At 32.2% G+C, this 60,948-nt stretch overlaps 4 protein-coding genes and 3 long non-coding RNA genes across 8 annotated transcripts; 3 read left to right on the top strand and 4 right to left on the bottom strand.

Moving 5' to 3' along the window:
• Positions 1–3,689: 3,689 nt before the first annotated feature.
• LOC105324598 (TBC1 domain family member 13) lies at positions 3,690–15,665 on the top strand. 2 transcript variants are annotated; one of them, XM_066076471.1, is made up of 15 exons: positions 3,690–3,759; positions 3,853–3,926; positions 5,063–5,103; positions 6,275–6,336; positions 7,787–7,868; positions 9,124–9,206; positions 11,901–12,060; positions 12,278–12,409; positions 12,880–12,946; positions 13,293–13,394; positions 13,820–13,963; positions 14,619–14,700; positions 14,912–14,969; positions 15,064–15,150; positions 15,406–15,530. In XM_066076471.1, exons 1-14 carry the CDS (start codon positions 3,740–3,742, stop codon positions 15,124–15,126), a joined length of 1,170 nt encoding a protein of 389 aa, XP_065932543.1. In that variant the 5' UTR covers positions 3,690–3,739; the 3' UTR covers positions 15,127–15,150; positions 15,406–15,530. The 2 variants fall into 2 exon arrangements, with proteins under 2 accessions (XP_065932543.1, XP_019921188.3); XM_020065629.3 differs by having other exon boundaries at positions 3,691–3,759; positions 15,064–15,146; positions 15,406–15,665.
• On the bottom strand, positions 9,392–10,980 carry LOC109618269 (neuronal acetylcholine receptor subunit alpha-10). Its single transcript, XM_020065628.3, has one exon. The coding sequence runs from the start codon at positions 10,951–10,953 to the stop codon at positions 9,427–9,429; it is 1,527 nt and encodes a 508-aa protein (XP_019921187.3). The 5' UTR covers positions 10,954–10,980; the 3' UTR covers positions 9,392–9,426.
• A 3,654-nt stretch (positions 15,666–19,319) lies between the features above and the next one.
• Positions 19,320–20,133, bottom strand: LOC105324597 (uncharacterized). The gene is made up of 2 exons (XR_004595827.2): positions 19,937–20,133; positions 19,320–19,611 (listed from the first exon to the last, which is right to left on the bottom strand). It is a non-coding gene; the product is annotated as an uncharacterized lncRNA (long non-coding RNA).
• A 3,011-nt stretch (positions 20,134–23,144) lies between these two features.
• On the bottom strand, positions 23,145–24,210 carry LOC136272313 (uncharacterized). Its single transcript, XR_010710294.1, has 2 exons — positions 23,873–24,210; positions 23,145–23,379 (listed from the first exon to the last, which is right to left on the bottom strand). It is a non-coding gene; the product is annotated as an uncharacterized lncRNA (long non-coding RNA).
• Positions 24,211–28,820: 4,610 nt separating this feature from the next.
• Positions 28,821–29,493, bottom strand: LOC105338018 (uncharacterized). Its single transcript, XR_901741.4, has 2 exons — positions 29,230–29,493; positions 28,821–29,064 (listed from the first exon to the last, which is right to left on the bottom strand). It is a non-coding gene; the product is annotated as an uncharacterized lncRNA (long non-coding RNA).
• Positions 29,494–37,256: 7,763 nt separating this feature from the next.
• LOC105324595 (sarcoplasmic calcium-binding protein) lies at positions 37,257–38,699 on the top strand. The gene is made up of 6 exons (XM_011423711.4): positions 37,257–37,359; positions 37,465–37,516; positions 37,777–37,913; positions 38,163–38,318; positions 38,485–38,531; positions 38,631–38,699. The coding sequence occupies exons 2-6, from the start codon at positions 37,473–37,475 to the stop codon at positions 38,661–38,663; spliced, it is 417 nt and encodes a 138-aa protein (XP_011422013.2). The 5' UTR covers positions 37,257–37,359; positions 37,465–37,472; the 3' UTR covers positions 38,664–38,699.
• Positions 38,700–43,129: 4,430 nt separating this feature from the next.
• On the top strand, positions 43,130–45,166 carry LOC105324594 (uncharacterized). The gene is made up of 5 exons (XM_011423710.4): positions 43,130–43,254; positions 43,485–43,615; positions 44,285–44,440; positions 44,890–44,936; positions 45,099–45,166. The coding sequence occupies exons 1-5, from the start codon at positions 43,211–43,213 to the stop codon at positions 45,129–45,131; spliced, it is 411 nt and encodes a 136-aa protein (XP_011422012.3). The 5' UTR covers positions 43,130–43,210; the 3' UTR covers positions 45,132–45,166.
• Positions 45,167–60,948: the final 15,782 nt, after the last annotated feature.

Raw genomic sequence — 60,948 nt, 5'->3', positions numbered from 1 at the left:
AATTTAGTCGATTTAAACAGTTTGAAACTTTCGGGATGATGTACAAAAATGCGATGTTGCTTTTTTCATTATTAGCGATCGGTCATTTGAAAAATTAAAGTACTCGAATGTACCAAGTGAAACCTACCAATTCTATTGGTAAAGCAGAAAGATTTTTCATTTTGCATTTGCATAATAAATTTATTAATTAGCAGAGAAGTAAAGATCAAAAACTCTAAAGACGCACCAATTTGGAATTCATTTGCACTGTTATGGCAACGAATCATCTTTTAAAAATCATAAAAAAAAATTATTTGCTACATCGATTAATTTTACAGCAGATTTCCATTTAAACTTGGACGTTTATGTAATTGGTAAGCATGTTTCTTTGCGACCACTCAAAATATTTGCTATTTATTATACTTTCATGTTAGATACTGAAATCTTATTGGTTTAGACGCAGTTGGTAATCCGTTCTATTACCCTCAGCGTTAGCAACACACTTGGCAACGGGTAACACAACGAATTGTTACATGCGCGTAAATTATGCGCGTACGGTTCGCCGTAGAATTCACTTCATTTCTGTATAAAAGCAGTAAAATGTTTCTTCAAAATTAAGACATTCAGTATAATAAAATAAATACTGCCTGTACATGTTTTGGAGGGTAACTGCATGTTGATATTGACACCCCTAGACAACCATTGTCAACCTCCGCTTCACATCGGTTGACAATGGTTGTCTCGGGGTGTCAATTTCAACAGTTGCCCTCTCAAACAGGCACTATTTATATAATATCACAAGCTAAGATGATGTACTAATTTATAATGGATAATAGACCGATGTAAATTGCAAGGTTGGTGCACTGTTAGTTGCTCAGCTCAAACCAAACTGTGTTGCTGCGCAAATCTATTGCAATATTGTTGATCTTATGTTATTTTTTTCTTTTCGTTTACGCGTTTGTTCTCAATACAAACAAAATATCTTTGCATTTAATATTATTTCTTGAGCGTTTATTTGAAAATATTCACAATTTGGGATTTCTACATGCATATAAGAGTTGAGGGACACAACAGCCTTGCCAATATAAAAAAAATTAAACGATCAGAAATTATTATTTAGGATTTTAATTCTATATACTTGTACATGTAGCAACGTTAAAATGAATGCGTTGTAAATTTGGTAAGATTATACTGAAATTGTAGAATTTCCAACGATTGATTTTACTCTCCGTGCAAGGGCACTATAGATTTGTGTACATCTTTTTTGAACTTGATTTTGACGTCGTTAGAACTACAAATTTAAACTGATCTATTTGCAGGAATAAAACCTCACGTTTCTTTAACGGTCACAGATCTACCCTTTTGATACTTTATTTTAGAGAAATGAGTTCATATGGGAAGATTGTTGTCACTTTTGATTAATTTGTGAATATCAAATTATCTCCACCGACTTAGCCTACCTAAAATTCGTTATTTAAAGCCCATGTATATATGTAACTGTTTTTACTGGGGTGATCATTCGAGGTTAATCGGGGTCAAATATACATGTACATGTAGATGACCATGCAAATTTCTTCTGATAAACACACATTGTATCTAGTGACGTCACCAAACATATGACCCGCCTTATAAGTACTGTTGAAAAATTATTCACAGTACAATTGTTACAATCCAACAAACTATTGAATGTTTTTTTCTCGAAGAAAATAGGAAGAACTTGTTGGATTTGAGATGCTAATATTTATAGTAATTTTTTTGAGAAAAGACAAACCTCATGACTTAAACTAATGCAAATTAGTAATCAAATTTAAGCTAACAACACATTTGGGAAAAAGAAAAAAAAACAACTGGATAAAAAAATATTTTTACAAATTCATCTTGTAATACCATACTGTATAAATACTTTTTTTTCAATGAAAAGGGTGTAGGCTTTAGGGTTACAAACAATTACATTGATTGCAGTATACTGTATCAATTGTATATATTTTTTTGATTCCATAAACTATCCTATAATTGTTATACGCATAAGGCATGTAAGTAAATAAAATAGAATGATACATATACATTAAGAAAATTGTATCATTCGATATTAGGTGAAGGTCAAATATAATTTTGAGGACGCTCAAAAGCAAGAAAATCCCCCCATAATCCTTTAAAACTGATAACATTGCGCCCGAGCGAACGACCCGACTCAACATTCTAACGTTACTGGACAGTGTTAATGCTAGTCTATGTATATAGGGTAAGATTTTGTGCGTGTTAAATTCATTGATAACATTGTTTATTATAAAATGAATTAGTTTTCGTGTTCGTGTTTCGGAATTTAGGTCTGTCCGCAAAAATCCCCTATTGATATATTAAACAGTACAGAGCTGTATAAACATTTAGTGCAAGCGTCGGGTTTAGATGATTAGATGTTGACACTTGTTCATATATAAACAGGTAAGATCTGCATGATCTCAATGCGAAAAAAACACCAAAAGACCAAAAAAAAAAAAAAAAAGTAAATAAAAATAATAATAATAAAAAATAATAAATAATAAAAATAAATAAATAGATTAATAAATAAGTTAATACCCTAACCATATGAATAAAAAAGAAAAAAAATTATGAGCCCCAACAAACCCCGCAAGAGGATAACAAAATATAAAACATAGCGGATGGGAGGTTGGATTAGGTTGGATTTGGGTATTAATGTTCTTGGAAGGCTAATTATGTAGTATACAATGTAGGTATATGTGCATGTAACAAAAGGGGTGAGGGGGGGGGGGGGCATGCAGTTCGCATATACACAGAATTTCCAAAAAAAAAAAAAGTTAAGAGAACTCTAAACTTTCTCTGAGGAAGTTTTGATATGTACTGAAAAAAGACACTGCTCCTCTCTGCAACCCACTCCTGTGATGTAGAAATTTCAAGTATTTAAACAGGGATTTTGTTTTTGTCAAATTTTATTGGTAAAGTCCCCATCCCCCCTCCCCACACACACACACTTTAAAAAATTAAACCCGATATTTGGGACGTGTCTGTCATTAAAAAAAGATTCTAATTGTGGAAATGTCTTAGAATGATTTTGCAGATATGTCCAGCAACGTATTTATTTATAGCAAATACGTGTATATTAATTATCAGAGACGGCTGGCGGCTAATTAAAAACAAACAAACTACAATATTTATGTATGTATACATGTTTATCCTAGTTAAAAGGGAGTATGGGGTACTGACTATTTCTTTTTGTAAACATGTTTATGCAATATTTTGCGAATATTTTCATATTTTTAATTTTTACAACTTTATTTTTATCATTGATTATCATATATAAATCAGATCTGCATTCGTATGTAGTTACAACAATAGTTTCTGATACTTTTATATAAAATTGAATTAAATATATCCCCACACGTAAGTGTGCCCAATAAGGAGAGAGAGAGAGAGAGAGAGAGAGAGAGAGAGAGAGAGAGAGAGAGAGAGAGAGAGAGAGAGAGAGAGAGAGCGAGCGAGCGAGCGAGAGAGAGAGAGAGAGAGAGAGTACTATACTATCTGGTACTATGTACTGTAACGTTAGGCTTGTTAAAATTGACTACATTAATCAGAAAAATAATAATAATTGAATTAATTTAAAAAGAAATAAACGATTTCAATAGCAAATATATAATCAATACATTTACAAGTACGGAATTTTAGGCTACAACTTCCGTGGCTATTTTAAGAAAAGCACGTGTTAGATAGCCTCTCTGCATCTGCGCAGTGATGATAAACAAACATGGCCGCCTACAAGGCCAGGTTTGTTGACATTTTTACGCCCCATTTTTATTTTATTAATTCGTGTTTTCTTGATTTTGTAATGCTAACTTACTTATTTATTCAATGTTTCAGATTAAAAGCTTTTGAAGATACGCTGAATAATGAAAGAATAGACCTAAAAACTTTGAGGAAGTTATGTTTCAACGGTAAGACGTGTCATGCATGGACTATTTTTTAATTGGTTTTAAATCTATTCAATACGTCGTTTAAAAATGTTGACAACAAATTTTACTTCGACAGAATATTTTCATGCATAATTAGTATAATTATGCGTCGTATGCTCTAACAATGGAACACGTTTCACAGTTTCTTGAGCATGAAACATCAACGTACATGTACACTGATCAATGCATGTAGAGGTCTTTTAAACTGTTAAATTCATGCAAACAAGATGTATCTTAGGCATAAAATGATCATTTAACATAGGAAGATAGCTGCATACATATATCACAAAGAAGAATACATGGATTTTAAAAAACTAAGCATGAAGACCAGATGAAATGATCTAAAGAATGGGTCAAGCCATGGACCTTTTCTTTGCATGGGCAAATACTTTCTCCTCTCTGTCCCCTATCATAGTGTAGATGAAGAATCTATAAGGAAAGGTTTTTAAATTATTATTGACATATAAAATTACAAACCATATTACTCCGTTAAAGATCGACCAATAAAGGACCAGGCCTGCGGGCCCTTTAAGATCAAGTTCCTGTGTTCAACTTAATAAGCCCAATGGATTCAAAGAAACTGGTTTCAACTGTTTTGAAATGAACCTATGGTGCCAATTAAAGCATAGTTTTGTTGACATCGCATGAACATCAGACAGTAACTATAGCTTTTGTTTATAAGGTTACATTTATTTGGTCAATGCAACCATAAGGACATTAGTATATGCATTGTACATCCCTGATATAACTGATAGTTGCAAAATAAATCGTTGAATACCAATTTTTGTGGATTTCGTTGTTAAGTTGATCCACGAAATTAAATGTTCATTGAAGTTCAATTTCAACTAACATTTTGTATGGATAGGATCATTGGCCATGAAATTACGTATCCTTGAAACTGTGGTTTTCCGAAAAATCCACGAAAATTGATACCCGTGAAAATTAATGAAACCACAGTGTAGAACAAATTATATAGTTCATTGAAATAGTTAAGTTCGCAGTTACTAAAAACTGAAATATATATAATGAAAGTGCATGTAACCTACCAATTTGATTTCAAGAGAACATTCAATCCATGCACATATCTAAAACTTTTACCTAATGGTTTTTTTTTCTAGGTTGTCCATTTGAACATGGATACAGATCTACATGTTGGAAAGTGAGTAAAATTATCAGCACTGTGCAAGCACATACCGTACAATTTATATTAATCACACCCTATGTTCTCATATTCACACAGTAACATTTTATAAAAATGCCATATGCACTACTCACAGGCCAGGGATGTTGTAACCATTGATATTCATATTCAACCCATCAACATGAACAAGAGGCACAATTTTCAGTATGATAAACCAGTAAAACCTTAAATGGGAAGTTTAGGCATTACTCTCCTATTCATTTAGTTACTGTATACTGTTGCTGAGTTTTGCAGTCATGCAGTCTGATTTTTGGAATTCAAGGTTAACTCCTCTCCATCATTTAACAATCATGTACGTACTAGCTACATGTAGTATATGTGCTGTATCAACTTACTCCAATGAGTCCCATGGAGGATGTAGGGCAGCTACAGTGGCTTTTCCTCTCCTTCTGTCTCTCTGTCTTTCACAACAGTTTAATTGTCTCTCAAGATTTTACCAATTTTCTTCAGGTTGAATATTAGTACTCTACGCCAGGTATTCTTTGGCCTTCCACGCTTTTGTTGTCTTTGTGGGTTCCACTCCAAGGCTTGCTTTGTGATGTTTGTGTTCTAGTAAATGCATTGTGATTATAGTCTGTCCCAAATTATTGCTTCCGTCAATTTTTGATGATTTTTAATAATAATACACATATCTGTGAAAGAAATACAACTGAAATTGATGAAAGGGAATATAACCAAGATATCTTCATTGAACAAGTATCCCTTTTCACTCATAAAATTTCACAGGAACGAAAACAATTTTCTTACGGAGATTTGTAATGGGAAATGTTTACATCTTTCCTCCATTCGGAATACACTCAGAATACATCGCGCAATTTTTTAACGTTATCATCCGGGCTTATTAATGGCTGATGCAATGCAAAATCTCCGTAGACTTTCAATTTTTGGTTGTGTACTGAAACCTGAAGCGGTAGAGGGGCGTTTCAAAACAGATTATCTTGACATTTTTCATATAAGTGGATTACCGTATTTTGAGCACAAAGGTATTTACTATTATTGAAATATTAAGCAAAAAGTGGTGGAAGCAAAAACTGTGGACAGAGTATAGACTAATATAAATATTTTGTTGAACACATCTTTGATTGTTTTTCTTTCAAAATAATTAAGTTATTCTATCTTATCTTTTCAGATTTTGTTGAACTACCTGCCATTAGATGTGTCACAATGGAAAGAAATTTTAGAAAAGCAAAGGTATTTACTTTAAAAAATAAAAAAAAAATGTCATGAAAAACAAATGCATGCATCTTACTCTTTTTTAGGTTATATATTTACAGCTTGTGCCAATTTTCTTCGTAATTTAGAATTTCAGCACTGGAATATAATGTAATTATTAATTCTTTCAATTTTGGGGATTTACTGTAAAAATGGTTATTCTCGCTGGTGGTTATAAGTACTGTTTTTTTCTCAGTAGCGTCAAACAATACACATGAGTATTAAATACGTGGATGCATGATTTACCACCCTAAAGTTTTGATAATTTTTACCATAGGTGTGTTTTTTGCAATGTTAAGGAGGCTGGGTGTCAAGAAATCTTAAACTTTAACATAATTTGTTTTTTTTTGCCATTAAATAACATATGAGTATAGAAACAATCCAAACACAGTGTATATTTGCTTTAAAATTTGATCATTTGCCTATATCTCTATACAGAGCTCTTTTTCTCAAGGAGATTAAAAAACTACTCTAAAAATGGCCACACCTATCAAGCACTCTATGCATATATATAGTGTAAATTTGTAAACCCCCCCCCCTCCTGCATTTTGTTTATATGTATATTTTTAATTGGTAACACGGCCATGGCATCTTTTTGTGACATATTGGATATGTTTGGAATGAAAGTGAATATATTCTAAAGGCCAGGTAGTTTATGAAGATTATAGTTATTTCTCTAGATCTATCTGCATCATGTGATAGAAAATAAGATAATGTTACCTAAATGCAGGCAGGTAGCATAATTGGGGTCAAGGGGGGTGGGGGCTGCCCCCCCTCCCCCAGGTTTTTTTTTTGGAAGAGACATTTTTTTTAAATTTATATATGAAATATTGAATTTATCATGGAATTTGCCCCCCCCCCCTTTTCTTAGACCATGTAATAAATGGAAGTGAAAATAATGCTACATGCCTGAAATGTTTTATAATTAATACTTTTCTTGTTCATTAATATGTTTAAAAAAATCCTTTTTTATGTACATGTTTACAACTGTTAGAGAATGAACCTATGTGAAGAATGACAACTCTTTACAATTAATTCTTTTTCTTTAAATGAATTTTGACCTCATCTTGGTAAATGGTAATTGCCAAAATGGAGTACATTTCTGTTACAGACAAATTATATCTAGAAAAATTATTATATATTTCTGAAAAAGCAAAATTTTATATCAATAAGCAATTGAACATAGAAGTATTTTTTGAATTGCAGATTTTTAATTTTTTTTAACTTGAAATATTCGCTTCAATGCATTAATTTTTAAAAGATCTGATATTCGATCAATTATCTGCTCTTTATCAGTACATGCATGTATATAGGTCATGCTGTTCAATAGATTATTGTAAAATTACATTCTTTTTTAGTCTTTACAATCATATGAGTGATCTTGTGATTTTTTTTTTCATTTGAGTAATTCTTATTTCATTTTCTGTAGGAATTTATACACCCACTTTGTACATGAGATGATCGTGGAGCCCGGGACGAAAGCTTCTGCTGGGTCTCAGGCAGACGATCACGTGAGTCATCTCCTCCATCAAAATACAATGTACTGAGGAATCGTATGATTTTATTTCAGGGGAAAGGGTCAGCAGAATAAATGTAATTTTTGGATCAAAGATCAATCACACCTGTATCAACAGATTTATCTGCTTAAAATAATGACTGCACACAGTGCATGTTTAATACACTAAAGTCTTACAACTTTCAGATTTTGAATTTAATTTTTTTCACATTTGATATGTGAAATATGTCCTCATGAACCTGCTAGGTCTGATCAAATTATCTAAATAAATCCCCATGTCAATACATGTATATAAAGAATTTCAAACAGTGCAGTATTCGGACATATAAGGAAGGTTAAATATGTTCTACATTTACTGTAATCTTCCTTGTAGGTGTAAAAGTAAAACAAGGAAGTGACGGTAATCATATATTAAATATATTACCTAAATTAAAGATTTATGTTATTTATTTTCAAAGTAAACACTTGGCTTATGATCGAGACTGGCAGTACTATGCTAGCTACTGAAATGTAGCAATATATACATTTTGTATTAATCAGATAATCTTAAAATTCATACATATACTGAAATGTAATGTGGTAACAGTAAATATACTTGTTGTAGATGAAGTCACTCTTATTAACTACATACTACCATTTTAAGATGGCCTTAAACGTTTATAGATAGAATTCTTAATAGTTTTCCATGAAAATTAACCAGTTGCAAGGAAGTTAATAAAGAAATGCATTGAGATTGTAAATCTTAGACAATAGCCAAGATCAAGCATTTTATGCCACTGTACAGTCAAACATGCTTATAGCGAACAAGCTCATTATAATGAATTGATGCTTACAGTGAAATGAGCATATTGTGAAGCTAACAGATAAAACAAATTAGGATTGTAATGACACAGAATCGTCTGTCCCTGGCACTTTGTCTTAAGTGTGTTTTACTGTCCTCATTTTTGAAATTCAATTGAGGTTGTAAAAAATATTGATTTTTCTACGCCATATTTTCGGGGTTGTTCAGATGTCAGCTACATGTAAGATTCACCTATTAATAGGAAATACATGACTAAATCATTAAACTGTTTATAATGCCATCCATGGCCCAAAATTCTTTGGGGAATTCAATTCCAGACAACAAATCGACACACATCATAAAGATGATGGAATTTCATCCTTATGAAATATTTATGATTTCGCACAGTATGCTTTGTTGTGACCGGGCAGTGTGATTATTGTGTTCTCTTTTTCTTTTCTTCATTCAGCCATTGAACCCCAACCCAGACAGCAACTGGGGGGCCTTCTTCAAAGACAATGACATGCTGCTACAGATTGATAAGGACTGTCGGTGAGTGGACCAAGGGTTATTAACTATTCATGGCTGTAACTACACCTATATTGAATCTTGACAAGCAAACTAAAAGTTCAAATTGATGCTTACAAATTGTTGATTTGATATATTTTGTAAATATGCCAGGTATTTTACAAATATAATATATATAAACATGTACAATATAGGACAGTACAAATATTGTATTAAAGTATTAAAGAGAGAGAGAGAGAGAGAGTCACGATTTTTTGCTGAACAAGAATATAAAAATAATTCCATTAGTAAGGTAGATCATGAAATAAAAAGTTAGAAACAGACGATCCACAACATGTGCTAAGTGCACCCATTCATGAATAACGGTTTCCAGATTATTTGGTGTTGCCCTCCGTTTGTCTTTAAGCACATTATCATCAGCAAAAACACTGGAGTAGGAATCCCTCTTTGGTAATTGTCCAGTGGCAATGGGATTGCTGTCACTGTTGTTCCTACTAGTCAGAGGAAGTGACGCATTACTGCCCTCCTCTGGTATGTCTTCATGCTTGATCTTCTGAGATTTGCGAGCGATGAACGAGTCTCTATTCCTCATGGCATCCTTCAGAAGCACACTGGACATTCGTCTTTCCTTGAGTTCACCGTACACGGCAGCAACGCTGATGTCTTTGGAGATGCACTCTTCATATCTGATGCAAAAGACATTGGACAGATGACGTAGAAAGATGGTTTGACAGATGTGCGGGACTTCCCTACCCGACTGTCTCAGGTAGTAGACGAAGAGAACGATTCCCGCCATGATGCAGGCCAAACATACCAGGAGCATGGAAGAGGTGAAGAAGTAAGCGATGACAGGGAACGTCTCGGAAGATGGAGGAAGCTGGTCCTGGATTAGTAGAAGGAACACTGAATTAGACAGCAGTACAGTGATCTGTAGCGAAATCTTCTCGCTGCAAGATGGCGGCAGGAAGAACCCGATGAAGGTCAGACTAGTAACCAGAATGCAGGGGAAGATAATGGTGATTATGTAAAACTTGGGTTCTCTTTGGATGGAGAGGTTGAAGGCTATTTCGGAGAAAGGGTACTGGCAGCAATTGTAGAAATGAACGATTTTCTCTGACGTCATAGAAATGAGATGCCACTCATTGTTCTTGATGTAGGTAGATACGTCTGCTGAGGAGGAAGATGCAAAGACTTCCAAGTGTTTACCCGAGTAGATCCAGGAACCGAAAGCCAGTTTACAGTTTTGCAGATCAAAAGGAAAGTACGTGACGTCAATGGCACAAGCTGTTGTAACAGTGGACGGGAAATTGTATTGCACTGTTCCGTCGGAGAAGATTGATGCCCTGTAGTCCTTCATCCCTGGCAAACTTCCGAACTCGCTGATCCCCTCATACAAAGTGATGTCTGGTGTCCAAATATTATGATACGGAACGTAAATTTGGTCCTGGTTATTGAAATCCGACGGGTTCCATACCAGCCTGCAGTCTGTCCAATTAAGACGGACCCAAAGTTTCAGCTTGAGGGTTTGAAACTTTTCCTGGACGTCTATCACCTCGCGTAAGGCCGCGCCAATTGTTATATTCATGGTGTCGTCGATCCCGCAGACCGGCAGGACATCAACACTGTAGCTCCCGTTAAACAGTTTGTCGTAGAGGTCTTTGGTTATGACGTAATGGTCCATGCCATGCACACACTTTGCATTTATAATGAGAAAAAGGAATGTATTGAACGTTAGTCTTACCGACCTTGGAGAAAAGCCTATGTGTATCATCTCTTCCGCTGGAAAAAGAATTGCATCCTCGCAAATTCGGAGTTGTGATTATTTCATGGGAGCGATCAATTATTAATGAGACATATAGAGAGATTGGTCCTGAATTAATCCATCATCGTTTAGATTGTATAGAGATATAAACATGATATCAAATATCCCTGCCTTAATTGGGTGAAAATGTAGTGAATTTGAATGCGTTTGGGATTATATAAATGATGTTAATACCTCAGGGATTATCTCATCCTCAATTTTGGTTAATTTTATGTAAACTGCGAAAGTTAATTCATTATATTTGATTTCCCAATTCCGCTTTATGGTATGATAATATTTAGATCACTGGGAACTAATTCTCTCATCACAAGTAATCACTTGTTAAAACCGCCATGTTAGGTCACATGGGATTAGCAAACGCCAACCTTTGGCTGCGTTGAAATCAATCAATCAGCTAGATTGGAATTTCAATTAAAAATAATACTTAGGTATGGACCGTAGATAAAACACATTTTTTGTTTTGATTTTCTCACCTTTTTAATTTAGTCTGATTTAGTCTTTTGTATTTTCAGTTTTCCTTTAATAATTATAATTCATGTGGTAAAATGTGTTTTTCTGAACGAGAGCATGCTACAGTGTACATGTAATCACTTGGTGTTTTGATAAATGTTGTTTGTTTTTTTGCTCAGAAATTTCTGAGAGAGAGAGAGAGAGAGAGAGAGAGAGAGAGAGAGAGAGAGAGAGAGAGAGAGAGAGAGAGAGAGTGAGTGGGGTGTACATCTTTTTTATTAATATAATTATCTTAATTATTTTGAATCGAAAAGGCATTTTTAATCAAGATTTTGTTTGCACTGAAGAAGTAAACGCAAATTTAACTAAATACACATCACTACCCCCTTCCCGCTCCTCTCCGGTAAATTTTCTCACAACTGACTTATTAAGTATCACCATTTCAGGCGACTGTGTCCAGACCTATTCTTCTTCCAGAAGGCCACGGAGTACCCGTGTAAGGAGATCATTCACGCCGACTCGCGGGTGGAGACCCTCAGGAAGAGGGTGGAGCACTGCGTCCTTCACTCAGAGACACTCAAGGTGGATAGGTTCGGCAAGTCCAATGTACGTATACAAACTGTCTGGGTACATGTATCATACTGGGGATACAGCTATATTTGTTAATTGAACACCATTTTTCAATTTGTAGTTTATGATGAAAGAGAGGATTTGCATTTTTTAATTTTGCATTTTTTTTGCGCCCCTATTTTGTTCGTATTTTTATGCATTTTTAACACTGTTCTAAGCATACAATTCTGGATCTCTGGTTTTTTTTAACCAGATGATAGCGTCCAGGAGGAAGACTAGTGAAGAGTACTCCTTGTTACCGGACGGTCAGGAGGCGCACTGGGAGGTAGTGGAGCGGATCCTGTTTATCTACGCCAAACTCAACCCAGGCCAGGGATACGTCCAGGTGAGTATCGAAAGGAATATTGTGTATGTCCATGTATGTATTAAAAGGAATATTGTGTATGTTCATGTATGTATTAAAAGAATATTGTGTACATCCAAATATGAAAATAAGAAGCTAGCTCCGCCCCATTTAAGTTTGCGTAAATAGAATGCAAATATTTCTGCAAAATTAGACTTCGAACAGAAATACATCAGCTCATATATATACACGAGGATAATTTAGTAGATCTATTACGCTAAAGAATGCACATGTCTTATATCTTATATTTAATCTAGACATTAGGTACATGCATTACATGTCCTAGAGCTTACAGTCTATAGCTCTTGATTATAACGCTCTCTCACGTATTCCGTACTCAAAAAATAAGCTTGTGTAGCGAAGACGAGATGCAAGCTGATTTAAGGAATAGCCTTACCACGTTCTTGTAATAAATGTGAACTCAAATCCCTTACATTTAATTTATTTTTTAGGGAATGAATGAAATATTAGGGCCTATTTATTATACTTTCGCATCCGATCCGAGAAACGAATGGAAAGGTGAGTAAACCGGCTAGGAACTTTTCATTATTTCATCTATTTGGTAACAATAATGAGTATATATTGGAAATAAATTGAAAATGAATATTCAATGTTATAATTTTAATTTTTGGAATCATTTAAAGGTTGTGACGATCAGAAATAAACTTTATTTGAAGATACTCAGTCTTCAGTTATTTATTAGTGATAATGAAGCCGGAATTCATAAACTTAAAAAATATATTCTTATGAAGTTTGAAGAAATGATTTACAAAGAAAAAAAACTAAAACATTTGGTTTCATGAACAACAAAATGGCACCAAAGATGAATTCTCTATGTTTTACACGGATTTTATTTTGATCACAGAGTTTGCTGAAGCGGATTCTTTTTTCTGCTTCACCAACTTAATGGCAGAAATACGAGACATTTTTATCAAGACGCTGGATCTTGACGCAGTGTGTGGTATAGGTGAGTGAAATGTTGGCATATTATACAACATATATATAGCTTTATGGACTGAATGATTATTTTACTGACTGAATGCGTAATAACAAATAAATGATTATAGAGATAGTTAAAGAACTGAATCATTGATAAGGAATAAGTAATTATTGAGATGATTGAGAACATACAATAGATGTACCTTCATTTAGTCTTACTTGATAACCAAAGAGAGTTATAGAAAATTGGTTATGCCACTTTTTGCCTCCCTTTTGGATATAAATATACCTCATTTGGAAAACGGTACCATCTTGTTTCGCCCACAATTTATTGAAAAAGGAGGGTGGGTGGGGAGAGATGCAGATTTAATATAGAACAGATGACATTTGGTAACGAATTGTCATGGTTTGAAAATCAGAACGGTATTGTAACAGTATACTGTCTTGTGCTAGGGAGTATGATGGCCAGCTTTACCTCTAAGCTGAAGGAGAAGGACGAGTTCCTGTACAACAGGATCAAAGAGCTGGACCTGAAGCCCCAGTACTATGCATTCCGATGGCTCACGCTGCTTCTGTCTCAGGAATTCCCTTTACCAGGTACTATATTGAAACCAAGTGCTTTATACATGTATATCGCGTATTCAGTGTCGTAAGGTTCAGCTTCCCTATTTCCAGTCATATAGATTTTTGCCTTTGTTATTTTCAATTAAATTGTTATTTCAACATTCATGCCTTATGTTGTATTTTGACAGAAATCCTTTTGTATAATTTCGGAACGTTTGAACAATAATTTCTTCCCGCGAACGTCATTATATAATATATAACCTAGATATTATCTCTTTTGTGGCGTGACACCGTAGCTTACTATTCTATCCAAAGAAAAAGAAGCATAGTGAGTGTTTACGTCAGTTAAGAATACAGTGACTTTTAGCGTTCGGTAATTTTGCATTGAGGCATGACAAAAATCTTGGCCATTATTTTTGGATCATGTACAATGTAAAATGTATATGTCAGGTGTTTTCAAAATTGGATCATGTCAAAACTCTGCGGCGTTGTTTTGCAGCAGTACATGAGTAAAGAAAATCCGTCATTTATAATGCGTCCCAATTTCCATTACGTATCCCTTATCACACCAAAATTATGCAAGCGCGCACATTTAGCGATTGACTATATGCCATATTCATTGAACCGCTAAAATTTGGCACTTACTGAAATTACTTGCTACATGTATATATTTGCCGTTTCGTTACAGATGTTTTGCGCATTTGGGATTCGTTGTTTGCAGACGATAAAAGATTTGATTTTCTGATATGTATATGCTGTGCCATGCTGATGTAAGTTAAATATTTTACTGAAATGGTTAATTTATAACATATAATTGTTTCATAAGTAGCAAATTCAGTTTATATTAACACGGAAAGATAGTTGTATAAATACAAGTAAATGTACTCTAAATGTGAAATAAAAACCAAAACTATTACATGTATATTTCAGTTGTGATATGTGTGTTAAGTAACGCATTGTTAATATCTTGATTTATTTCAGGATTCTCAGAGACGAAATTATTAGCGAAGATTTTCCGACTGTGATGAAGTTAGTGCAGGTAATGAAATTTTTTATCTAACATTAAAATTTGAATCCTTTAGATAATTTTCAGTTTTATATTCTATTTTACTTTGACACATTTATATCCTCAGAACTTCCAAACCTCCAAAGTAGACCTCCAGCGGGTTCTCTCCAAAGCGGTTGATATCAGATAGCATTCCCCCAACCTCCGAAAGTAGGTTCACAGATCAATAATGACAAGTCATTTTATACCAAAATTTTGTTCAAATCTTTTCATTCTCTTCATTTGCTATACATAATTTTGTAAATTATAACATTAAACAAATATCGTAATTTCAAAGTTCCTAATTTTAAATACATGTTTACAATAAGTAACGTTTTGATTTTTATTATTTATTTTCCTTATATTTTAGAAGAAAGATGATGTCTCATGGTAGTAGGCGGCTATATAATTTTTTTCTATATCTTTTCAGATTTTCATGTGCAATACAATCTCTTTGATATTTGGACTAAAGACTAAAATTGATACAAAACAAAGACATCAGGTGTATGTGTGTGTTTTGTCCTTGGGCTTTGGTTGTAACAATGTCACTGACTCTGTTAAAAATTGCCGTCTCTGAACAACACATCAATACGCTATAATTGTGTATTTTTGATACCTTTCAGATGGTGCCAGATTGTGTCTTTTATGATTTGTTGTTTATTAACAATAAACAAATATATATTTCTATAACCTTGTTTTTATTCCAAATCAATGGTTTCGCTCCCTATTCTTCTTAAATTGTGTAAAGATTCAAAAGTTAGGAACATTTCCACGCACGCATGTGCACACATACGTGCTGACGCGTGGAATTAGAAAGAAGGGCAACCACGTATGATGGATTGCCAATGCGTTTGACTTTGTGTTTATGTGAGTTTACTTCACATGCAAACAAACAATTATTTTTCAATTAAACTACAAAGTAACATGAATTATCTTGTTAGCAGCCAGAACAATTTTTTCCAGATTCGCTACAAAAATACCCCAAAAATTCATATACAATAATTAATCATATTCTAAAATCGATAATATATATAGATTCATCAAAAATGACCAATTCCTCACACTAGATATTTCTTTTCAAACGTGTCTTGCTGATAATTTAAATAAATGTAGTTGATATTGAAAATGTGAAATGATAATAAATGAAACGGAAAGTCCGCCTTTCTTCCAACAAAATGGTCACATTGTGTCTGTCCCACGAAGAGTAAGGAAAAAGGTAAATGTGGGGGTTTATAGTCTTGCTCGCAAAGAACACTGCCTCGCACGACCTCTACATGTTACCTCTGGCGAGACCCGTACTATCCATAGCTTCCTCAACTCCTTGGGGAGCATAGCTTTCGATTACTATTCACTATGGGCAAATAGCACGGAAAGATAAGGTAGCATCTTTATTTATTGTAATTTTACATAGAAAATATTCGCCTCGCTGTCTATGAAACTGATCAACCCGATATTTTTCCGTAGTCAGTCACTAGCATACTTTATAAATGTTTCGAGGACATTTTTTCACAAAAAGCAAAGATTTTCAAAAATCCATTTAAAAGTGGTCTTAAGGACGTTGTTTACTCAGGGTTTGAGTTCTCAAATTCGCATTGTTATAAAGTTAAATGTCATAAGCAAAATTTGTTCTAAACACTAAAAGTATTTATGAAATAAATTATTATTGACAAACCATTTGATATTTTTACTATATTATGGATTTAGGCAGAAACAAAGTTGGACTTTTAGCAAAACAGGAAATTCGGACTAAAATTTTCAGATTTTGTTTTTCACTCAAATATTTTTGGTAATACTGTAATATTCAAAGTTAAAATTTTATATGTTAGTCAACATAATTTTGCATATTTTCTGCTGGTTTTATTGCACTTTTTCGTTTAGATATTCGAATGGCACACACTACAAATATATTGAAAAATGCTTAAAAATGATAAAAGACACTATATCTCAAAATTTTGATCATTGACCTCATATAACTTTTATGCCTGCAGAGTAAGGTCAATATACCTAGTTTAATGCTATAAATGTTTTGGTATTATCATCATTCAGTTTTTTGTAAAGTTGAATCAAAAAAGGGTAGGAATTTGAAATTGATAGAGGAAATTCGGACTGGAATATTCATAAAAATTGTGAATGAAAACTTAATGTTTTGTGTCCGTTTAGTGTCACTGCCATTCATAAACTGTATTTCATTTTTAAAAGAATTTAGCAATTTGCATTATTTTTACAATTAAGAAAATTTCAATCATTGTGTAAAATTTTTAGGTACTTTTCTTAAATTTTCAAAAAATATTCAATGGCCATTATCTCAAAAAGTAGATCATTGACCTACTTTTTTGAAAGTGAAAAATAGCACTGCCATGATAGGTCTCTAACACACAATAGATGGTTTTTCATTATCATCAGTGAAATTTATTTTCATTCTGAGTAAACGTATACCCGAGTTAACGATAAATCTCGTTTAATTGAACACAGTCAAACTCTTCAAAACTCTTATTGTCACCTTCAAGTACTCTCTGGCAATCTTTGCTGTACCATTGTTCGCATACAATGTTTTGTTGCTTTTTAAATTTTAAACGTTTTTTTTCCCCTTTTCTTCACAGAAGTTAGAGCAAATCTCGACGTTGCCATTTTATTCTGCCCCAGATACTATAACGTACTTTATAACAATCCGAATTTTGACGACTTGGACAGTGAGTGTATATATAGTCAACATCCTTGCATTGTTTTTTTTCATGAAAGTTTCATATTTATATGAATAGTTATAAGAAATTATTTTCAACAAATTAACAAAAATATTATAATTTTTATAATACATTTTTAAAAAGATATTATCAGAGATGAGGTAGACCTCTAACGGATTTCCTCCATAACAACGGATGACATTTCTCAAAACACGGATAGAAGGTGCATTTTATACAATTCTGAAGTTATTATAATACATTTTTTAAATCTATAATTGTACGAAAGATATAAAATAAACATAAAAAACATAAAAACACATAAAAAATATTTTTATCTCGTAATTACGATCTTTTCTCGTAATAACGAGATCTTTTCTCGTAATTACGAGATAAGTATTTTTTATGGCCCTATTCGTCTTTCGTACAATTGCCATTATATTTGAAGTTAAATTTGTTTACCCTCTATCTAATCTTAGAAGATGGGATCTCGCGGATAATGGTTTTTATACACAGAAAATGATAAACACTATTCCAGCTTTAACGTTATATGCAATAAAATCATTTTGATACAGTATTTAGATATTTGGTTCAAAGATAAGAAAAAAAGTTGAGTGCCTGTTTATACTAGGCCTGTGGAAGAACGATACACAGTCATGTTAAAGGGGCATGGTCACGATTTTGGTCAAAAATTATTATTCCGATTTTAATATTTACAATGCTTCAGAAAGGCATTTTAAATAAGCAACTGAAATTTGAGTGTCATTTGTTGAGTTATATGCGAGTTACAGAGCTTGAAATTCTTCGCTATGTAAACAAGGCGTTTGTTTACATTTTGAACGTTCAAGTAAAAATTTCAGTTTTAAACTTGAAACGAATGTGAAAAACGTTAGGAACTGTTTATCTATGCATGAAATAAATAAAAAGATAGACAAGTAAGCTGGTAAAAGATTTTTTACTGGTATTTTGAACCTATGTAAACAAAAACAGGACACGAGCCTTGTTTACATTACAAAGAATTGTTAGCCCTTGTATCTTGCTTATAACTCTACAAATGACTCTCAAATTTTATTTGATTATTAGAAATGCATTTCTAAAGTATTGTAAATAACAAAAACATGAAAATAGAATTTGACCAAAATCGTGACCATGCCCCTTTAACTGCTTGAATATTCATGCGTACATACTTCAATGTACATACATATACGGAGGCATATTAGTGGGTCCATTGGTAATTGATTTTGAAAAAGATTTTTAATAATTTGATAAAAATTTCTTAGTACATGTAATTAATTTCGAACATCTTACATATATTAATGTTCATGTGTATTTGTAAATTACATTATCCTGCCAGTATTCAAATGCGAAACTAGTTTATATTAACCAAAGGTTAAGATTTGTTAAGTAAATTCAAATTATAAAAACGTAGAAATGGCATGCCGTTGAATTTGTTTTTGTTTTGTTTTAGATTTAATCGTTAATTTTTCAGTTGCTGATTTGGAATATTTTTTTCTCCCTTTTGTTTCGATAATCAGTCAATTAATCAAAACAAAGATAAAACCCAAACAACTTTGATGTTACCTGTATCCCATTTGGCGAACGCAAATTACACCGCAAATTAAAATTGAAATTTGGAAACTAAAATTGCAAATGAATATCGCAAAAATATAGTTTTTTTCAAGAATTTATTCCTGATGCGATTGAGGTACAAAATAAGACACTAACATTATAAACTATTTCCCGGAGCCGCCGTGGCATTTTGAGTCGCAAAATGCGCGCTCATCGGTGCAGCTAGTGGCACACGTGTCATATTGGTGAGAGTGGGCCCACATGTCTCGGCAACTTTGCTCACACGCCGTGTATTTTGCTAAACAAGTGTCACTGCAGCTATTGGCGCTCACCATGGCAGAGGCGCATAATGCCAATATAAGAACAACAGCGATCTTCATGTTCAAATGCTAAAAAAAAGTTAAAACACTTTATCACTTAGCCAATTAGTAATATAAAAAATAACATTACGTTTTGAAATGTTCAGATATGCCGACCGGTTAAAACAGGCCCGATTAGAATATCTCTGACAAAATTATTCATGAAAAAGATAGATTAACACTCTTTTTATATCTATGATTATTATGAGTATCTACACATAGGACATTCAATAGATATCTACCCCTTAACTTGCAAAATATTATGTACCTTAACCCTTACAGATTAGTACTTTAAATGAGCAATAATTGAGTACAACATTAAATACGATATCTAGCAAGTTCTATATTCACTTACTTACTTCTGAATGTCAGCAGAATATACTGATCTTTGGTTGACGTAGAAACCCTTTTATGCAGCGAGATAAGCAACTCCAGTCATGTATAGGATAGCCATTGAATGTCAAACACTGACGAATATATACGTAATTGATAAGGTTTACTTTTTGATTGTTCACCTTAGTCACCCTATTTGAACCTACAATATACAGGTTATACTTGATATTTCAAACGTAAATTGACCGAATTACAAATATATTTTCTTTGGATGGACACTTGTAACTTACTGACTTTAATATGATTTTTAAAGTGCTTAACCCTAGTTTCATTTTTCGTATAAATAAAGAAACACATATTTATCTCCTCAAGTTGGAAATATTTTATTCAAAAATTGCGAAATCTGAAACCTCTGAATAGGATTGATGTTATAGGACAAGATGTATAAGGCATAGAGGATGTTGGATAGTAGAAGCTTTCAATATCTTAATAAAAACAGTTCTAGAAATACATAATTTTGATTGTGCCTTCATGAAACTGTGCTTAACTAACTAAATTATTTCAATAGAAGTTGGGAAGGAACTTCATTATAATACCATTTTGTAACCACTATATTAAAATAAATATTGTGTCATACATTCACTGAATATTTGGTATATTGATTTGGGTATATCTGTCCGTCTATCTCTCTGTCTGTGAGTACACACTTTCGTGTCTGGATGGTATTTTAAAGTGGTATGGGATACATGGCGATATTCATGTGAAAAAAGTATAAATTATAATTAAAGTACTTTTGTCGTCTTTGAATTTTAAAATTTTACAATATGTTACCAAAAATTACATTTTTATTATTTTTTTGGAGGTAAACTGACAATACTATTCTTATTTTTCTTAAGAATCAATAAAAGTCAATTGAAACATAAAAACATAAAAATAATCCATGTCCATTATTATCAGTAAACTTTATAGAATTTCATCTATAATTTTCCTTCACATTTTTTATTGATTTAGGAGAGCATGCATGCAAAATAATTCATTCGAAGCATATGTTTTAATAACAACAACACAAACTTAAAATTTTAAAATGGGTAGAAATTATATTAAAAAACCTCAGTAGATAGAACTATGCAACACAGACAGGAAGGTAGACAGACGAGCAGTAAGATGGACAGAAAAAACCAATTAAATATCACCAACTTTTCTATGAAAGCGGGGAACGATATTTATTTCAAAAGTGGTTGTGTTTCAACAGTGCTTACAAAGTGATATTTACAATGAAATTTATTCCCAACTTCTTTTGATATAAATTATTTCAATAGGGACTTTGTTTCAATAGTAGCTACAAAATGATATTTATAATTAAAGTCATTCCATACTACTATTGAACCAGTTATTTCATTAGCGGTTGTATTTTAATATTGGTTGCAACAATGGTATAATTTTGACCACTGAGCGTCATTATTTCTTTTTAAAGCGACTACGAATTAGAATGAAAAGTAGTTGTACCACAGAAGACAGTGCATTTTATAATCAGTGGTCTGCCCTTTTACGTGAAATAAAATGATAGTACACTGTAGTCTAAACAGCTCAATGTTGCTTGATACAATTTTCCAGAAATATGTCAATTATTGATACATATTGCACGTAGAGTTTGATTCATGTGGATTTTTTGTCTATAGTTCATAATTCTTGTCCGAAAAGTCCGATTATTCATATTTTAAAAAACATGCGTTTATTATTCAAATACAGCTAAGAAACTACTTGCCATACAAAAATAGATATCGTTAATTTAAAAAAGAATAATTAATAAAATCAACTCCCATCAGTACTTCAGTACTTTGATTCAAACTTGTAGGGAGACAGGAATCAGTTTTGAGTGCTTTATAATGATGCCATTTGAGTGACCCATTATGTGATTCACAGATCTGGGCTAAAATGAGAATATGTTTGATGTTTCACTTTTTTCAGTCTTTGCCTTTGCTATGATGTTATTTCTCTATCTTAAACTTACAGCTTTTCAAGCAAGAATTTTAGAATTATTGCTTTCTGGAGACAATGATATTTTTTAGGCTGAAAACATCGCCTTATTCAAACTGTATATTGGTTTTTCTGTTTATCTTTTATAATTTTTCTTCTACTTACCTATATACAATAGTTTTTTTTTTGTTGCTTTTTTTCCCTCATACCTTTATTCATATTTTTTCTTCAACTATACAATCTTGATAAGCAGTATTAATATTCCATTTTACATAAATTTATTAAATAAACACTTAATCAAAAGCTGTATTAGATTACACAGGGAGTAAAATTTATATACAAATATTGTTTCTATGTCTTAAAGTTGTTTTATAAAAATGAAATTGTTTTCACCGTAGGCCACTACACGAACCGGTTCTTCGTTCACATAAATTAAAAATGCAAGAATGTCAAGTTTTGTATATTGTTTATAACTTGACTTCGGATATGTAATCAACCATTAAAATGCACCCTAACTAATCATTCTAATCATTCAAAAGAATTTTAGATTAGAAAATTTTATTTCACTGTCTTAAAGTAACACGTCATATCCTTTACAACAGCATGAAAAGAATTAATTGGTAGATATTTCATTGTTAAACTTGGATCCCCGTCTAAAGAAGAAAGCTAAAAGGATGCAATACTACAATTACAAAATGAAAGACAACTTCTTCGAATATGTTTTTTATAAGCCCCGAATAATAGTTGATTTAACATTTTATGCATGGTCCTGGTATAGTATAGAAACAGTTGCCGCCGCACCATTAATGTCGCTTTATTATTTCTAAATAGAATACTCTCAATGCATGGTACATATTGAAACTATTTTTTCAAAACATCTTGAATATGAAAACATTCAATCAACTCAAAAGTTGTTGAGGAATCTAAAGCCAATATATATTTTAATGAATTTTTCAATTTATTTTGTGTGATCTGGGAACAATTTTAAATTAATTTAATTTTGTTTACTATAGAATTCCTCTACACTAAATATTTAGAGGAATATATGAGCAAAACTCAATAAAAAAGATGATTTATAATGATTGCACATTAATCATATGCTTCTTACTAGTTTTAAGTCTAGTAACTGAACAGCATACAAATTGTTACAAAGTAGATTAATTTTTACTGTTCATGCAAGAACGAAAAAGTTGAACATATCAAGAATAATAATTGAGTTTGATTGGTTGCTTGTTTAAAAAGAAAACAAATCGTTTGAAATTCCGATCATTTATTTGCCACTGCCGCCATGGCATTTGGCGTCACACTCGGCACGCTGTGTGGTACATGTGGCGGCACACTGGTCATACTGATGGGAGTGGGAGAAAGCGTCACGACATTTCTGTTCACATGTCGTGTAAGAGGCCAAACACATGTCACTGCAGCTGTTGGCAAACACCAAGGAAACGGCACAGAGGGCCAGTAAACAAACCAGTGTTGTCTTCATATCTGCAGATGAAAGAAATAAGGATCTCATGGTTTTGAAAAATAATAATAGCTGCTTAGGCTATAGGCTATACTATTAGTCATTCCGGTATTGTGAACAGTTAGTTCCTTCAAATTATTAATTAAAAAAATTGTTATGTCTTGTTCTTATTTTTGACAATATTATTATTATTATTATTATCATCACCATTATTATCAAATAATATTTATTATAATAAATAATATAATCATTAGAATAAAGCTCTGTGAAATAGAATAATTTCAAATGCATTTTGCATCTCCTTGTACAAAATTGTAACTAAAAGAATGTAACTTAAGGAGAATAAGGTAACTATTATTTATAAAAGTATAAACAGAAAAAAGTAATGGTATTGACTAAATACCGTTAATAGATACCAAAGACACAACACATATAACCTGTATGAACCATGAAAATTCTTGGCAAAGTTTTAACGTTTGCTACTTGAATCAAAGTCATACAAAGTTCGATACTTACTAGTAATTTTTCTCTGTGATGTGCTGGCTATTGTAAGGGTGGTCATCTTTTTATAGGATCAAATAAACGTAAGACCACGGTCCGGTCTTGACAGAGATAACCCCTCAAGGTCTGAGAACGTGGCCCATCTCATTCAAGACCTCGTGTTAATTGTATCATTAATGCCTAAGTGCTCAAACCTAAAGCACTGAAGATTATTTTCTTTCATAATCATTTTTTTAAGGAGGATATAGTCTCTTGGATTAGCAGATTAATTTTATATTGTAAAATTTTCGCATATGCGAAGCGACAAATAGTAATATAACTTTATCAGATGATTAATCGAAAGATGTCATATAGTTGTGCAGATTGTTCCAACTGGATTAAACGATAATGTAATGGTCATATTTAAACAAAGTCAAATTACTATTGTTAAAGTATTTGTTTATTGAAAAGTTAATTTGGAGTAGAGTAATAGGTCACATTTGTTATAATCTAGACATAAGACGCCTGGTTTAATGCAGTTTTTGAAAACTTTATTTCTTACCCACGTGATATTGATAGATATAATAGAAGAGGTGGAGCCAGCCAGTAAATGCTTTCGGATTTAACATCGTTGAAAATTTGTATATATATTCTTGGCAATTTAAGGAAATGATGTTTTACTTGACAGGTATTACACATGTCATATGGAAAGTCGTTTTTCATTTCATGATGTTGATTGATATCTTTTCCACCAAAACTGTAAAATGCAAGGCTGACGATAGAACTGAAGCTATAAAAGCTATAAAAGCTGACCCGGTAAGAAAAATTAAAGCAATATGAGCTGTATTTTTTAGAATTTTATTTTGCTGCAAAAACCTGCTAGTATGATAAGTCTGCATATAACTTAAACTTTTGTGATAAATAAGGTTTGAAAAAATCATTAATTTAAGGAATATATAGCAAATCAATTTTTGTACAGGACGACAATAATTCAATTTTGCTCCAAATAGGGCTTCTTAACGGCCTTTTCCACAAAAATATGGCTAACAGAAATTTAAAAACCATGATATTTTTGTCATTTAAGTAGAAAAGAACATTTTAGTAAAAACAAATTCAACATGAAAAATGCAGCTCATATTGCTTTAATATAAATTCACAACGAAGATTACTAATTGTATTTATTTAATTTTTAAAACATGCTCATCTATTACTGTTAGTTTTGGAAGCATTTGTTTGACTGTCATTAGTATTATTGTTATTAATTTTGTGAAACATATACCAAATGAAAGGTGAAAAAGTTAGTGATTTATTATACGATAAATCATGCGTTTTTTTGGAATGAATAAAATATAAATTGGCGGTCATCCTTAATTAAGCTTACAACTATTTGAAGTACAGTGCATTTCCTGAAAGTTTGACATCTATTGTTTTTTTGTGTTTTGATTTAAGTTAGATCATTTTCATGGCACTTGCATCAGATAATCTACAAGACGTGCATAGGAGTTAGGAAAAATCGAATTTAAAAGTATTACAAGAATAATCGGTTCATGAAAAATTTGGTTTACATTGCTAATTAAGCAACATTGTTTTCTTTTGTCCATGAAAAAGTCTATTTATTGAACAGTCATGGTACACGATACCCATGATATTTTGGGTGACTATCTGCCATCATGCTATTTATGGAGTTCCGCCAGTGTTCATCAGAACACGCTCCCACAGCTTTGCTAGTTTGCTATTATTGAATACAGAACAAGCTAGGCAACAGTTCACAATTTATCATCTGCCAGCACATAATCAATATACAGATAAATGTCAATGTCTGTATGACAAAAGCAAAAAAATGTTAACCACAAAGTCCATGGGTGTTTGAGACAGGCCACACTGTCCTTGCTCTGCTGTGGAATGTCTGGGGGTCCACCGAAATACCAACACGCAAAAGGTGCATAACGGGCAAGACGGGGGCCTTGCGTTGATCACAAGTGCCAGATATGTCACATGCTTAATAAATGACATGTGGACGGGGATGACTCGGGACATGACTGTTTACCCTGTTTTCTGGTGATTGCTCCCTGGTATATACTCGTACTTGCTAACCTTGAGTACACCCGGAGAGCCTCCTCCCTTTGTTAGAAGGTGGAGGGGGTCCCAAGTATGGCGTACTACTTGTGAACCCCAATCATTAGCACATGGGATGCCAATATCCAACACATATACACCGGCCCTCCGCCTAATTGACAGAGGGGAAAACACACAGGCCAGAGACCTCCCATTTGGTCCCCCAGGACCCGCCACGAACATTGATATAATGTTCTCCATTATACACACACACAAACCAGAAAAGAAACAATTCACCCTCCCCCCTCCCCATGAGATGCGTTGTTAAACCAAAATTGTCTTAGGAGAATTTCCTGGCCGTGTTGGATAAAAATGTGAACAAGCCCCCCTCCAAGTTTTTGAGGTACAATTCATTCCCTGTGCGTGTTAGGTATGTGCCGTCGTGTCTAAATAATTGCCTAAACTTTGCTTAAATGTTTCGGTGTGAAATAACAGCCCCTCCCAAATCTAATACAATTGATAGCGTGGCCTGGTTTTGTGAGGAACAGACTGCTGGGAGAGATAAAATTAGTTGTGTCAGTAGGGGGCGAGTGATGGACCTCGGGTGTCAACTGTCTTGCCCTTGCTGCGTTTAAGACCTTTGATTGCTCGGATACAAGAAAAGACTTGGAAGTGTTGTGTTGTGCCTAGTTTATGATTGAATGAAAAGGCACAAACATAGAGTTTCACTGTCTTAGCCGAGTATTTTTGAATGGACAGGTATGCAATGAATTTGAGTAATGTGTCAGTAGGTATGGGCAAGATGTCTGGGAGGTTATAGAGATCAAGGAAAAGGGGATATTTTTTGTAAGCTGTACTATAGGGTTGTTTGGAGTTGTGTGACAGTGATGTGTAAATTAATCGCAACAGATTGCTGCGTGGGTTCCGTCACAATATTTGCAGCTGTGTTTAAACCTGCAATTTGGGTAAAAACGACATTGTTCACCGCTGTTGTACAAGTTGCAGTAGTAGTTATTGCTTAGTGTATTTAACTGATGTTGATATTTGATGAGAGGGGGATACGGATTTTGAGGCTGGTCAGAATTTAAAGGTGACTTGTCGTTACTGACAAACAGCAGCCACAATTCGGTGTTGATTTGACTCCATGAGGTGTGGGGGTCTGAGCTTTTCTCGGTCTAAATTGTTCATCGTACTTGTACCAACCAGAGGATTTAGATACCGCAATGCGGATATCCCGCATATATTTCAACAGTTCCTTTGCTCTTGTACGATATTTCTCCAGCATAACGCTGGAAAAAATTATAAAAGCAGTTGTCCATTTTTCAATAGAGAGGACTAGAAAATTGGTATTTTGCTTTACCAGGCACATTTTATCTTCCCTGATTTGCAGTTCCCCTTTTGTTTCAATTTCATTAGCGAGTTCTATTGCGGACTTGAGGAGGAGTGCCAAATCAATGAATTTCCCCACCCAAATTTTTTGCTTAAGTTTAGGGGGGATGTGGCCGCCAAGTGTGTCAAAAGTAGTTATAGTTTGAACAGGTTGGTAATCACTTATGTCAAATAGATTAAAATCGGATTCCTCAATAACTTAGGGGATGTTAAATGACGCACCGGCTTGCCGCGGTGGTTGCAGTCTCTCTTCTATTTGTGTGGACATAATGGAAGCAGACATATTGACAGTGTCTGAGGACGTTGTTACCTCATCAGGTTCGAATGTCTGAGTCCTTCGCCTCCCTCCTCCCCTTGCCGGTGAGGTCCTCTGCCTCTGGACCTGTTTATTTGACAGTTTTGACTGTCTCAAGCGGATGATTTTTCAGAGGTAGTTTTTAACAAAGGCTGTTCTTTGGCGGGAAAAGGAAGAGGAAGTTGAGGAATTTGATAGCTTGTACCAAGAATCACCTTTACTTCCTGTGCATATTTTGGCATTTTTAGTACCGAGTTTATTCCCCTTGTGATAACTTGTACAATTCTATGTTACACCGTTAAATGTATTTTTTCCTATATTCCGTCAATTAAGTTCGATTATTTGTATATTGCATAAAATAATCAACATAATCTTAAAAAGATGTTATTTATGAAAATGTTTGCTTAAATATATATTAATGTATGAATAAATTTTAAAATACATGTTCAGTTGAACCTTATACATGTATAATGAAGTAAATATAAAAATATTAACCAAATTATTATTAAAAGGATGACATTCATATCAGTTATACATGTATTTACAAAATTCACCCAGATTATAATTTCAAATTGATGAATCTAAAATGATAAAAATCAACACATGCTGAAAAAAGACTTTTGAAGGTCATGCTAGAATTTATTTGTCAGTTATCTCTTCAAGACAATCCATCGAATTATTTGTAGCTTTTTCTACGCAATAAATGTTTACAATGATATAGTATGTTGGGTAACTCGAACCATATTTACAGACGTTACTTCTTTAAGAACACAGTTCAAGGGTTTACTTTATATCCAAACGTGTAATGTGTACTTATGGTATACCATTTCCTCTGAAGTAACTGTCTGACATTTACACAACCTGTTTGTTATTTACTGTGCAATTATGTAGTTTAAGTTTGAGGAAAGTACGAACATTTGCTGTCCAAGAGGCCTGAGGTAGAGGTAAGTATCATGAATCGAGTATTCATCTAAAGTGCACAGCATAGATTTATCATGTGAACAGTCTTTATCGTTTTTTCAGCTTGAAAAAAAAAGTTGAATAAGCCTCGACTACATGAGTAAAACATTTAAGAATTGTGTAAATGCGCTTTAAGCCAATCTTAGCACAAAATGTTAAGTTCGGACAACGAAACAAGCATTTTATACTAAATGCCTTTTTTAATATAGAGTTCTTATATTTCATCAGTAGTTCAACCTTTTTAAGCAAGAAGATAAAACAACTAATTTAAACAACTCGGTGCAATTATCCAAATATATATCGGTTAAAATTTATTTTCCATGCCCATGACAAGTTGCATGACAAGTGTCTTTGGCAAGTTGACAAGCACTCTCGCATGCGTCAAAATGGTGTCCATGTGCATGTGCATCACGACATCCTTGCACGCATCCAGTGAATGTTGCATCACATGCGTCCGTGCAATGGTTTGCGTGTACGGTTGCGGTAAGAGCAACAACCAAACAGAAAACCAGAATACACTTCATGTTACCTGAAACAAGAATTATGTTTGTAATGAATAAAAAAAATTTGAATGAATACTTCAGTGATGTTAAATTAACAAATGAAATCAAAATTGAATTTAGATAGTTTCATATGTTTAACATACAAGAGTAAATATATTCATTTGTAGAACAGGGATTTAAAAATAGCTCACCCTTAAATGTAGCACAAGTAAACCTAACGCAATTTGCTCGTTGTCGCTTATATATGAATCATAGTGAAGGTCGCCGCACGGCTTGTGCCAACAGGTCAAGTTCAATGGAACCTATGTTTGGACAAAGATAATCTACAAAGATATATAAAGTCATGCACAGTAAAGAAATCTAACATCTGCCAGTAATTACAAGGAAACGAATTATACGTATATCTTTAGATAAATATCATTTAAAATTGTTAGCAAACAGTGTTACTTTTCAAAGACAAAACTTTAATGTTGCAATGAAGCTAATGGTGAAATATGTTGTGGCGTTAGTTGGCAACAAGATGGATCATAAATATTTGTAAAAAAATTGAAGTTTGCATGTTTGATTAAATACAGGAATTTTCTATGTTCAATATATTTGTCCTTGGGTAAGAGAGGGTTCACACCTGAACAAAATTAGACTTAGGTAATGTGTCATGCCGTATAAACAAAATAAACATTATGAGAATTTTCCGTATTCATAAAGACTAGCAATTGAATAAGGTCGTATAGACCAGCAATATAACAAGTTTGTAATCAAACTGCAAGCTCACGTCGCTTTTGTAAATTTTGTTCTTAAGGGAGTATGGGACTGACACCAAAGTAATTAAATTTTTTTAAAAATTGGTTCAACAAATAGCATTGCATTTTTTCTAACAAAATATAACAATTTTTTGATAGGTTAATATGTTTGTTTCCATGGTAACGGTATCCAAACATACCCTTGTTGGAAATACATCCGTTCATCAAAATACACCACTTACAACAGAAATGAAGCAATGCTACATCGTTTATAGTAATTTTATTTCATTTTTCTTATATGCTATTTATAATACATTGACAGAAGTACAATTTATTAAAAAAAAAAATTCTGAAAGCCTCCTCAGTATCATACAATGTGCGACCGAATTTCCTCTGCATGGTTCAAATTTGTTACTTTTTGTGTTGACCTTCAATGCAAAATGGTCAAAAAATCTGTTTTGATATAATTGGAAGTTTTATTTTTGAACTTAAACGAAATATACAAATGTTATGCTTTCACTGGAAAAGGAGAAACTCACATGTCAATGACTTAGATAAAAAGATATTGCAATCTGAATTTACTCTGGTCTGTTTTTACAATTTCGCGCCATTTTCACTTGATCACTATTCTAGTGTAGATAAAATAATCAATACCAACTTTTTGTTCAATAAACATTGAGTCAATTAATTATATCTTTACTACAATGCTGGTACTTTATAAAATTCAACAAAAAAGTAAAAAATTATTCATTTAAATCTCAAATTTCCTCTGCTTAACTTGAAATTCCTCTGCTAAAATACAAATTTTTAAACCATTTGCACCTTATAACACTATACCAGGTAGGAACAAAATAATTCTAGTGGGTATAAACAAATAAATATTTAATTTATGATTTGCTACATGTATTATAATTATTTTTTTCAACTCTGAAACATAAAAAAAGATTGAAATCAGCATTACATCATGTACAAAATGCACAGTACAAACGCCGAATATAATTTCAAGCTATTTTGGCAGAACAACATCCATTACTGTTACAACCATATATTATGGTATGAATTTTTTTTTAAACTAATCAAGTTTATACTGGACATTTAACTCCTCACATGTATATGTACAATGTAATAGATCAACAAACTTATACAAATAATGCACCCAAATCAAAAGCCCTTTCAACATTGTTACATGTATTACCAATCTAGAAGCTGACAATTACCGCTCCAGAACGAACGCTATCAACAATTTTATTATATATCTAACATAAATATTGAAGCAGACAAGAGCACATCCTTGGCTTATCCTTGCAACATCTGCTTTTTATTTGGGCAAAGATGTAGTATAAACATCTTTTGAGATACTGTATGACTTTGAAAGTTAAAGTTGTGTGTTATTTTTTCACAATATAGATGGTTCCTTAAGATTTCCTTCACATAATAAGCATCCAATGTTTTACCAATATTTGTGTCAATGTTTGTCCGAAGTTTTGAAATCATTGTGCTATCTTCATCACCAACTATTGTCTTTATACAAATAGACCCATCATTCACATCCTTGACCATCTCTTCTATCATGTCACTCTCCATGGCCTTCATAGAACTTTCCGTTCCAGTTGATAATGCAATCATGTGGAGGAGGTGTTGATTTGGAATTGAGAGACAAAGTACATGTGCGACAGGATTTCGATCTTGTTGAAAAGTTTTCTATTTTTCCAGAAAATGTCCCGATCATAGATGAATGACCTGAAAGATGGGGTATAGCATCAACTTAAATACTTATACATAAAGAAATATCTAAAAACTGTTGTGACATTCAAACACAAGGATTTCTTAGGATGTACAATTTATGGTTCACAAAGACTAGGCCTCGGACAATTCAGGGTTTATTCAACTACATGTGGTTCGATTTCCATGGCATTCAAAAATTATATAATTTAGAATTTACTGATATAATAAACAAACGTTTTAAATGAATGAAAGACTTTCAATTGGCACACTCATGCTAGGAGTATTAAAAAGAATAAAATTAATGACAAAAAATATATTGCACAGTGATAATCTCTGGGACTAAGGACTCAGTCAAAATATATATGGAATAATACATTAACTTTTACCTTTCTGTATGGGGGCTTTAATTTGTTGATCTGAAAGAGTATACCCTTGAAATCCATGAAAATTTAAACCAATCACAGTGATACACTGTACCAAACGAAATTACCCAGTAGTTTATGTATTAGTAATTTATCAAATACCTGATAAACCGTCATGACTTCACTCTCTCTATCTATTCTGCCAACCAGCATATTTCTATGTATAGCTCTTCTTCATTAGAAGATCAATACAGTCTAAAAATGGCCTCGACCATCGGGTTCTCTTAAATGCGTATCTGCTTACATCCCTAATTCCACCAAACTCCTCCACTGTCTCCAACCACAATCAGACATTTGGACAACTTCCTCATGGTCAACATCTGTAATATTAAGTTACATAATCAGGAATTTTTGCACCATGAGAGAATTTTAAATGGAACACCAGTTGGTTGCAAAGTTGATCAGTAAAAAAAATATATGCATGTGTACTTGATATTATAAAGGCATAAACAGACTCTAAGGTTAATTCAGATTTAACAAACATAATAATATTTACTAAGAGAGGAATAGTTAATATAAGACAATGACTTCTGAAATCTTTACTTTTAAATTACATGTTCTCCAATCAGATAAATGCAAATATTTCAACATGGAGAAGGGCATGGGGCTGTGAAAAGTAATTTTTGAGGGAGCATTATTGTGAAAGACTGAAAGTCACATAAAAGCTCCAGACACTGTACAGGTGTTTTAACGGGAAAAAAAGATACCATCTGAGGTTGACATTGTACTTGACATCTATTTCACACCTATTTGAAATTTATTTTGCTGTCAATATGTAAATTATGAGTTAATGTGTATACCATAGTGTATATCATTACAGAAAGTGTTCAATCTGTCTTTCTATTTTAAAATACATCTCCAGACGTCATGGGTTTCCAATAGTCTAACTCTTAACCCCACACATAATGGCTGTCAGTTTACAATTTCTATCAAAACTAAATCATTTTTAACCTCACTTATATATAGCATCAGAAATTACTGATACAAAATCAAAGTCATCATCATTTGCAGTCTCAACTTGCAGCTTATAGTCTGTCCCGAGTTACTGCTTCCATCACTTTTTGATTATTTTTAATAAAAATACACATACCTGTGAAAGAAATGCTGTTGAAGTCGATAAAAGGGAAAATATACAGGATATCTTAATTGACAAATTATCATTTTTCACTCATAAAAGTTCACTGGAACAAAAACAAATTTCTTACAGAGATTTATAATGGGAAATGTTTACATCTTTTCTCCATTCGGAAGTACTCCGAACACCTCGCACAATTTTTCAAAGTTATCATCCGGGCTTATTTATGGCTGATGCAATGCAAATGCAAAATCTCAGCAGACTTTTTATTTTGGGATGTGTATTGAAACCCGAAGAGGTAGAGGGGGCATTTCAAAACATATAATCTGGACATTTTTTATAATAGTGGATGAACGTAGTTTGAACTCAAAGGTATTTATGATTATCGAAGTATCAAGCGAAAAGCAGTGGAAGCAAAATCTCGGGATAGAGTATAAATATAAATTGAATGCCAGATAATTTGACTAATGAATATGCATAGAGACGACAGGAGATTTCGTATGTGTGGTATGACATCATTTTGAACCATGCATTGAAAATCGACTACTGGAAACATCTGATTATCTGAAACATGTGACGACATGATACACATTCTGATATATGTTAGAATTAAGTTTAACTATTTAAATGAGAGACATAAAGAATTCTACTGTGTTCTGATATGTGTATTGAACCATAGTGGCATACTGTCAAAGACTTGTATATATAATTATAATTATTTTTTTTATTATGAAATTACATCTCAGGTGCTTGGGGCTTTACTACTGAATATGTACGATGCTTACTTTGATAGGCATAGGTATCTTACATATCAATGCTTGCGCTTGTGCATTACAACGCCATAGCATTTATACAAGAAAAAATTAATGATATCCATACCAATTTTACTTTTACTCTAGTCTCAGCAAGATTCGCCGAAACTGAAAATCTGAAAAAACGTCTATCAAAAACTTTCAGTCTCGACGAACTTAATCCTGCTGAGATTACAAATACTTTTACTCTATCAATGAATGTAAGTCAAACCTGGACATATCGCTTTTGCTGGCGTCGAGTCATCTTCCTCCATCTCCGATGAGAATTTTTCAGCTGTAATATCAAAATATGTGATTGATCTGCCCAATAGAGCGTCAACGTTCGCACTACACTATCCCTTTTCTGAGCTTTAGCAACCTTTATGTGGCGATTGGTCTTCTCAGCGTTCAAAATCAAATCCACGTTTCCTCCGCATTGCCGAAAACTGAACCGATATTTATGTCGTAAAAAAAGAATTTTGGGTTAAATTAACTCTTATTATCATTTATATTCACGATTTATTATTTACAAAACCTATAAAACCCTTTCCACTATAAATTTTATTGTTTAATACCTTAGAATTGAACAAACAGATTTAACGACCGCGAATTGGTTTACGTCATTCAGAGTTGCGCGGTAGATTCAAAATCGTGAGTCCCATACTTCCTTAATAGGAATAAAGAAGAATTTCACTTTATCCTAGAAAGTTCACATTACAGTCATTTACGGTGCATTGAATTTAAAAGTATAACTGGTCAAAAATCTCTTGTTTCAAGCTTGTTCAGTTGCTTAAGTTTGAGAAATAAGAAACAATTAAATAAACTATGTATGTTAATTAAAAAATACATGTTAATTTGATATTTTGATATTACATTGTATAACTGCGGTTAAATATTATTCAAGCAGATGTGCCTGTTTACTGGCAAATTTATGCATCGACATGTATTTACACAATGCATATAAACAATGTGGTTTTAAGCTTATAAACTACACAATCTTATTATTACTAGACCTTGACCCGTGCGTGCACGGGTTGACATTGCATATGATATCGAACATTTACCAAATAGATACATTGACACACCCTATTGTTGACATTTACATAACCAAGCTTTAAGCCTACAATTATGCTATCAATTTTTCTCACTCTGCTTAGAATAATCTAACTGTGTCTCGGGACAGGCATTCTTTACAGTTAAAATGTCTCACATTTTCCCGTAATGTAGCAAAAAATTGCAGAATCGCTCCGAAACGATTTTGGAGAAAATTAATGAAGCTGCATTGAAAATAACAGTCAAATTATTCATAACAAACCATTTTTAGGCTGTATATACTTTCATCTAAAAATTTAATTAATATTAATGAAGAATTCAACACTTTTCACTAACGTTTTTATTCGCTTCGAATTTTCACACAATGCTGACATCCGAAACTCTTGGGATTTTTCATATTAAATGCAATGAGTTAGACTTATCTCCCGTATTTCCTTTGATGAACAGAATATATGACAAATTCTCAATGAAAATTTACACGTATTTGTAATATAGTTTCTGAGTTTATCCATGCAAATGTATATATTGTGGAAACATAAACTAAAGACTCTCCCGCGATTTAGCGTGAATGTAATGCGCATGCGCAAGATTGTAAAATCCAAAAAATTCAGATGATTTCAGGATTTTTAAAAGGAATTTTCGTTGATTATCAATAAGCGAAGCTTGATTGAGAAAAAATAAAAACAAATTGGTAATTGGTAATCTTCAAGTATCAATGATGTTTAAAATATATAAAACCAAAGACAGTCAGTAGTCTTCTGATTTCTCGGTATTAAAGCCTAAAAATTCGAGTCTATTATTATTGATATAGTAATATAGATAAGTCACGTACACATTAAATTTAACGTGTAAAAAGAGAATTCAAATGTGATAAAAAAGTAATTGAAAAAATGTGACATTTTATGAAATGTATTTAAATACATTATTACATGTAATTGAAGGTCGATTCAATTACAAATTACTCCCAGATGCTTCAAAAATTATATTTATTACACTCCATTAAAATACTTTTTCTCAAATACCCTATCCCTTTTGTCAAGATGACTTCAGTATTGTTCGTATTTAATTTCTAAATACATAAGAAAGTATAACGATATATCGAATATTTTCTAATTGTTCTAATGAAGTGATCCAGTATGTTGTAAACTATTTCGTACCCAAAAAAGGCAGATCATTTGTGGGACTTGACAGTTCTGTTTCGGATAAACAGAGGCAAACATTTTACACCGGAAGGTTCCTTTAATAAAAATGTTTTCAAAATTGGGCATGAAAGTACATTTAAAATCAAGCAGCCAATTTGAAAAGAAGATAAATAACTAGCAAGTGAATTATACATTTCTTGGCATATTCACGCTTTGAATAACTATTCAAGAAAAGTGAGTTAACGTAGCTGAAATGAAGAACGTTTCATACACAAGAGTATTAGTTTAAAAAAAAGATTTTGCACTTGCATTTAATTTGAATTTAATCACTCATCATATTGGAAAGATTCGGTATCATGATTAGAATTGTTATAACTAGATATTGATATTGACCCCCCCCCCCCCAAAAAAAAAAAACAAACAAAAAAACCAAAACCAAAAACAAAAACCCCAAAAAACAAAAACAACCCCCCCTCCCAAAAAAAAATCCCCAGAACAAAACAAAACAGATCTTTGTCATAAGGTTTGTTTGACGTTTTTCTTTTTGCAGACATAAAATATTTTTTTTAATTACAAATTGTAATTGCACCTTGTATAACTATTTTGCTTCGTTCTTCTCCACATTCTTATTTAACTAGCAGCTTTAACATTAAAAACTTTAAGGTTTTATTCATATACTTGATCATTTATTAACAACAATAAAAGATCCCCAATCTATATTTAGACAAAGGCTGTGCTAACGCAGCAGTAAGTCACCTTCTGTGCTCAGTCCTAAAGGGTTTGGAAATTTTCTCCAGTAATTTTTGAACCACATAAGTATTCTTGATGTGTTTTACAAAATCAATTCATCATAGTACTATTCACGGTTTAAAGAGTACGAGCCTCAAAATACAGTAGCTAGATTTTGTAGCCTTGTGAAGACGAGACACTACGAGGCACTAAGATGAGGTATTGCTTCTATTTCAAGTAGATTTATTCCATACCTTACAAATGTTATAAAATTTCAGCCACAGGGGTTTAGAATGATACCTATAAAACAGTTTAACTCATCGAGTTAAAATCTTATGAAGCTGTATTATGGTATCACCCTGTATTTAAGTTTTATGAAGAGAAAAAAAAGATTAGAAAAACATTTGCGTCTTCCAAAAGATTAGACCCCCCCCCCCCCTTCTTTTATGAAAAAAATGAGATGGAAACAGCATTTATATCTTTCGAATTTCATTTAAAAACAATGTAAAACCTTTTTTTTTACGTTTAGTTATGCCTGATGTTTCTTATCACGTCTTCGTACCTAAGCGTGTTTGACCTAAGATGAGTGCGTGCATATAAAACCTATGCAAACCGACAAACTCGTACCTTAGAACCATATTAAGGTAAGTGGCATCAAACTTTTATTCAGATGATTATTATAACTTTACATCCAGAATGAGTTTATTTCATGTACATTTTGCATTCTTTTTCAATTTTGAATATTGCAGAAAACGTCATGCAGCTTGTTATCTTTTCTTGTTTGGTTGTATTCGCCATTGGGTAATGTTTATATTTTAAATGTTGACTTAGATTAATATAATTGACAGCTTATAATTGATTTAGATTGAAATATATGTATGCAACAAAAAGGTTTTTAATTTTTACTTTTCACACGTAAGCTTGACACTTCAATTTATTTGTATTATATCCACATTTCTTTTTCTTATTACACTGATGCAAATGCAAAATGCATATGCAATAAATTTTTTAAAAAGTTCCAAACTGTCAAGAACGATAACCTTTATAATAATTTTCTATAGGCAGCACCACCATCTTAACAATCACGAGCTGCAGCAGTTAGTTGATCCGGGCTTCCAGAGTCTGGACATCAATCCTAAAGATGGTCTATTGGAACACGATGAACTTTCTAAACTCTTTGACATGAGAGATACAGACGGTAAAATTTATTACCCATACAGATCCCAAGCAAACTAGTTTGCGGGAGAGAATGTTTTTTTCTAAATCAAATACAAGTTAGCTCGAAGATACTGTAGCTCGCTAAAGGTGCACCGATATGTACACGACAACCCAAGCATAAATGCAACAGAGCATTTTCATCAGCTTGTAGATGTATTTTATAAAGAGTTTTCGCAGTTTTGTAAATATTTAAAATCATACATAATGATGCCATTTTATAAACAACCAGGGAACGGAAACTTGTCAAGAGAAGAGTTTGGCGCACACACCGGACTGGACTTCCTTTTCAAGGACCCTCTTTTCGATCATTTTGACACAGATCACGATGGGGTCCTCTCTAAAGATGAATTTGTTGAAAAACCTTTCGCTGAAATGAACCAGAACGGTATGTTGCAGGAAACCACCAGTACTATTTGTAATATAGAAACATGCATATGTACATTTTTATCTCAACCGGTACCCTTTATTATCTCTATGTTACACATGTTTACTAACACATGTTTATGGTTTAAGCAACGGTTCTCAATTATTTCTTCGTAATTATTCTTTAGGCGACAGCGAAGTTAGCAGACATGAATTCGACCATTTTTACACACAGGTATTAATACTAGTTTATATTCGGTGGCTTTATTTACATCTACAAAACAAAGGCCAATACTATTTTAACTTCTACTATCATTATATTGTATTTTTACAGCTTCTACACCACATCAATCAACATCATGGTTGATACATTTGCAAATCGTAATAAATATCATGTAAAAAGTCTTTGTCTTATTCTTTCAAGAGAAAAATAGTTCCAAAATTAAAACGTGTCTTGCAATTTATCTTAAATGTCTTTATTGTCAACTTAAATTATTTTGCAAGTGAACATTTACGAAAGAATTCTGTGCGAAACGTTCAAAAATTGTTCTGTTAATAGCTCAAGGTACACGCTTAAAAGAGCTTCTCTTTTTGTTGTGACAAATGTACCGAGGTAAAATATGTAAATACAATTATACTTAAACGTTTTCAAGCCTTTTTAAATTAAAATGAAACTGGAATTCCTTCACAGCGCATAATCTTATACATGTAGGTGGTTTTTATAAAGAATCAAAAGGACTATAATTTGGTCTGTAAAACTCGACAGTAATAAGTACTTGTATATTGATAAGTAACCGGGGAGGAGGGGTTACATGTATGATTCAACTGATCTGTCCCTCGTAAATTATATATCAGTTATCAATTATAAAGAAATTGTTTAACATATTGAGTTTTGACAAGAAAATAAAATCGAAATGTAATTAAGTTTCTCCTAAAATCAGAAAAGAAAATAGAAAAAAATCAAAGGCCATTAACTTAAAAGGTTAGGCAATAACCTAATTTTAGAGCAAAGAATAATCCCCCATTTAAAGTTCTGTACAATAACATACAATAAATGGTTTTACATTATCATCGGTGGTTTTCCCAATCCTGACTAAACGTTATCATTAAGAAAAAAAAGTTTTCGAAATTATGTTTTACACATGTAAAGAAGTCTATAAAACTGTTTTTTAATTTAATTTCAATAATATACCGGTAACACATTAATGACCATCGATAGTTTATGTATGTTGATCAGTTAATTAGTTTTATACTAACCAAACTCTTTTTCCACTTAGTCTACTTTTAATTTAGGCATGGACACTTTCAAATTTCGCATGCGTAATTATTTGATTATGTTGTATATATCTACCATTTTACACTGTCGGTAAAAAGAATGCTTTCGACATTTGCAATGTCGACCGTCCAGTTAACGATTTTCATCGGTAAGGACACTCAGCAAAGGTTGAGTTTTCGCTTGAATTGTAAGAACGTAAGCATGCAGGCAGAAATAATTAAGAGTACTCTAACCGATTTAAAAAATTACGGACTTATTCTTTACATATAAAGAATTCCACATGTAAATTACATGCATAGTAGGCTATAAAGGTAAATTTTGAAAATTGAGATGAATTAATTAATAAGACGATAAAAGCTGTCTGAACATGTATTAATGAATAAATACAATGAAAAATAAGGATCAAAGATTTTTTGAGACGCAATATGCGGCAAATTCGACTGAAAGGAAATTCATTCTTCTTTTAAAAATGATACACAATAGCATTTTATGAAGAAGTTTTTTCGTCGAGTAAATATTTGAAATAAAGTCGATGTCCTTATTTAAATATATTTGAATAGAAAATGATAAACGTTTTGATAGGGATCGCATCCTTAAACTAAAAAGATGTTAATAACTTTAAACGACATTTTGGAAATGCTGAGAATGTTGAACGATTTTCAATGCAAATTACAGCAGCTATGTAACTTTTTAATTGAAATCAATGAAATGTTATTAATAATACTATGCATTTTTAAACGCCCCTTTACACATCTCCAAGTTGTGTTGATCCTTCATTTCTGACAGTTTCTTATCAGACCAGGAAATCACGTTGTCGTGCCAATATTTTCCCTTTACATATCTAGTTTTCTTTCACAATATTTTTCTTATCGACAAAAAGTCATCAAATACCGATGACAAGAACAAACATGTAATGATGAAACTCAAATGAGTAAAATTCTAAATTTGTCGGACTTTTTTTCATATCAATTTTCTGTTTAAGGATTTTGATACGATGAATTAAAACGAAGATTTAAGAAAATAATGAATGCTGTGCTGTAACGTCTTGATGTGTTCGTGCCTAGTCAAATTGCACATTCAAATATCAATCTCATCAAATGTCAGCATAAATAATACTGAAAAAAATGTAATGATTTGTTTTGAAATAACATATTGATTTTGTGACTGATTTTTTTTTAAAAATGCGTCAGGCAAGATTTTGACCATCGCAAGGAACACTTATATAACGTTACTATATTACTATACCAACCAACATTTTTGAATTAATACAATATATAAGAGGTAAAGCTCAAGTGTCGTGAAAAGTGCAGGATAATCCGTATGGTCGAAAAGGTTTCAATGGAAAAATAAGTCGAGGCGTTAGCCGAGGCTTTTAAGTTTAAAGAACATTTCTCATCGAAAATTATCTATATTCGTACAACATTCACAATGCAATTTACTTTCTTTTGATAAAATTACGAGGGTTTCCTGTAATGAATAATTTACATGTGCGCATCGGTCGTAAACTATCAAGCAGATAATTTTGAGAAGAAAAATTTACACTCAAGTATCATACAAATTATATTTACATTTTAAAAAAAATTCTATCGTTTTAATACATGGTTCTTGATACTGAATTTCATTTTGTTTTTTGTCGAAAGACGCAGTGCATAAGGTGAAGAAAGTCGTTTAAGGCTACAAGAAATAAACGTATGAGATATTAAACATCGTATATTGTGACTGGAATATAGACGTGGGATTAATATGGTTAAGAACTTTATGTTCTAAACTAACAAACTAGGTTGATATATGTAAGACTCCAAAGTCCGATGGAACTGTCTTCATCTAAGTTCGAACGTATGCTGCAAATACGGTCGATGGCGGATAAAAAAGTTTGTGACATCACGTCATGTAGACGTCATAGGTAACGTTGTACTACTGTAGCATTTTTAAAATCAACAAGATAGAAGCGACAAGCTGTCAGGACGATTGACTTTTTGACAAAGTGGGAAAAAGAGAGAATGACTAAGGATTTAAATCTGAAGCTGATGGCGGATGGCTGCGAAATAAACATGTCAAAATTTTTGTTGGCTTCTTAAAGAGGCATGATCACAATTTCGGTTGAAATTTATTTTTTCGTTTTTAATTTTTGCAAGGCTTCGGTTAGGTTCATTTGTTATGTAAGCACAGCTTAGATTATGTTTATTTACATTTGAATATTAAAAACTTCTAGGTTTGGACCTAAAAGGAATGCGACAAACGGTAGAAACTATTCATTTATGTTAAAAAAGAATAAACAGATTAAAAAATCAGCTTGTAAAATAACATTATAAAGAACTAATGTAAACAAATAAAAAAATGACAGGAGCCTTGATTGTTTAAATAACAAGGAATTGTAAGCTCTGTACCTTGCTTATAACTCTACGACTGACTCTAACATTTTGGTTGATTATTAGAGATGCATACCTAAAGCATTGTAAACAAAAAAAAAAACAATAAAATTTGACCGACATCGTCACCATGTCTTTTTAAAAGGTGCTTCAAATTAATCATGACATTCAATCAAAGATACATGAAGGAAACTTTGAGTAGGGACCGTTTTATGAAAATAAACAGTTACCACCGCAAACCAATACCTTCCCTTCTTATATTCATTTCAATTCACTTTTGTAGACATCAAATTGTATGAGCCATATTAATAACGGACCATATGGAAACAAAAAACAATATTTTTGCTTTTATTAAAGAAATCAGAATCATCAGAATTTTGCGTTTCACACCATCGGGCTTTTTTTGACTTTATGCAAACCTTCCGACTTTATTTTGTTAAATCACGGGCTTTAGCACAGACCATCGGACTTTGGCTTGACTTGGTTTGATTTTATAACCCTATTAAGCTTTGGAATCCTACACATGCAATTCTGATCAGATAATTTAATTTAATTGACGACTTGGTACATTGGAAAATAATATCATTATGGTCGAGACATATCTTTGATTTATGCAATAATTAAAGGAGAATAAGCAATACATATATGCCAAAAACAGATAAAGATTACATAATACATAACCAAACTTCCTTAAAAAGGTGCGCTTTGTCTCATAAAACTCCCATTGATTTCTTCAAATGGTCTCCATGGTCTGTGTTCCAAAATACACCCAGTTTCTGTTCTCCTGCAATTCAAATTTGAAAAGTAGGACATCAGCCGTCCAAAACAGTCTCTTACCACCACCCCTCACCCTTATAACATAACAAAAACACATCAACACTAACTAAGTCAGATCACAATAAGGCAAATATTCAGATCGAATAACATTTCTAAGTTGAAATAGATTCTTATAAACGAAAACATATGATATTTCAGGTTCAATTATATCATAGTGACAGTTCTGTTTAAGTGATTGATGTTGGATCATGCTATATTTCTTATCATTTCTCTACAGTTTAGAACATTTGACCTAATACAATCGTGTGTATATATAAAACCTATGCAAATCGACGATCTCATAACTTAAGATCATATTCAGGTTAGTAACGTCGGTCTATTTTTTTTTTTATATGCAAATCATAATTTTATATCCAAAATACATGTAGATGCATTACATATACAGTTATTAATGAATGCTTGTTTTAATTTTGAAAATTGCAGAAAGAAGTTATGCAGCTTGTTATCATTACTTGTTTGGTTGCACTGGCCCTTGGGTATGGTCATTAGATCATAAAGCTGCTTAGGTTTATCAAATTTAGTTTTTTAAAAACCCTTTTGAACTAAAAATACCTGCATAATGCATAAAACTTGCATTATTATAATTCTTGGGACACTTCTCTTTTATCTTCATCTTCTTTATACAAACAAAATGGATATTATAAATTTTGAAAAGTACCCCAAAAAAACCTTATAAGAAAGATAACTTTTATCCTACCTTCTACAGGCAGCATCTTAACAATCACGAACTGCAGCAATTGGTGGACTCTGGATTCCAGACTCTGGACGTAAATCCTAAAGATGGTCTTTTGGAACACGATGAACTCTCTAAACTGTTTGACATGAGAGATACAGACGGTAAGATACCACAACCAATTTTCTTACTACACTCTTTTATTGAATTGAAAGGGAAACAACCAGAACGATTTTTTAAAGACCATATGCTAACAGTACAACAATGCAACAAGACGTTACAGAAAGTCTCAAATTTACTCAGCGGACAAGTGTTACATCTTCAACTGTTACATAACATTCATGAAGTGAATTCTTTAATTCAGTCAACTTAAAAGTGGCTTAGAAGTAACTGAAATGCAACTGAACGGCATATACCTGCAATTCAGTCACTTTTTCAGACCTTATAGGTAGCTATAGCATTCAGTTAGTTGACTGACACAGATTCATTGCATGACTCGGTTAACTACGAAAACAAGGAAGTAGATAGTGAGTCATATTTGGTCGCTAAAAACAATTTTCCTAAAAAACAAAAGTAAAAAAAAACTACATTAGAGACCAGACTGATATGTCAATTAGAAACCCCAAAAAATTAAGTTGCAGATAGACCGCTACATGTACAGACAAAATAAACACAACCAAAAACCTTTACGGAACTTTCAGATCCGTGTACATTACAGTATTCTCCGCAACCTGAGGATGGTTTTTTCATGTGTGTTGAAAATCTCGATTGAGTAAAGATTTCAAATGCATTGCTAAAAATATCATTTTACAAAAAAAGAAAAACATTCATAGGTAATGGAGTCTTATCAAAGGAGGAGTTTGCCGCCCACACCGGACTTGATTTCATCTTTAAGGATCCTGTTTTCAATAATTTTGACTCAAATCATGATGGCGTCCTGTCAAAGGATGAATTTGTTGAAAAACCTTTTGTCGCTATGAACCAGAATGGTAAGTTATAGTGAAAATGTTTTACATTTTCTAAAATTATTATACGTATTTAAGTACAATTGAACTTTACTGATGTTGCCCTCTTAAATATTTTAACCCAATTCTTCTGGACAGCCTTTTTTATGCATCTTTGTGACATTTTTTCTCATTGAATCTTACTTCATTTAAAATGGATCAATTTAAAGTTATATCTTCACTGATAAAAGTATTGTTTTATCCACGATGACAGAATTATGCAACATTAAATAATTAAATACCAGAAAAAAACCATTCTGCACTTGCACAATTACAAAGATCCGATAAAGTTTTAAACCTTTCCTTTAAAATGGAGAGGCTCGTTGATACATGACAATGTGCATTTTATCGTGACCAAGTTTTTTCTTACATTCAAACTGAATTATATAAGAGATATACGTAAAATGTAACACTCATTTCTTTCAAATTATCAGGCGACAGCGAAGTGAGCAGACACGAATTCGACCATTACTATACTCAGGTATAAATTTTTTTAGCACACTAATACAATTGTTTTGACATGTTTTAAAGACATTGAAAGGTCTAAAGTTTTATACTTTAATGTTGCTGATCTGAAAATTTAATATTTTTTCTGTAAGAAGCTATGAAGATTCAAATAGTTGTTTTTTTTTTTTATTTACAGCTTCTACATCATATCAATCAACATCATGGTTGATTTACTGCAACTTTTAATAAATAGAAAAAAAAGCATCGGGTTTTTTGTCATCTTTACTTGGTAAATGCATGTAGTTCAAAACTAGTCTCTTTGTATTTCAATAAAGGAAGTATTTTACATTACAGTTGAATTGTTGGGATAAAGGGTAATTATGGTTAGTTAGTAACCGTAAAGATTAAAAGGATTCAAGTACTTTCAAGTATTTTCGTACGCAAAGAACAGTTACTATTTAAGACACTTTCTCATTATGACATATTTGATTATAAAATGCACAAAAATTGATGATATCCTTAATCATTACTAAAATTGTTCCATGTACCATTCCCTTTCTTTGTGCTACACAAAGGATAAGAATGATGTGTCTTGTAGTTGAAGCTTTTACTCGCCAAATCATGCATTCAAATCGCCTGTCGTGTAGGGGGATATAAAAACAAATCAGTTTTCTCTTATACTAATAACTATCAGGCCCTAACAGTAGAACCTTAACCGAGTGGCCAAATGCTTTATTAGTATAATTATACGAGTTTTTATAACTCATGAAATTACAATTTCTTAGTTTGACGGTTGTATGTCTTATAATAGAGAGTTATATTATTTTAATGAAGCATGTTATCAAAACAAATTGTAATTGAGAGATTCGTCCATGCATCAAGAAGCATTTCCTTAATTTAGTAGGTCATGCATGACCACAGACACACATGCCACTCAAAATTTAATTAATATTGGCCAATCACTATTTTAAGATAAAATGATCCACCACTGACTACACACTGTTTACCAAAAGGCACTCTGTGGTTGAAGTATAAGCCAAGCCAGATTGGCCAAAGGGGATAGAAGATCGAACAGACAAACGGACGGAAAGACAAACGGAAGGACGGACAGACTGATCACTATAGGGTCCCGCAGAGGGGGCCCTAAAAATGATAATATTTTAATTTTGTTTGCAAAATTGCGGAAATAAGTCCATTTTAGTGACATCATAAATGAAAAGCTTTCGGACAACAATGACTTATATTAGGATGAAGGTGTTCGACACCAATGTAAAATGTTTAATAAAGATTTAAATTTGATACAATATCATTGAAAAAAAGTATAAGGGAATGGGGAGGGAGCAGATAATTGACCATATTAAAAGCAGTTCTTTGTGCACACGATCTCTCAGCTTAGCTAACTAAATCTAGTACATGTATTCAGCTTTACATACCTACTTATTTAAATGCAAAGTTTGCAAATTTAAAACTTTTTCCTTTGCATCCCATTATTTGTCTTCACAACCAACACAGTTAAATGAACATCGTAGTCGTTTTAAAAGGTTTATAGGATGTGAAAATGCCAAAACTTACACGCATCATGTAATAAATTAAACATGATAATTTGAACAAAAAAGTTCAAACGTATGTGTCGAGATTTCAAGTCACAGAACAGAGGAATGTTTATTGACGAGCAATTTACGTTTAATTGTAATGAAGTTTTGTTCACTCATTGTACCGAAAATTCTTCTATATTTGACATGCCATGATAAAATTCATTTTGACTAGGTAAAAATGTTTTTTTAAAATTATGCTGAAATCATATATATATATATATATATATATATATATATATATATATATATATATATATATATGCTATTCCAAATAACATTATTAAGATTTTTTTTATTCAATTTAATATTCAATATGTTGAATATGCTGATGTAGTACTAAGGAGTGTGGAAGCGTATTCTTCTTTTACATACAAAACTTTCAAACCAACCTCTACTGAAATTATGATGAGAGATATGTGCAATATTTATTTCAGATCTGGAGACCATATTCATTGCTAAGACCGATGCCATAACTTTAAAACAAAATTTAAAAAAGTTTCAACGAATGATAGATTGGTATACTATTGCTTCTATTTAATACATAAAAACAAGTTGCAAACGATCAGCTAGACTTAAGCCATTTGATGCAGGTTAAGTAAAAATAGATCAGAAATGATCTTGTACCTTTTATCTAGAGCTAAACATGCAAAATGCAGTCAGCATTTACTTAGAGTGTGTTATAATAACCCACTTTTAAATGTCCTTTGATTGTATGTCATAATGCCACATTGTGATAACCTTCTCTCCTTTTTGATAATCAGATCAACTCAGAACTGTCTAGAGCTTGGCATAATTCTTTATCAAAATTTTCTATGGAACTAAAAACAGCCGGCGCAGTTTTACAACCGCATTTAATGCATGTAGTCACTTCTACCTTTGGGCAGTGGAAGGACAAAAACACCCGAATTTCAATTGCTATCAATACGTTAATATTGAGATTAAATGCATGACCGACAAGCAAATCTAATATGAATTGAGGCAAAATTACCAATAAAAGCACAATCTTGGCGAGGGGTCATCTTTGCAAAATAAACAAATTAAAAGATCAACCATGCACTTCATGCGCTATAAATGATTCTAAATGTACGAAAAACTTTGTTCATTGCAACACTGCACTGAAGTAAATCAAAAACAAAGGCGTCATTGCTAACATATTCATACTGAAATCAAAACATATTGGTGCGAAATAAACAAATATAAAATCTTAACGTACTGACACAAATCAGTCGTCGGATTGGCGCTCTGATGATTTTGACTGTACAATAATTCATATTTGCAAATCATAATTCATTGCGTACGTATATTGTAAAATATTATATTTGAAAAGAATTACTAAAAATTTTCAAACTCATTAATAGATAGAAAATGTAAACATTACATCTATCAGTTTGAACTTGATATACGTTTGATCTCTGGACTATTTATGCTACGATATAGTTCCAGACTTATAACAAAACCAGATCTGATCGTGATCAAGTGTATATCAAACCGGAACTCTAGTTTTGAACAGGTAGTATGAATATAGATAAACAAATGACAAAAGAGAATCTCTAATTTTTTTGGTTTACCAGATATACAAATAAATATAGTTTTTAAAAACATGTATATGTTGTAAATATTTAGTCCAATCAATTTCAGAAAATGAAGTTGATGGTGTTTGCGTCCTTGACCGTGATTGTGTTAGGGTAAAATATTTTAATGAAACAAGTTTTTTTTTTGTACATTACATTACAGGTGCATAGTTGTTTTGTTTTTTTATTTCATTAATGAATGTGAAAACATTTTGCTTAAATTCCTGCTTAAACATTCATATACCTTTTCTGATAATAAAAGATCGACATTATGATAATAAATTTCGAAAAATGTGTTATAAAACGAAATTCTTAAATGTACATGTGAAAGTGTGAAGTATACATGTAAAATACTAGAATGATTTGTATAATATTAACCAGCATACTGTTTAAACACTCGTTGAGATTGAGATATATATATATATATATATATATATATATATATATATATATATATATATATATATATATATATATATATATATATATATTAACAGCCAGCATTTGAATACCCATGGAATCCAGCAACTTGTTGATGCTGGTTTTGTTTCACTGGATGTTAACCCAAAAGACAATCTTCTGGAATACGACGAACTCGTCACTTTATTCAACCAGAAAGATGTGGACGGTAACGAATCGACTTATTTAAATATTTGAATATAATGTTATAATTAGATAACATCATCAATATTTAGATAAATAAAACAATCACAACCTTAATATAACGTATTTTATTCAACTTAGAAGAACTATTGATTCAGAAAGATTTTCATATAGGTGTTTGCTAGGCTATTTCGTTGATTTGTGTTTACCAAGTAGAAACAAAACTACAAATAAGTAGAAAGCCATAACACATAACAATAAAACGTGTAATAATTATACGAGAAGATTTGAATAAATACAATACGGTATTTGTCCTTGTTTCAGGCGATGGCCTCTTGTCTATGACCGAGTTTCAGGCTCATGTTGGGGCGGACTTTTTATTTGCTGAACCACTATTCAATAACTATGACGTTAATAAAGACCAGAAACTGAGCGTGCGGGAATTTGTGGACAATGCCTACAATGCAATGAACACAAATGGTATTCTCTCTAATCACTTTCTTAATTGAAAACTCTTAGTGCATATCATTGTTTATGTAGAGTAATCTGCCCTTTGATACAAATTATAATCAAAATTATAGTTGATAAAAAATTTGAACCTTGTCATTTAAGTTTTTTTTCAGTACTCTGGTGTAAGTGATGACTTTTCTATGAAACAAATAACATAAATTACTATATACTGTACACCATTTTTTTTAAAAATTAATTTTGCAATTCACAGAAAATTAACTAATTTGTGTACATGACAACTAACAGATGCGGTTTTCAATTGGGCTTAAGTTAAATAAAAATATATAATCAACAATACAGAAATAACACCTGCATGTGATAAATAGTAGAATAAAACAAAGATAACCATTTCAATCCAACTCAGGTTTAATTATAATATAGAGATACTTCTTTTGAAGAACCATTGAGTAATGTTTTATTTAAAGGGGCATGATCACGAGTTTGGTCAACATTTATTTGTTCCTCTCTAATGTTTACAATGCAAGTATTGTGAACATTAATGCTGACATGAATTCATAACTACGCATTATTTCCCTTTATTTTCGACTAACGGCGTATTAGAGGTCGATTTTTATTGTTCTTCTAAACCACCCCTGCGAATGTTATTGTCATTTAAATTTTAGACCACCTGATTTTATTTGACCCTTTCAGTTTCGCAGTAAAAATCATGCTTCGTGTTTATAGTCTATTTCATAGAATCTAGGTACATGTACTTGTAAGCAAATATAAAATCTAGAGGTTTATTCATTTTAAACATTATCTTCATTATGTTGGATAAAATGTGTTCTGGAAATAAATGCGACAATACAAAAAATAGTTTTTGTCTGATGTTGCAACAATTAACATGCTTGTAGAGATCCCCCCTGAGGATTAATTTTCGATCCGCGCCTGATCTAGTAATAGCATCAATAGTAAAACAGACTATACTATTTTATGCAGAATGCCCCTTGAAAATGGCTCGATATACTAAGTTTTTATGCAAAACAGACACCCATTATTTTTCTAAAAACATGGTATTGCACACCATAAGCATCAAACATGGCTATGATTTTTAAAGCAACCCAATGTTTATATTGTCAACCACTCTACACGTGGCTGAACACGAACGATAACTCTGTTCTGAATGTTATCGTTTAATGTAAATAAGCGCTAGATAGTGAAATAAGACATACATCTTAAAAGGTTTTCACGTTTTGACATGAATCCATGTAGGATATGATATATAAAAACGACCAGTACTTACGTATTTTGAGAATATTATCCGAACACTTATACTTCCGCTCGAAATTTCACAGGAACTGAACAAATCTCGGTGAAGTCTCGTGAACTTTCATTCGAGCACCTCTGGATTTATTACATACTTAGCAACGATAAAGAAAACATTCCGAACACATTCGCAGGGGTGTAAACGATTCAAACCCTTTTATATAAGGCCGATAGCACTATTCATGGTTCATCGCATTCAGGTATTTTATTCATCCGAACACGTTTCAGTTGACGAAAAGACATGAAAACAAGCCTTTCGAAGATAAGTAATATGACAACCACTGCACTGACAAGGAATATCATGGGAACGACGAAACAAGACAGAAAAATATCCAGGCACACATATTTCAAAAATTCTCAATCATTGTAGAGCGTTTTTCTGTGTATGTTATAACACCGCACCTGCGCAAATCTGTGGCAAATCGAGCAATGTCAATGACCGCATGGATTTTGAAAAAAAAGGTGTTTTGTAGAAATCAATAAAAACGATGTTATGTTGTTACTTTCTTGGATTTACTATAATTTATCTACTGTGTTGGATGTAGTGCCGCCAGATCTTCAAAAAAGTGCGAACGTTATGCACTCTGTATGAACGATAAAAGTGTTCGATGTGCATGCAAAAAAAGGCAGCACTATCTGTGCAAAATAAAACAAATACTTTGGAAAATATTTTAAAGAATAATGATATTTTGCGTTTTATTGATTGCAGCTTCTTTATTCATGTAAAAAAACTTTTTACTGCACTGTGTAGCTCATGCATTTAGAAGGCCCGGCAGTTGAGGAGTGATCAAAACTAATATGGCGACTAAATGCCTTTATGAATTCATGTCAGCTTTTAAATGTGACAAGCATTTTCAATCTAATTAAAATTAGATCCTTCACGCTCTCGTATTTGATATGTCGCTGCGACATATCAAATACGAGAGTGTGAAGGATCTAATTTTAATTAGATTGCAAGCATTTTCAAAAACTAGTCAACCAAAATTTGAATGTCAATCGTCGAGTTATAAGCGAGATACATTATGAGCTTACAGTTTTTTGTTATCAAAACAATGAATGTGAAATAGGCCAGAAACTGTTTTTTTATGTTCAAAACAAACAAGCAAATAGAAATATCAGCTTGAAATTATTTTAGCCTGTATATTAAACCTATGTAAACAAAAACATGGCACGGGCCTTGTTTGCATAGCAAAGGCGTGTACACTTTGTATCCTGCTTATACCTCGTCGACTCACATTCTTAATTGTTTATTAGAAATGCATTGATAAATCAATGTAAACAATGAAAACAGAAAAAATAGACCAAAGTCGTAACTTCTTACGTTTATTTCTTATCATTTCATCATAGCTCAAATCATTTTACGTAACGTGGTTTTGTATATATAAGACCTGTGCGAATCAACAATTTTGTATATCTTAATTCATATCAAGGTCAGTAACATATTCATAAGTCTTTTGTATCTGCATGTCATAATTTGAAATCTTCAATGGATTATTTTCAGAAGCATTTATTTCTGAATTATTTTTTTTTAATGTTGAAACTTGCAGTGAGAAGTTATGCAGCTTGTTATCATTACTTGTTTGGTTTCACTGGCTCTCGGGTATGATCATTCGATCACACTAAAACCGCGTATATTTATCATTAAAGATTGTTTATAAAACACTGAATTGAAAATGCAAGATTTTTAGATTTTAATCTTGTGACAGTTCCCTTGCATCTTGATTGTCATTAAACAGAAGACAAGTTACCGATCAACAGCATCTTATTATTCACGAGCTACAACACATAGGCTCTGGCTTCCAGAGTTGGGACGTTTTCCAGAGTCTCGACGTCAACCCTGAAGATGGTGTGTTAGAGCACGATGAACTCTCTAGAGTATTTGACATGAGAGATATCGACGGTGAGATTTAATGACCATAACGTACACCCATATTCATGTGCTAAATTGAAATGTTATTAATTTTTTTAAAAGATCATACGCTGATAATACTTCCATGTTAAAAATCATAGAAAACTTCGCATAAGACAACAGAGGTAACTCAGTGCAGTTACATTACAGTAAAACAAGCTTATAACGATATCCCAGAGACGAGCAATTTTACTTCGTTATAAGCGTAATTTGTTATATCCGTCAAGTTTACAACATGTAATTTAGTCACTGGGAATAAAAAATCGATATAAACGTCAATTCATTATAGGCGTGCTCGCTATAACCATGTTATACTCTATATTATTTTGAGGCCATTCAGTAAACTTAAAAATGGCTGAAAGGTAACTGAAACGTGATAGAATAAAATAGCTCTGCAATTTAAAGGCATTTTAAAGTGTTTCAGTCAGCATTTAGTTGATTAAATTCCACCAGTTTATCCTGTGATTAGTTTAATTACGTATATGAAATAAAGTTTGCAAATTAAAGAAATAGACAGGCAGTCATACTTGGCTGCTGGGAACATTTTTCTTTATAAACCTGTAAGAAAAAAGATTACATTGGATACTTCAACATGTACATTGTACAAACAAATAAACACAACTTGATCACCATATGGAACATGCAGATACATTACAATATTTTCTACAGCTTTAAGATGTTTTTTTCTGTTTATGGAAAATCTCGATTTTGTGAATATTTCAAATACATTGAGCACTAATATTTATAATGCCATTTTATAAATACAAAAATAAAAACGTTTACAGGTAATGGAATTTTATCAAGGGATGAGTCTGGTGCTGACACTGGATTTAATTACATTTTCAAAAATTTTGACTCAAATCACGATGGTGTACTGACTAAAGATGAATCTGTTGAGAAACTATTTGCCTACATGGACCAGAATGGTAAGTTACAGTGAATAAGTTTTACATAGATTAAATATTTATAAAGTACAATTCAATTGCACTGATGTTTCCCTCTCTGATATTTTTATTCGACCTTTTCTGGTAGGCTGTTTTATTTTACCAGATCTTCATAACTGCCCAACACTTTTTCATTGCATCTTAATTCAGTGTAAGATGATAATTTTTGAGTTTAATTTCCTTCTGACAGAATAATTGATATATTCATGACTAAAAGTTTACCAAACACAAATTAATATCCAAAAAAACAACAACAAAAACCAACCCCGTGCTTGCAAAGTTACAGAGATTCTATGAAGTTGTAGATCTCTCCATTAAAATAGTGAAGGCTACATCATTGCATACCAGCTCTACAGTTCTTTCGTAAGTAAGTTTTTTTCCTATTTAATTCTTAAGTATAGAAAGATCTTAGTAATATATATAAAAAGTTTCTCATATCCTTTTTGGTAAATGCAGGCGACAGCGAAGTTAGCAGACACGAATTCGAATACTTTTATAGTATGGTATGAAATATAACTGATTTTATATATCTATTTAACATATTTAAAGTTCATGTTTTAAAATTGTGTTTTTGGTGATCTGATAATATGTAGTACCTATTGTATAAGATGTTGTAAAGATTAATAGATTTTGTATTTTTTTTTTTTACAGAGCATGCATATCAATCAACATCATGGTTAATTTATATATGAACGAAAAATTGTTTCCTTTTCATCTTTATGTAATAAATGGTTCAAAACTGATCTCTTTGATTTTAATTAAGAAATAAGAAATGTTTATTCCGAAAGAAAAGAGTAGTGCATAAGAGCTCTGCATATGTTTCGAGAGATCCATAATTTGAGTGGAAGCTTCTATGGCTACCGTTGTATTGTCTGCAGATGTTGAGTTGAAGAGGGTATTTTTAGTGGCTATATATATATAAAGACAGTAATCTTCCCATTCATTGGTATTTAAGGCCAAAAATCGAGTCAATTACTTTAATATAGTAGTATAGTTAATAAAACTTGAGTCATGAAATACTAAATATGGTATATAATATTTAAGTCATAAAATAGTTGGCATTTTAAGCAATTACTGGTATAAGTTTTATTTGAATAATTAAAACATAAATTTAACATCTTACAAAGGCCTAAATATTTAAACCTCGACACACTCTTATTTTTACAGTAATCCTCAGGTCGAAATGTCCTAAAATTCAACAGTCAAATTTTAACGCAATGAATCATAATCTAATGATTTATTACAGTAAACACGAGCATACTTCTCGTTGATAAGGAATAAAGAAACTCAAATAAAAAAGTATAGATTTTAAATTTAAAAAAAAAAATGTTACATTTATTCTTTACACGATCTTCCAAAATTAACATTATTGTAAATTTCTGGGAATTTCTCAAAAGTTATACTGTTTACAAGCAGTTTAAACTTATTTTATCCTCACACAGCTTGGGGATATAGCATCGCTGCTGTGCGTGGGTGTGTATATATGTGTGTTTTCTTCAGCTTAAAAGGAAAACCCTTGCACACATATTTTTATCAAACTTCGTACACTTATTTGGCATGGAAAAAGGATAAAACCTATTAATTTTCAATTCAAATACTTTTTAATATATCGTTAAAATAACACAGTTTTAAACAGAAATTTTATGTACGACTTGAAAATAATTACTTCCGTTTCACTACTGTGAAACTAAAGTGAAAGTAAGCAGATGAAATCAACAACTTGATATTTTTCTGAATATATATATATATATATATATATATATATATATATATATATATATATATATATATATATATATATATATATATATATATATATATATATAATTTCTTTCAAGATAAATTTAATTGGAATTCTTATTTTTTCAGAAATTATTTAGATTTTTCGGTTTCGTGTGCAATGTGTAAGCAACCAATGAGAAACTTAGCATACTGAGAAATGTGGAAGCATACAGTTCCTTTTTCACAGTACCTTGCATACAAAACATCTACTTAATTAAACCACAATGTAAGGTATATGAAGTATTTATTTAAGATCAGAAAACCATACTCACTGCTAAGTCCGAAGTTAGAACTTTCAAACAAAACTTAAAGCTGCTTGGTCCGATTTTTTTGTTATTACAGTATCAGTTTTGTTTCTAAACAAACCATTTATCTTAAAAAGTTATGGACTTTCTCCTATTTACACCAGCAGAATCAGTCTCTTTTCAAAGTTAGAAATATTGAAAGTAAATAAAATTATTTCTTTTTGGGCAAACGAAAAAACAAACCAAAATGCATCATGGGAATGTTTAGAAACGGAAACCGTTTGGTTTCGTCCCCCGAATAATTGGGGTTATTCAACCCGCATGCTATGCATCGATTGTAAAGAAAGCAAAATTCAGAAATATTAGCGAACAAAACGTACACATATTTATTTGTAATTTGCCTGATCATTTTGACCTTTATTTAAAGCGATGTCAAAGTCGTAATACAACCATACCCGTCTCGTGAAGGTGAATTTTAATAGGAGGCGAAATAACGTGGTAGCCTTTTAATGTTGTTTGTTTTGTTAGCAAATTTTGTACGTATTTTTCTTCATTGAAATTTGGCTTAATTGACTGGGAAAACTACTGCAATGTCTATTATTATACATATACTTAGCATAACCATCGTTTAAAAGCATGCATAAAATTTGATATAAAATCGGACCAAGCAGCTTTAACTGAGATTTTTTTCTTCAAATTTTGTCATTTTTAAAATTATTACAAGAAATAAAATAAAATTTGTATTGGCACTCACACACCCCTTCATACACTTACATACATTAATATCAGAAACACTCTAATTTTTTACAGGAAAATTACAGTTCAAAAATATTTTTCCAGTTTGACCATTGTTTGGTCTTAACAGAGATTTAATATGGGAGAGTTATGTTATTGCGTCACTTTAATAAATCAATCGAGTACTAGACGACCAGTTAGAATTGGCAATTTATTTTATTGCAGGTTTAATAAAAATAGATCGGGGATGATTTTGTACCATTTATCTACAGCTTAATATACAGCAATCCGTCAGTATTAACTTAGAATATGTAAGATTAACCCACGTATAAATGTCCATTTCTTGAATGGCATGATTCTATAATGTTGTGATAACCCTTTTCTCCTTTGTGATAATCGGTTCAACTGAGGACTGTTTTGAGCTTGACATACTTATTTTATCAAAGATCTATATGGTACTTTTGAAAACAGCTGGTAATTTTTCAGCCGCAAATAATGCATGAAGTGACTGGTCGAAATATTTATGCAATATCCTTGGCGGTGGAAGGACAAAAATGCCAGAATTTCAATTGTCACAAATACGTTAATACTGAAATTTAATGCATGACCAACAGCAAAATTGTTTTTTGCAATAAAAATAAGAATTGAAGCAAAATTACCGATTAAAGCACAACCTTGGCTACAAAGCAAAGGGTTATTTTTACAGACTAAAGAAATCATTAAAATAAAGCTCAACAAATTCATGATCTCAATTGTACGTCAAACCTTGTTCTTTGCAACAACTGAACTAAGGTAAATCAGACACAAAGGCTTCATTTCATACATATTCATACTGAAATCAAAACACATTGGTGCGAAATAAACAAACCAAAAAATCTTAACATACGCAAATCAGTCGTCAGTTTGCGCTCGGATGATTTTGACTTTACAATTGTTCATACTTGCAAATCATATTTCATTACATTCCTATATTGTAAATTATTATTTTTGAAAAGAATTGTCAAAAATTTCAATCTCATAAATAGATAGAAAATGTGAACATTACATGTATCAGTTTGAACTTGACATAAGTCTGATCTCTGGACTATTTATGCTACGATATAGTTCTAGACTTACAAATAAACCAGATCAGATCTTAATCAAGTGTGTATGGTGTGTGTGTGTATGTCATCAAAACGGAACTCTAGATTTGAACAGGTAGTATGAATATTGATAAACAAATGATAAAAGAGTCTCTTTTTGGGTTTACCAGACATACAAATAAATGTAGTTTTTTTAAGAATATATATATATATATATATATATATATATATATATATATAAACAGCCAGCATTTGAATACCCATGAAATCCAGCAACTTGTTGATGCTGGTTTTGTTTCCCGGATGTTAACCCCAAAGACAATCTTCTGGAATACGAGGAACTCGTCACTCTATTCAACCAGAAAGATGTTGACGGTAACAAATCGAGTTATTTGTATATTTAAATAAAATGTAACAATCATATAACATCGTATATATTTAGATTAAAAAAAAACATTCATTACGCACGTTTTACGTTTTTTATTTAAACAAAAGGAAATATCGACACATTTTCATATAGGTGTTTGCTTTGCTATTTAGATGATTTGTGTTCACCAATAACAAACAAAACTGGCAATAAGTAGAAGGCCATAACACTTAACAATAAAACGTGTAATTATACGAGAAGATTTAAATAAATACAACACGGTATTTGTCCTTGTTTCAGGCGATGGCCTCTTGTCTATGACCGAGTTTCAGGCTCATGTTGGGGCGGACTTTTTATTCGCTGAACCTCTATTCAACAACTATGACGTTAATAAAGACCAGAAATTGAGCGTGCAGGAATTTGTGGACAATGCCTACAATGCAATGAATACAAATGGTATTCTCTCTAATCACTTTTTTATTTGAAAACACTTATTGCTTTAATACTTTGTGTACATGTAGAGTAACCTGCCTTTTGATACAAATAATAATCAAATACGATTTATAGCTAGGTAAAACATGAGTCAAAATCGACCAAAAATTAAATCCTTGTTATGTAGGTTTTTTCAGTACCTTAGTGTCTTTTATTTCTTTTCTTAGAAACAAATAGCATAAACACCTATATACTAGAACTATTCACAAAATATTTTCGCGACTCATTATTTTGCAGTTACTAAGATTCAGTAATTTGTGCTAGTTTTTGCGAATATTTACATTCAGTGGATATTTTTGCTCTGATGTTAGCATTGGAAAACTGTGATGTTCAATTTTCAATAACACGCACGACGTATGAGCACAAGTAAACGTCATCATGCGTTTTGAAATGGTATTATTTTTATACGATGAATGCAATTCACAAAACTATTTTGATATGCACTTTTGAAAAGTAATTGTTAAGTTGCCGGTGTGATGAAGAATAATGACCCCCGTAGAATAATGACCGGGGGTCATTTTTCGACGTAGAATAATGACCCCCCTAGCTGAAGAATAATTGGATTTTTCTGAAGAAAAAGAGCCCCAGGGGTTATTTTTCTTCATGTTCAACATGAAGAAAAATGACCCCCATAGAAAAATGACCCCCCCCCCGTAAACATGAATAGAAATTGGTTACACCGTATCCAAGATATGACGTTGAAATTTACTTAATTTTTTGCACTCTGTTCAACTGATTTTGAAGTTATAAACACCGAATTTGCAAATAAATCGCTGTAAATAGTTTTTCATATCCGTAGCAGGCACACAAAAAACACTCTTATATTGCCACAAATTGATTGTTTACAGTTACGTCACTTCTCTCATCGACATACGTCGGGGAATGACGCAAATAAAGACAGATTCATACACAATGAGGATATTGTGTGATAATTAACGAACAATAATCATGAAAGAATAATTGTTGTAATAATATAAGCAATATTCACTGGTGAATGAATTGTCAAACTTAGAATGATACATGTATATATCTTTATGGAAAAAGACTAAGGGGACAAATAACGTTCGATTATAATAAGTAAAGATTTTTTCTAAAAGCGTTGATAAGAGGTTAGGGTCCATGTTAGGGGTTTATATCCCCCTTGATTTTGATCACACGATCTTTATTGTATCCAAAGTTACCAATGCTCATACAAACTATTGATGCATTAATCATCTTGATATTAACTAAACTTACTAAAGTATGCCGACGATAAAGTAAAATATATTTTCTGTACGAGTACTTTCAATACTTTGACGATTTTCCTTATTGGCTGTTAACCTCTACTGGCGTAATGGCTGCTGTCAGTGCCTACTAACTTCAGCTTGGTTATAATTCCTAACAGTGGATTCAACTTTTCATTATTTTAGTTTCATCATTAATTCCGCGTGATGCACTTGCATACCCAGCAGTTTGTTATAGTGGAAATTCTAAATGCAAGTATAATTCATGAACAATAGGAAGAATATAAAAGATGCGACGGCGAAGCGCGAAGATGCAAAGACGAAAGTGCCAAGTTGCGAAAGCGAAGAAGTGATACTACTATCGCTTCTTTGCCTTTGCAACTTCGCACTCTCGCCTTCGAATCTTCGCGCTTTCGCCTTTTTAGCTCACCGAGACGAAGTCAAGGGGAGCTTATGCTATACTCCCGGCGTTGACGTCCGGCGCTGGTTAAAGTTTTATATATATATATTCATATTACATATATATTTTTGTATCATATGATACAATATGTATAATATAATTGTATTATATAATATCATATTTTATCCCATGATATTGTTTCATTTGATATGATACAATGTTGTATCAAATTATATTGTATCATATAATACAATATCATATTATTTATCAAATATGATACAATATCATACAATACAATATCATACTATATTATACAATATAATAACACATGTTTCAATGTTATGATGTATTATTGCAATATGATAGTGTTTCATATAATACTCTATTGTATTGTGTTTTATAATATTGTATTATTTGATCAGATACAATAATGTATAACACAATACAATGTCATATCATACGTTACAATATCATATCTCACAATTTTTTTACGGTATTTTATGGTATTATATGATAAATATTGAAAGTATGATAGGATGCAATTTTTAATTTTATATTACTGTATTGATTAACATATGATCATATGATTATCATACAATTTTTTAACAGATGATATGCGATAATGTGTCAAAACAGAATCCATGAATATCCAAGATCATAAAGGATGGTTTTCATATAATATGATAAAGGTGGTCTCATAAAGGTGATGCCTCATAAAGGTGATGCCTCGTCGCGGTGAGCCTTGTAATCTGTGATTACCTATATTCTATCGTTGCGGAGCTCTCTACCGTTTAAGGGTTCCGAGGCATATTTTGGAAATTTTGTTTTTATAAAATTAATAAAATTAAATTATTCAGAGGGATAGGGTCCGGACACCCTCTCCCCTTTTACTGCATGAAATTATTAACATTGAATTTTCCCGGGGGACGGACCCCCTCTCCCCCCTCTAGATCCATGCATGAGCAAGGAGTGTCGCATAATGAAATTAGAATGTTACTGTGTTTGGTCCACGGTAAACAGACGGCTGGTAAGTGATAGGAGTCTGGAAGTGCACACATGTATTTACACATTATGGTGGACATTAAATTTTGTGTGGAGTATATAATGATTAGGCATAGCCAGCATTGGTAAACATATATGTCACATGTACACATTGAAATATTTATAAACATTCATAGTAAGCGCGATGGCCTAGCGCATGCGTAACAATAATAGCCTGGATTAATCGGAAAACCTTGGCAAGTACGGTGCCTGCATTAAATTCTATGTAATCGACCGAGACTTGCTGAATGCAATCAAAAAAGGCAAAGGCGAAAGTGCGA

The sequence above is a fragment of the Magallana gigas genome, chromosome 2, assembly GCF_963853765.1.
Source record: "Magallana gigas chromosome 2, xbMagGiga1.1, whole genome shotgun sequence".
NCBI classification, from domain to species: domain Eukaryota; kingdom Metazoa; phylum Mollusca; class Bivalvia; order Ostreida; family Ostreidae; genus Magallana; species Magallana gigas.
Note: the sequence above shows the minus strand (reverse complement) of the source record. Positions and strands in the feature narration are given on the sequence as shown.

What these genes read in the sequence shown, in the direction of transcription:
- LOC109618269 (XM_020065628.3), bottom strand. Translation starts at nt 10,953, where the DNA reads ATGATACACATAGGCTTTTCTCCAAGGTCGGTAAGACTAACGTTCAAT.
- LOC105324598 (XM_020065629.3), top strand. Translation starts at nt 3,740, where the DNA reads ATGGCCGCCTACAAGGCCAG. An exon ending in ACAGATCTACATGTTGGAAA is followed by an intron (nt 5,104 to 6,274) that starts GTGAGTAAAATT and finishes TTATCTTTTCAG; the next exon opens with ATTTTGTTGAACTACCTGCC. An exon ending in CAGGCCAGGGATACGTCCAG is followed by an intron (nt 12,410 to 12,879) that starts GTGAGTATCGAA and finishes TTTATTTTTTAG; the next exon opens with GGAATGAATGAAATATTAGG.
- LOC105324595 (XM_011423711.4), top strand. Translation starts at nt 37,473, where the DNA reads ATGCAGCTTGTTATCTTTTCTTGTTTGGTTGTATTCGCCATTGG. An exon ending in TTGGTTGTATTCGCCATTGG is followed by an intron (nt 37,517 to 37,776) that starts GTAATGTTTATA and finishes AATTTTCTATAG; the next exon opens with GCAGCACCACCATCTTAACA. An exon ending in CGCTGAAATGAACCAGAACG is followed by an intron (nt 38,319 to 38,484) that starts GTATGTTGCAGG and finishes ATTATTCTTTAG; the next exon opens with GCGACAGCGAAGTTAGCAGA.
- LOC105324594 (XM_011423710.4), top strand. Translation starts at nt 43,211, where the DNA reads ATGCAGCTTGTTATCATTACTTGTTTGGTTGCACTGGCCCTTGG. An exon ending in TGTCGCTATGAACCAGAATG is followed by an intron (nt 44,441 to 44,889) that starts GTAAGTTATAGT and finishes TCAAATTATCAG; the next exon opens with GCGACAGCGAAGTGAGCAGA. An exon ending in TCGACCATTACTATACTCAG is followed by an intron (nt 44,937 to 45,098) that starts GTATAAATTTTT and finishes TTTTATTTACAG; the next exon opens with CTTCTACATCATATCAATCA.